Source organism: Haemaphysalis longicornis, unplaced genomic scaffold (assembly GCF_048455015.1).
Source record: "Haemaphysalis longicornis isolate Haplotype H1 unplaced genomic scaffold, Haemaphysalis longicornis Haplotype H1 scaffold_1, whole genome shotgun sequence".
NCBI classification, from domain to species: Eukaryota; Metazoa; Arthropoda; class Arachnida; order Ixodida; family Ixodidae; genus Haemaphysalis; species Haemaphysalis longicornis.
In genome coordinates, this window is record NW_027526203.1 from 107,908,596 (window position 1) to 107,980,684 (window position 72,089).

Consider the following 72,089-nt stretch of genomic DNA (forward strand, 5'->3'; position numbering starts at 1 on the left):
TCAGGGTGTCAAGGTAACGCATCCGACTTGTGTAAAGACTCCTTGGGTTTAAATCCCAGCTTCTGCGCATAAATACTCCTCTCTATTTATCAAAAGCAATCAATGAATTTGTTATATTCCTGGGCATTATTTTTCTAAGCTGGAGGTGGAGTACGTGTTAGGTTACGTACGGCACAGGGCACCTAAGCACTGCTCTGCACTCCGGGAACGCTCTTTTTCCAGCAAACGTCCAAATTAGGAAGCGGATATATTGCCGCCAGCCAGAATTTTAGCTTGTAAGGATATTTGCCCCCGTGTCTCCTAAATGGTTGAACACACTTGCCACTATGTGTCTGGCATTTCTGCCTCTCAGACTAGCGCGGTCAGGTCTGCTTGCATGGCGCAGTGTTTGTGCCTCTGTTATTTATCCGAAAGGTACTTGTTCGTTACGACTTCCTTCAATTTTTTTTCATTTTCGTTAACTTCATTTGTCAAACATTTGTTCACCTTAATCATTCTGTTCTTTTTTTTCTGAAACTTGGCACTACGTAATACAGGTCTCCTGTTCTGTTCTGTGGCGGCACTGCGTCTAGGGTTTTATTCATTCGTCACTTGCCTTCACAGGTTTTGTTACATATTTAGCTGAGGAGACATACAAATAAAGCATACGCGAAACAATACAGCAGCGCCGAAGACAGCAAAATACTGATTGATGGCAAAATGTAAAGGGCCAGCACAATTTCCTCACCTTTCAATTTTTTACGTATATGCAGTATTTTTGAAAGACTGAGGTGAAATCATACTACAGTCAAACCCGTTTATAGCGAACTACAATATGCACCGCGATTAGATCGATATATCCAATAGTTCGATATACCCGAACCCGCCTAAACGAGCTTATTGTTACGATTTCGCAATCCGCGGGAGCCCCCGCCCCCTCCCCAACTCCGCCATCCACGTATGCAGAAACGAACAGAGTACAGTAGCCATTACCATACCAAAATAATCCATTTATTGCAAGTAATAAAGCTACTTTCCGCCTTAAGTGCCCATGTTGCAAAAAAAAAAACGGTGATTTTTGTTCTCACTTTCGTTTTGGCGGCTCCAACTTGCATAGCATTCTATACACGAAACATTGTTTGCACCAGTTCGAGTCCGCGTCCGCCAAAATCTAAGAAGCATTGGCGGAGCACATTGACTGCCGAAAGCGCTTGATTATAAGCGTCGGACGGATTTCACTCGCGACATCATTGGTAACGTTGGCGAGCTCTTCCCACCGTTCACCGATGCTGCTTTCTTGGTCCGGACTCGCTGACTGGGCGGGTACCGTCGCGAGTCCCGCGCATGGGAAACAGTTACGGAAAGTATTGGGCGTCACGTCGCTCCGTGCGAGGCGCAATGTCTCAGGCGCGGCTCTTGCTCCGTGATCGAGGCCAATCCACATCTCAATCGCCGCTCGAGATCATGCATTTCGGCGGCCATCCTAGGCGCCCAGAGTTCGATATATCGGATGTGAACTTCGTTATAAGGGATATGTTTCCGATGTATTTCCGTAACTGAATTATTTTGTTCGATATATAGCATAATTCACTCTCTCCGGGTTCGTTATAGCCGGGTTTGACTGTATTATACTTGTTAGGTCGCGCTCGTGACGGGATGCATGAAACGCTTTACATAGGGGCACATGGCGAAGTTGTGAGTATGGCTGTGTAGCGGTGTTGGAGTATAAATTTATTTATTTATCTATTTATTTATTTATTTATTCAGGTTACCCCTACAGGCCTTCTAGAAGAGGGTATTACATAGGGGGGGGGGCAATGCAACATGGTGTGAAAACAACAAAAAAGTACAAGATACAATGCAACGTGACAGCCGCAACAAAACGCAAACCATGAATACGGGTAGCAATTGCATGGTGTTGGTGTTAATTGCAGCAATTGCAGCAATTGCAGGCCACGAATGCACGGTCGCCACTACGTCTGGCTGTTCCTAAAGTCCGCTGTTAACATTATGCTTTGTGATAAACTGGCTGCAAACTTTTAGCCCTTTCCCCACCACCATACCGCCCCTTACAAAAAAATAATGCGAATATTTGCTATATTTCTTGAGCGCATCTGTTCTATTGGCGCATGTGTCAACTTGCTCTTTCAACCTTGTCGCAGCTATTACCAGTGGCGTCGTCATGACCGTCTCTAGCATTCTGTTGCCTTACATGGGACAAGCTGCAAGGGTAAGTGCCAGGAGCATGGCATTTGCAGACATGTACTGTACTTGATATTTCTCTGTCGTATACGTACTTTTCGCCGTAAAGAGCAAATGTTTTATTAATGTATAAATATCTGCGCCTCCGACAGACACAATAAATGGCATTCAGAAAAACTGTATGAGCTGCATTTGGAAAAACGAGATGCACTTGGTAATGGCTAGCAGAAAAATTCCGAAAGCAATAAAATTTGTCTTTGACAAAAGCAAGCGCCCAGCGCGTTTTGTATGCAATCTAAGTGGCAATACCGCACAGCCGACGGCATTTAAAATTACATCATATCAGCGTTGACTTGTTTGCTTTCCAGGGATTTATATCTATGCTGGCGGTTAATTTTCTTGTGCCGATTAAGCTAAAAGAAACAAAATACGCCAAAACAAATACGCAATTCGTACGTTCGCCGTACTTGATACAACGAGCCATCGCAACGTGTACAGGCGTTATTCTTGATGCGGGCTCGAAACATCCCTACGTTTGAGTTCATTTTCGGAATGCCTTGATGCCAGCGCGTGCAGCATAAAGAGCAGACAGACGAGATGTTTGTTTCATCCTTCAAATATTACGCCCAAAGAGCGTGTGCTTTTTAGGTACCTCAGATTTCGCACCGCGAATCCTTGTATGAATATAGTTTTACTTTTTGTAAATGTATCTGAACGAAATAAATGGTATTTCAAGTGGATTTAAACAATTTATTAGCAGCGTCTGGACTTGTGGGAAGCCGAGCGAACGGGGCACGCTATCGCAAAGAGGGAACAGGCTAGCAGATGATGCTCTTGGTAGCCTCGCCTTCAGCGAATGCTCTCTGCTTCAACTATTTTGCAAATGGTCTCTGCCGCTTTGAAATTCCACAGGCTGTACTTGCAACACTGAATGATGACGGAACACGAAGGTACTACAGAGGCACGCCAAATTAGTTCAAGTTTATTTGTGCAAAGTCTGCGGTTGTGTTTAGTACAATAAGACTCAATTATCACCAGCCCTGGCAATGCTCCCGTATGCACTTTGAAATGTAGGAAATATCGCGCGTCTTGCTTGTTTACCAGCTGAATGATGGTGATCTCTACCCTAGATTCGCCGCTATGTTGCCGTGCTGGTTGGGTGGTCTCCTTAGCGGCTCCGCATGCAGATAATACTCATCGACCAGATTTTGGGAAATCCCAAAGGTGGAATAAGTTTCTGTGAAGGAAAATTTAGCATACACCTAAATGCAGATGTACAGCTACATTTAGGTAGATGTCAAATTTTCCTTCGCAGGTGATACTTCAAGAATTCCTTCGCCTCCACATCGCCCAACGTCACCACAATACGCGCCATTAAGCTCGCTGGACACACAGAAGTGTGTGCTCTGGAATTTCCGGCCGGGATTCGTTACCTGGAAACAACCTTCTTGGGCGACCACGCCGCCACCGTGCTCATCCTATTAACGATCGCCCGATTTCGCTACCTTCACGCCGCGTCCGCCTACTAAGCGACACTGCGGACGCGTGCCTGGCCACTCAGCATGCGCATTACACGTATGCCGGCCACGTGCGGCTGCGGCGCCAAGTGCCTCATCGCCAGCACACCGCTCGACAGCGGCCTCCATGTTCGGCACCTAGGATTCAAACACACCTGGCGCGCACACCTACGGCCGCAAGGAATATGCACTCGAAGGAGAGGACATTGACCCAGCGGGGCTCACTACCTCGCCCACATACAAAAGAAGCAATCATCCTTTGCCAGGCAATCGGCTTTAGCCAGTGTGACTTCAGCCCCTGAATGCTCACCACCTACCTCCGGCTCAAAGCGAGGTTGGCCATCTCCCAGTAAACGCTTAGCGGCCGCGTTATTACCGACGACCGATATCAAGATGGTTCTTAGGGAGCGGGACGGTCTTGCCTTGATTACAATCTCCGCCGCGGTGCCAGCCGGCTCCACCCAGAGACAAGATTCCGTCCCGCTGACACCGGACGATCGGATTCGTATTCACCCAATCTCGAACTTCATTGTCAGCCCCCCATACGAGGACCGCGCTCGGGCATACGAAAAGCTTGACGGCCAATTTTCTGCTCGTATCTCCTGTTGTCTGCGTCATGTGTTGTGTTTTTTAAATTTTAAATAATAAACACCGTCTATTCCGTCACTACCAACGTGTCTGGTCCAAGCAACCCTTTGCGTGGCCTCATCTTCAATATCCCCCCTGACGACACACCACGGCAAATCCTGCACAGTATTTACGTCAATCCTGAAGTTCAAGGCATCGTCGCCAATCGTCAACACCTCTCTAATATATTGCAAATAAACAGCACTCAATTCCCATTCTGGATTTGTTATCGTGCCTCAATGTACCGCTGTCGCCCACTGCGCCTGCACCACGTGCTGCCGCTCTCCCCATCGCTAGGACGTACGCCTCAATACGCCGGCTCCCATTGATATAGCACGTGCCGCTTTTCCAATGCCCTGAATGGCCACCAGTGTGACCCCCTTTTTTTCCTGTGTGGCAGCCCCGATAAAACGGGCTCCGTAGCATGCCCCGTCGTTTGCAAACTCACTGCCGGCCATGGGTCGGCAAAAGAGAGAACTCACTCAAACTCAATCACAATTTTTTTTCATACACACTGTACTCACTCAAAGTCAGACTCAAAAAGTTCGTCTGTTTTCAAAATCACTCGTACTCACTCATCACATACTCATTTGTAATTGTTGATTTGATTGATTGTGGGGGTTTAACGCGCCGACTCTACACAGACGATGAGGCGCGCTGTAGTGGAGGGCTCCGGATTAATTGTGACCAACTGGTGATCCTTAACGTGCGCCGAAATCTCGAACACACGGGTGGTTTTGCTTTCCGCCTCCATCAGAAAAGCGGCTGCCGTGGCAGCAAATGGAACCCGCGTCCCTGTGCTCAGCAGCACAACGCCATAGCCACTGAGCCACCGGGGGGGGGGGGGGTGGAGGGGGGGTTCATTTGTAATCGTACTCACTTGTTCTCAAACTCCTTTTTCCTCGCGAGTACTCGTACTCACTGAGTGCTAAACTCTTCTGTACTAACTTGTACGCGTACTCAATCTGTACTCAATTTGTGCTCACTCGTACTCAACTCATCTGTACTCTCGAGAAATCGTACACAATCTGTACTCATGAGTACTCAATTTGTACTCACGAGTACTCAGCGTATCTGTACTTTAGGTATTATAAGCTAGGCCGTGGCTTGAACAAAACAGTAAATAGCAAAATTTAAAATGCTTAATTGAGTAGGAAAATCTGATGTTACATATAGATCAGGACAGAGGACCAGAGGGAAAGAAGCGTCTGACGCAGTGCTTTGTCGTTAGGCGACTAACTTGTGCGATGGTACGTGCACGTGAGATAGCGAAAAGGAACGGAAGCACTTGCGTTGCGTCTGGCGTCTGCTCTTGTTCTCAGGAATAAAACAATGAAGTCTGGGCCGCGTCGGGCTCTCGGGGGGCTCGAGGCTTTTTGGCGTAGCCGTGGCCGTAAATTGCGGTTGTCTGCGTGTCTTCGGGCGGCAGCTTTTGTCGTCCGTTTTCGTTTCTCGGCGCGCTGATATTCTCCGAATCGTGCCCCGAATCCGAAATGTACCTGCCCCAGGCACAATCGAGAGTGCATGTAGATTGACGTCCGTATCCAGATCACTGTCCGCTTATTCGAAGTTGCTCGATGCTTTGTTCTGGATACTAGAAACTTAGTTAAGAAGGCGTTCGTCTGGATGAGGTTCGGTTAATTTCAAATTGGCTTGATAATTTTGTGATTTCACAAAGTTGTGACTTCACTTCATCGGACCTGAACCTGACAGTGTTTACGGCGTTGCGTTACTCACGTCGCTTCCGTCGGCGATTGAGTTAGTGTTGCTCGTTGCGTGCTTGATGCATGTGGCAGCGTAAGCGACCGCTTTGTCCGGTGGCGAGCTGCGGTGTGCATGGATGGCATAGTTCGGCCAGTTGAGGAAGTTGCTTTCATTGAGTTGTGCCCTGCGTATGGTGTGGGAACCGTTTGTCTTTTCGTTTAGCGTGCGGTGGTGTAGCGTTGTCGTAGGGTGGCGTGGGTGGTCGATCCAACTCGTTGCGGCTCCGCTCTAGCTTTTGCCGTGGTTCCCTCGGAAGTGAAGCCATTGAGTGGAGAAGCGGGTGTAGTTCGTCTCGTCCGTTCGATCCCATATCCTTTGGCGTCGTAAGCGTGACTTCAACGGTACGGCATTTGATGCATTCGTCTGTATCGGGTTCATTCGTTGTTGTTCTTGGTCAATATTGTTGTCGGGTGCCGAAGGGCTTGCAAGTTCCACTAGTATTGAACACCGTGCACTGGGTCTTTTTTTGCTTGTGGAAAGGTTGATTTCTGCGGTTGCGACAATCGCTGGACAAATCTGGATAGCAGCAGCGGGAGCGGAGGATGTCGCGAATAACGTTTCCTTTGTGTGTGCTGGCTTGGTCGCACTCCATGCGCTTTGCATTTCGTTCGCCGTGGTCAGCTCCACCGGTCGGGTTTGAATGTCGTTCGTCACCTCTAGTGCGTTTCCTGCGCTGCGCGTCTTGTTTGCCGTGGGAAACTCTCCTAACGTTGGTGCATTGTCGTCCGCCACGTATGGTGCGTTTCATGCGCCGTGCGTCTCGCTCGTCGTGGCCATGTCCACCAATCCGGGTGCCATATCGTTGATTGCGTGGACCGGAGCCGGGATACCACGTGCGGAAAATGTCGTACGTACTCGCTCTGTTGCGTTCCGATCTTTGAGTGTTTCCTTCGTGTAGTTCTGGACCGGAAGAGCGGGTGCAAGGCATGTGCTGCGTTCTGGATTATGCGCGCTGCGTACGTTGCGCGTCGCATTACTTGTGACTGGAAAGACCTGCTCGTGGTTGATGTAGCTTGTCGATTAGCTTGGTGTCAGAGCAGCGAGTTCTTAGGTACTTCACAAAACGGTACTTCAATAAAGTGAAAGCTTCTTAACGGCAACAACATTCTTAAGCAAAAAAGGACTAAAAGTTCGTCCTCTGGGGACTAACGGCCTTTGCCACACTCATCACTCCCTTTGGGGACTAAATGTGAGGGGACGAACCGTTAGTCCGCCACCCCGTTGGTCCGTTCCGATACTCCCCAAGGACGAACTGCTGAAAGAGTGAAAAAAAAAACTGACACAAGCAGAGATCGAACCACCGACACGCGGAACTACACACAAGGAACCAGGCACGCTACCACTAGACCACGCGGCAGGACGGAAGCTGCGGTAGATATTATTGCAGTGTACAGCGTATAGGGATGTGCACAACGCGACATATTCATTGCAACTGGTGTCGGATTTTCTGCAAGCTAACGCGACCGCCTTTGCGCTTTGTGCCAGCGCTTCGCTAACTGTAGGGACTATTGCTCAGTTCTATTATAAGTACAGGCTCACAACCATAGTTTTTTTTCTCGTAAACAACCAACTCGACGCCTAGTTGCCTAGACAAGTGGCTGGGTGATCAGTGAGCTCAGTTGTTTCCGCACAAATTAGCGCAAATTAAGTGTATTCCTAGCGTTCGATACGTATGTTAAGTGCTCTAGGTATTGTATGTGAAAGTGGTCGTCTGTGTGAGTGTCATATTAGGGAAACAGCTCATATTTTGCCTGCATCGGCGAAAGCAAATTCGGTGTTACTTAGCCTGAATTCTTCACGTTATCGTTGGTGGACCATCGCGACCGAGATATTCAACCGGGTTTTACAGCACTTGCAGCATTGTCATAGCTTCGGTGCACAAGGAAATTATGGACCGACTGTAAAAGATAACTTCAACACGCTCAGCTGTAGCCAGCATTTTTAATTTGCTGTTGTCATCAGCAGCTGGAGTGTTTTTATCGTCTGTTGAACATATACATATTGATTACGCTTGGGGATCACTTTTTGCTATTGTCACTAATACGTGTCATTGTAGACGCGCTTGAAATCTTTCGTTGGCCTTCATTACCCCTCGGGAATCGTATGCAACACAGCGTATCCTAAATGTTCCGCGTGAAGGATGACCCTTAAAACTTTTCGCCATTTTTTTTATAACCTCAGGGGTTTGTTGCGTTTGTCTTCCCGCAACGTTACCACACATCCGAATTAACTGCCGGTTCCGCCTTGGGAGGTCATTCTTGTGACAACGAGCAAGCCACTGCGAAAAAATGTCGGTCACAAACACCCAATAAGAAGGAAAATGAAGGTTAAAGATCACCGCCCATAACTAGCCACTGGAGAGAGAGATACCTGAGAAAGTCGTACTCTGCACGTCTACACGGACGCCGACGTTGAAAATGGCCGCGTCTCACTCTACTGGTACAGCCTCGAGGACCGAAGCGCGAATGCACATCTGCACTTTGTAAAAATTTCAAACAAAGAAGCCGAGCTAAGGGTCACCCTCTTTGCCTTGACTGAACATTCAGGCAAACATGCAAGCACCCTCGGGCCTCCCGAACGCATAATGATTTATACAGACTCAGTGGACGCAATTTGAGCACTGTTTCACGCAAAACCACTAGCCACACTATCCGTAGAATGAAGAAATTTATTGCTGACTTCCAACAGAGAGGCCTAAAATAGCAAATTCTATGGGTTCCTAAATATGACGGGATTGAAGGCAATGAAGAGGCCCACTGGATCACCCGGGAGCAAATTTGATTCGCCCCAAGCAAGTCTGCTTAGAATACGCTGATTCAGAAGCGGAGGCCGACAGCGACATATCTTCGAACATAGCTTTGATACCCGATATGTGCACGATAACTGGGAGATTTTTAAAGATAAGATGAATGAATTAACTGGCAAATTTATACCCACAATATCACTCCGTAGCAGGCCGCAGAAACCCTGGTTTACAAACAAACTGAAGAGGTTAGCGAATAGAAAAAAGCGCCTTTTTCGCGCAGAAAAAGCAAAAGGAACACCTGGCGCTTGGGCAAATACAACACAGGCGAAAAAAATATACCACCGCTATTTGTAACGCGAAATACACGTTTTTGAACAAGTATTTGTTAGGCATGCTAACCGATAACACACAAAAATTCTGGCAAATTGTGAACCCTCGGTCTACCAACATCATCCACCTTACTAATAAATCCGGTCACGTGCGTTCAAGTCATCAATGCGCCGATGTTTTTAACACCGCGTTTTCATTGGTATTTACTAACGAATCTAGCGTGTCTTCCCCTCCTGCCACGGTGATTTTGACATCCAGTATGTGTTCAATTGTTTTTTGCGCAGACAGTATTTCATCTGTTATTCAAAGCATGACACTGCCTTCATCAGGTGGCGTCGATGAAATTAACTCAAAAGTGTTAAAATACATTCAAAACACCTTCGCCCCATTTCCCTCCTTCGTGTGTGCGCAGTCGCTCTCCACAGGCATTCTTCCAGATGACTGGAAAATGGGCAAGGTCGTTCGCATCTACAAATCAGGTGTAAAAAGTGTCCATTGAACTACCGTCCCATTTCTTCAACAAGCGTCCTCTGCAAAATCAGGGAACATGTCATCTACTCTCAGATTGTAAACTTTCTAGATTCTAACAACTTCTTTTGCCCCAGCCAGCATGGTTTTAGGAACGGATTCTCTTGCGAAACACAACTAACAGTATTTCTTCACAACCTGCATGCTAACCATGACAACAACTTACAAACTCACGCAATCTTTCTTGGTTACGCAAAGGTATTCGACACCGTACCCCACCAAAGACTAATGCTAAACGTATCCCAGTTAAACTTAGACCCAAATGTACTAAATTGGATAGAAGCATATCTAACTAACCATTCTCAATTCGTGCAAATCTTCCGAGTATCTCAGAGTACCATAAGGTGTACCTTAAGGTTCGGTTCTTGGCCTCCCTCTGTTTGTAATATTTATTAGCGACTTACCCCTCAGCGTATCCTGCAAAATCCGCATACTTGCAGATGACTTTGTAATCTATCGAACAGTAGCTAACACTCACGACCAAACTCTTCTCCAGAAAGACCTTAACCACATTCAAGAATGGTGCGATAATTGGCTTCTGTCTCTTAACCCTAACGAATGCTAACTTGCTCATTTTCCCGCCGTAAAAATGCTTTTGTTCTTTCACATCATATCGCGAACGTCCCTGTACCGTCACAATCATCCTTGAAGCATCTAGGTGCCACATTGTCTTGCGGTGTTACTTGTAATGCACATACTATTAATGTCATTTCATCGGCAAATAAGACACTGTGCTTCTTGAAGCGTCACTTCCGTCATGCACCCCAACATGTGAAGTTTCTGTCCTATCAGTCCCTCATGCGATCGAAATTCGAATATGCCTCCCCAGTATGGAACCAGCCCCAAACAAATCTGTCCAAAATCGCGCATTTCGATTCATTCACTGCCTGTACTCGTACGACATCAGCGTTTCATCCTTGAAAGCACAATCTGGTTTATCACCACTCTCTGTTGGCCACCGTATCACCACCCTTTCCCTCTTTCATAAAATTTTTCATTCTTCACTCAATGCAGCTTCTTACATGCTAGCCCCGACATACATTTTACACCGCACAAGCAATCCACTTCAAGTGTCCAGTTATCGCAACTGAACTGTCACTTTTTCCGCCTCTTTTTTTTTACGCGCAGCCAAAGATTTGAGCGACCTTCCCTGCTCCATTGTTTCAACCACCTGTCCATCATGCTTCATAGCAAATGTTACAAATCACCTGTGTTGCGAAAATAATGTGTTTTCTTTCTGTGAATCCACCTCTTATGTAATGCCCCCCAGTGGGGTCCTTAAGGAAATAACAATAAAATGAAATGAAATGAAAGAGGACGGCGGTGCTTTCGCGAAGGCCGAGCGGAAGGCCGTTCTTCAAAACGAAGTTCCGGAAAACCCCAACGCGTTGCCCCTTGATTCAGCTGTCCTGCAACAGTGCGGCTAAGGCGTGTAAGAGCGAGCACGGCCCTTACGCCTATTACGGCTCACTCCTTCTTCTGGCGTAGAAACCCCTGCAGCTGTCCTAACTGCCAGAAAAAATGTGGTTCCGGGGCCCTTGTGCTGTGCGCGACACATCCTGGCGGATGTTCGGCACTCAGTGTTTCTAGAGACCGCAATCTCAGGACACTCGGCCCCCTACGACCGGTAGACTAGGAACTTTGCGATAATTTACTTTGAACCCCACCTCACAGGAAGCACCTGATGGACACTGCTGATTGTCATTAGCGAAGCCGGCATTCAGGACTGCTTCTAGATGCCTTTCTTTCCTTGTACCCCCTACTCCTTACTTGCTATCCCAATACCGACTCTTGAGCGAGGCCTCAGGTCATGTCAAGCGGACTTCTGTCCCCGTTTTATATAGAAAATAAACGTGTGCTCATTCATTCATTTTGTTTTGCAGCACGTGCGTTGCCTGAGGCTATTCTAAAAGCAACGAGCGCTTGGCATATAAAAAGCATCTTTGTTGAGTAATGCCGCGGCGTTTCGGTAGGTTAAACGTTGGGAGAAAAGATTTGCTGTAACCAATGAACCAATTCCATCGGTAGGAACGCATTTTAAAAAGGTGTAATAAATTGCATGTGGCCAAAGGCAGCGTCGAAGTAGCGAGATCGCTGTGGTATAAAACTGCCTCTGTTGGAATTCCAATAAGCCCATAACTAAATCTGATGGCGGCAAGGACGCGCGAATGGCAGTTGCTTGAACTAGAATGAATCTCCATATTGAGTATAAAAATCAGTTTACATTTTTTCCGGACCTATTTTGTAAATTTATCAATCTAATAAACCTTTACATTTTTACAGGTATCCATTCTGATTTGCGTCAACCTAGCAGGCCCACTCTGCGGAATTTTTATGCTGGCGTTATGGTTTCCGTGGTCGAATACAAAGGTAGGGTTTGCTAACACTGAGGTAAGAAAACCTCTTGAAATAGTTTGTCCTTTCAGAAACTGATTAAACAGTATTACGTGCCTTCCCGTCGACCCACTAGGCAGTTAAATGAAAAACACTTTATGGAGCTTAGGAGAGTGGTACACTGATCGCGAAGGTTAAAGTTCATTGCTCATCTTGTAACCACCTCAGACTGGAGCAACAGAGAAAACCGCTGAGGCCATTAGCATATAAAAGTGCCCACCTCACTACCGAACAAAGCTTCCACGATCGCTCAAGGCTACTGAGGGCGTCTTGCTGATAACAAATACATATAATACGCCTTGGCAGTACGGCGAACGTCGAGATTATTCTGTGCGTTTTTTGCAAATAGTCACTGCTTCGCTACGGAAACACCTTCCAGTTATGTAAACGATGTCTTAGTGTTTCAGCAGCGCGATGCTTCCACGAGTTTCCGGCCTTACAAAGCCGTCTGCACGCTGGTGTTGTGGAGGACACTTCAGCGTACACTTTCCAAACGAGCGGCACATTGAACGAATGTTCGGCAGACCGACACCTCCCAGTCGTTTCGAGCTGGCGCTGCCGTATCCGCGCTGTTGCGTGTGCGTAGGCCTCTGGCACATCGCAAGCGGATGCGCGCTCGGTGAATAAGGACTGCGGCTTTCCACCCACACCTCTCATTGTGTACCCTTCGGCGAGCACACGCCACGCTCACCTCTCCATTCTCTCCACATTCTCTATTCACCTCAACACATAGAAAACTAAAACAAGTCTTCAAGATCTATCGAAAAGGCATATAACTTATTAGTCGTGCCCCGTTTGCATTGTGGCTGCGGCAGAACTTTTGGCATCGGAAGGGAAATTTAGACACAAGGCACAAGCTGCTTCATTAGGTAGCGTGTGACCAAGGGTTGCCAAGGATCTTTTTCGCTTAGAATGTATGTCAAAGGGTGAAAATTTTGTTTCGAAAAAAAAGAACCGCTCCGCTGCTCGTCTTCTCACACGTTGTCTTGGCTTTAGTAACAGGTTCTTGTATTAAACTAAACGCAACGATGTTTGTGAGCGACACCACGTTATCAATCTACATCAAAGAAATGCTCCCCTAGGTACGTTTTCCCGAGCCAGATGATTCCAATTTGTGCCTGTGTGTTCGCGATTCCTGTATATATCCCGGCGATTTCAAAATGAGTCCGCTGCGAGTGCTTCCCATGCATGGGTTGCCTCACTCATTTAGAACTTTCTAGAGTATACACGTTGGTGGTACCGGGTGGTACACTGAGAACAGGCGGCCCACCCCAGCGAAGCCTGATACCTCTCAAGCGCGGTACAATCGATTATCCTGAACAGGAAGCTCATGAACGCAGATTCATATGCTTTACGGAGTTACCTTCCTTCGGAATACGTTTAACAGCTCGTTGATTGTGCATAGTAATTATTACCGAGCAGGGTTTGCAGTTGGGCAATTTGGTACATTTTTTTCCCAAACAGCGTGACACACGGGACAAAGGGAAGAAAATACGTACACAAGCTCTGACTATCAACTGGTTATTTGATTACAAAGAACGGAATATGCAGGAAAAATATTTTCGAAGAGTAGCCGCACGCATGAGCAGGGAACAAATTAATATATTTGGAAACAGAGGGAATGATGTTAAAATCAACGAAAGACGCTATCTCGGCAAGTATGATATTTCTTTTTGCAGGAGCGCTACTAGCGGGGTGCTTATATACGAGGTTCCTCTTTCGTATATCGCACACACTTCACACATTTCGAGCGTGCGCTTGCCTTTGTATCTTCGTAAGATACTGCATTTCTCAAGCTGTGCGCGCCAGTCTTCAGTGTGCACGCAGCGGAACCACGATGCCTGAAAAATCACACCAAGCCCTATGCGAATGCCAGGAAGCAGTGGTGTACGAGAGCGCATTGTGCCCTGTGGCAAATCGCATGCCGGAAAAACACGGTGTTGCATCAACGACACGTTAAGAGAGCATGACAACACACGTCTTGGCGTACTGAGCGAGCACGGGCAGCATGCTCGCTCAAGACGTCAAGGCTTAGCTGTGTATACCACAGCTTGAGAAATGCAGTATCTTACGAAGATACAAAGGCGAGCGCGGCGCGAAATCTGTGAAGCGTTTCCCATAAACGAAAGAGGAACCTCGTGTAATGCACCCCGTCAGTAGCACTCCGGGAGAAAAAAATATTGCCGTGAGCCATGAATTCTGTTTGAATACTTGTTTTTTTACCATCCGGCGGCGTCGTGGTGTGTTATCAGTGTATCAAGCAAAGAGCATCCCTTCTTTTGAATGCCGCATACCTTATTTCGATAGGGAGAGTGTTTGGCAGCGACGTAACTAGCCTAAAACAACCTTCTTTGATCTCCAGTGTTTCTCGTTGTAATTCGACGTTTCGAGAAACAACTGCGCCGAAAGATAAATACTGCCTCGGCAGCCACCGCAATATTCGATTCGCCGACACTCGCCTACGCATGTTACTTCGTTGTCTGCCGCTTCGCCGCCTGCGTATTCTTTTATTTGTCAGTGGAGCATAGGTTCGCTCCAATAAACTTGTTTTTTCTCCAAGACAGCTGCGTCGCCTTTGGCTACGTGACAATCGAGTGTCGAGATAGCGTCTTCAGTTTATTTTGACATTCCCTCTGTTTGCAAATAATTTGTTCACTTCTCGTGCGCGAGGCACTCTTAGAAAATATTTTGCCTATATTTTTCATTCTCTGTAATCAATTAAACCGGTGTTAGCGCTTGCGTACGTCTTTTCTTCCCTTTGTCTCGAGTGTCGCACTGTTTTGATAAAAAATCTTTACTCAGCCGCCCGCCGCGGAAGCGCAGTGGCTAAGATGTTGTGCCAATGAGCTCAACGACGCGGGTTCGATCACTGCCGCAGTGGCTGCTTTTCTGGCGGAGGCGAAAAGCTAAAACGTTTCTGGTTCGACATTTTGGCGTACGTTAAAGATCCCCAAATTCAATCAATCAATCAATCAATCAATCAATCAATCAATCAATCAATCAATCAATCAATCAATCAATCAATCAATCAATCAATCAATCAATCAATCAATCAATCAATCAATCAAGCAATTATTTAGTTATTCAATCAATCAATTATTACCGGGTGCCCATTAGTTATGATGAATAGTTAATTCCTAACAACGTGATGATTTGAAAGAAAATTTTGAGCGAGTTTTTTATTTGGAACCACAATCTTTTGTGTGGCTGAGTTTGAGGTAAAGGTAAACGCAACGTCAGGTTGAGGGCTTGCAAGTGATAAGAGAGACGGCCTCTTTGGCATCAGCCTCAATGGTGTGGTTAAGTTGGAGATTAGGTAAGGAAAATGATTCGAGTTTGACAGGGCGCCAAAAATAGTAACGTCATTTGACCACGTCGGAAGTGAATAGAGGCAAAAGAAATTTTAAACAAATGCCTCTGGCGGCGGGCAAATGGGTTGCAGTGAATTTGGGAGATTTATCGCGCTAACGACATTCCCCACACGTATCGTCACTTTTGTCATCTCGCACACGCGGGGCGTGGTTGCCGTACTACTACCGGTAATTCATTTCCTGTACTTTCGCTGGCATTTCCAGGAGAGGTCGGTGTTCTCAAAAAAAGGAAATCTACCATCAAAGATGTTTAAATACTCTTCACAGAATTTTGATGGTTAAGAGAATGTTATGCCGGGAAGCCGTGAAGTAACATGATTCTTTCTTTTCACGGAAACTACAGTGTCTACATTGTGCCGCAGCCATACGCGTATGTATTTTCATTTGTGCATGTGCAAGGCATCTCACGATTTATTTGTCATACCTGTTAAGCAGCCATATGAAAACATACTCATTCTGGTTCTCACAGAGCCAAAAGCAGCTGGCGTTCCCAATAACTACCTGGCTGCTTTTAGAGCCGCTTGGCTTAACCAAGGTGTAGAAGAAGGGTGAGCAGTTTTTGTTTCATTACAGAAGTTGCCAACGAACGACCCTTGACATTCTGTATTGATTTCCGCCAATCTTGCCGCCAATGTGTGAGATTTTGTTCAGCACAACCGAAAGTTGCTGTTATAAGCAAGCTACGCCGAAGACAGTTCCTAGAGCGGTTATATTATCTTTATTCGGAACCACCCGTCATACTCTACCCTTTCCACACACTACCATTATGAGATCTATTAGGGTTCCAGGAGGCCAAAAGTGAAATCAACATCAAACCAGGCTTACATGAATAGGCTAAGTAAATTTAAATGGGAGCGAAATTGTAATCAAAGTTTGCATGTCTCTAATTGAAGGGAGCCGCTTCGGCGTGCCTGTTGGCTCTCGTTGTTCAGCTGTGGCATGCGGTGGGCAAGGGCCTCTCAGGCGGCATCGAGCCTCCGAAGATGGACGTCAGCCTCGATCGTTGCCCGTACAACGTGACGCTCGCCTACACCGGCTCCCGCCATGACAACAGGTTGGTTGTCGCAAAATGAGTGTTCTAAGGAGGTGAAGACAAAATTATTGCTTCTTTTTGTTTAAAAAAAAACATGACAAAACCTGCCCATTTCTCAAAACTAGGCGTTGAATATCTTTGCCCCGGGGTATTTAATTTTTAGTGGATTCCGACAACTGAGTTCGCACCTGCTGAAACATTAAGCAGGAATTTATTGGTGTGGCTTAAACCTACACTAATCAATACAGGTAATGAAATTAAGGTAGGGAGGAATGTTTGATTGTATAGAAGTCTCGTATCTTTCCGGGGGCAAATAGCATAATAAGTATAGACTATAGACTAATAATATAGTAATAATAGACTAATAATAGACTAAGTATATAACTATAGACTAATAAGTTTAATAAGCATAATAAGTATTTTTATTTCATGCTGGCAGGAACATAAGGTAGTGAGGGAAAACTAATGAACTCCACTGCTAGCGAACGTCACAATGGACTAAGTAAAGAAAAGACGAAACACATGCTATATTTATTTTTTTTTATTTAAATACCTTAAGAGCCGAGAGGGCATTACATAAGGGGGGATACATACAAGAGGTTACTAAAGCATCAGTAAAACAACATGTCAGGGAGTAATACTAGTAATCAAACTGACGAAGAGCACAAGCAACATTGCTAATAACACAGTAAGTAATAAACACAGTAAGCAGTCCGCCATAACAGGAAACATATTTCAAGAAATAGCAATAAACATTCTCTACGTATGCGTTACACATTAATTGTCAATGGTGGCTACAAAGTATTTTCAACTTCTAAATAAGTAAGTACTGAAGATTGGAAAAGGGAGGGTTCAGTAATAGCGACGATGTTTGAGGGCAGCGCGTTCCACTCGTTTATGGATAACAGTAGAGGTGAAAATTGATATTTCTTAGTGCGTGAGTGTATAGGATTGACCTTATGTGCATGATCTACGCGATCAGAAACATAGGGAGCCGGGTGAATGAATGACCGGGAAAGTGATGAGTCACTATGATATAAACTTTGGAAAAAACAAAGGCGGAACAACTTTCTGCGCGTGGCAAGCAATGGAAGGTTCAGAGAATGCTTAAGAAATGTTATACTTTCGTGGCGAGAATGACAGGAGGTGATAAATCGAGCTGCTTTATTTTGCACCGATTCTAGCATATCAGATCATATTGCCGTATGTGGATGCCAGATGGTTGACGCATACTCTAGTGAAGGCCTTATCAGAGATTGGTATGCGTGAAGTTTAGTTTCCGAGTTTGCGCGCCTCAGGCGGCGTTTCTGGTGCTGGTGATGTATTCGACGTGACTGTTCCAGGTTAAATCAGAACTAAAGAAAATTCCGAGGTATTTTGTCGATGAAACGGTCTCAATTACGGTGTTGTTGGCTATGTATTTGTCGGATGCTGAGGGGTTGGCTACGGAAGTAAATCTAATGTGTTTGGTCTTTTCAGCGTTGATGTGCATCTGCCACAAGTTGCACCACTCTGTTAGTTTGAACAAATCTGATTGTAGGATTCTAATGTCATTCGGTTCGGTAATCTCCTTATATATAACGCAGTCATCTTCGAATAAGCGTAGGGAAGAAACAATATTAGATCCAATGACATTAATGTAAACTAAAAACAATAACGGTCCGAGCACGGAGCCCTGGGGGACGCCAGACTTTACCATGCACATTCTGGAAATTATGTTGTTAAGTTTTACTGACTGCGACCGGTTACAGAGGAACTCTTGATTGAATCCATTGGGTTGTTTTCTGATCAAGCTGGAGGTTGCGGACTTTGGTTAGTAATCGGCTATGTTGGACGCGATCAAAAGCCTTTGAAAGGTCGATAAAAATAGCATCTGTTGGAGCAGAGCTACGCATGGATTTGTGCAAGTCTGTCAACAATTCGAATAGTTGGGTGTTGCAAGAGCGTTTTTCCCGAAAACCATGTTGATTTTGGATGCGGATGTTGTTTCTGTTGAAATGAGAAATAATTTTGGAGTAAATAATATGTTCTAATAGCTTGCAAGAAATACAGGTTACAGAGATTTGAACGGTAGTTGTTGGGACATGACTTCTGGCCGGATTTGAATATGGGTTTAACAAAGGCATATTTCCAGACTTCCGGTACACATCCCGTGTCAAGCGATTGCTGAAAAATAAGCGACAATAGGTATGCTGATGTGTGGCAGGTTAATTTTAGGAGTTTGGCACTAATGCCGTCGGACCCCGGGCTAGTCTTAAGGGGAAGTCGTTGTATAGCTCGTGCAACACCATTTTCAGTTATTGTAATTAATGAAAAAGGTCGTGAATGCTAGGTTGTGACAGTGCCAGTGAATCGAGAGGAAGTTCTTCCGTGAACACCGACGCAAAATGCTCGTTGAAGCATTCGGCGCTTTCCTCTAGCGACGGATCTTTGCCTTGATCACTCAGTAGAGTTGACTCAGAAAGGTCGGCTGCAGGGTTCACCACTCGCCAGAATTTCTGGGGTTCAGTTTTTAAAAGGTTAGGTAAAGTGCAGTTAAAATATTTATCCTTTGCCTCTTTTATTGAGGCGTCAGCTTGTTTTGAAAGATTTTTATAGTTAAGCCAATCTTCGGGATCATTAGTTCTTGTAGCCTCTCTAAAAGCTCGTTTCTTCCTATTTAAGCATCTTTTTACATCGTGTGTGAACCACGGGTCGTTTGTTTTAGTGCTGATTGTTAGTTTCGGGACGCAGCAGTCTTCTATTTTTTTTAGTGTGTCACGGAATTGAAGCTAATTTTCGTTGGCAGTGCGTTGTTCAAAACTTGACTCAAATATGGGTATGAAGTTATCTAGCATACGGTTCATCTTATTGATGTCAGCACATGCGTAATTCAATAACTGCTTGGTTACCTTTGATTTGTCGGCACGTGGTAGAGATAGTGAACAGTGGACAACTCTATGGTCGCTAATTTCTTCAAGCACGTGGGTAAAAGCTTTCTGAGAATTGTTTGTGAAGAGCAAATCTAAAATGTTATCGCCACGTGTGGGTTCTGTTACTAACTGGGTCATGAGATGGACGTGTGTCAAATGTAGAAAACGCAAGCATTCGTGACGGTGCGAGCTGTTACTGCTGACAGAAGAAGACGACCAATCTATGCCAGGGTAGTTGAAGTCGCCGCCCAGAACAAGAACAGAATTTGGATAATCGGTGTATACATATTCAAGTGAATCATTCAACAAGTCGACAAACCCTGGACCGCTATCGGGGGGTCGGTAGCAGGCACCGATAATGACAGTGATGTGAGCTGACTGCGCAGTAACCCAAATTACTTCGATGGACGAGTCGTAGGCGATAACTGACGGTTGGAATTCTTGTTTAACAGCTATGATTACTCCTCCTCCTTTAGATACCGATCTATCTTTGCGGAAAACTGTAAACTGTTCAGGAAAGTTAAGTTCAGAGTTCGAAATGTCGGTTGACAGCCACGTTTCCGTACCGATCAAAATGTCGGCGGAACATGTGTACAAGAGAGAATTTAGGTTGTCTAGCTTATTTAGAATGCTTCTGAAATTTATTAGGAGCAACGTTACTGCGGTGGAGTTCCGATTAGAAGAGGCAGATTGTCAATCGGCGGGAGGTTCGTGTGATGAAGCTACATTAGAGGAACTGTCTAGAGTTTCATTGGGTGGGGAGGGAATTCCTGTCTGGTAGTTACTTCGACAACGCTATCGGTGACAAAATTGTGTCGGAAAACGCGGTCCCAAATGTACAAACAGTTGAAGCGAAGCGAATAACGCTCGTTTCCTTTGCGCTTAAGCTTTGCAAAATCCCTCAACCGTTTACGGGCCATCTGCACCTTCGGCGAAAAATCTTCGTCAATCCAAACCTTGGGGTAATGTAAGTCCTTTAGTTTCGGGGCATTGCGCAAGACCTCCGTTTTGGACTTAAAGTTTAGGAATTTCATTATAATCAGTCGATCGGAATCCGGGCGCCGCTTACCGACGCGGTGAGCGCGTTCTATGTCACCAACTTCTACCTCAAGGTGCGCGGAAAGAAATTCTTTAACAATTTTTTTGTTTCCTCGTAGTCCTCTTTGTCGGTCTCGGGGAGGCCTTTAACGATGAAGTTGTTCCTCCTCATCCTGTTATTCATGTCGTCGACTACATCAACAAGATCTTCATTTACTTTTGATATGCTTGATTTTACTTCATGAACTGAATCGCCTACATCTTCGCGCTTTGACTCAATTTGCGACATGTTTTGCAGACGTGTCTCAATTTCATGAATCTTAGTATTAATGCTTGTGATGTCTTGTTTTATTTTTGTCAATGTAGCTGTAGTTTCTCCATGAAAATCTTTCATCAAAGCTAGAACGTCATCGATCTTAGGACCAGGGTTTGCTTCCACGTCGCCAGCGCAGAGTAGGAGCAGAGAAAGGCATGTGCTTACCAACAAAACGCATGGTCTCGGGCTAACAAAGCGGAGCAAGTTACACGCGCCATTGAAGCGAGCTCTAGGGTAACCTGTGTGCTCACGACAAGACACAAACGACCCGATCCGTGCCCGATATGTAGACACGTCTACACCCATATCAGTGCTCAGGATACAAAATACAACTAGGGATAGTGGGGATCAGCGGCCAACAGTATCCAAAAAATACAGTTCTAAAAAAAAAAGGGCAAGGCTAAATGCCTATCTAGAACAATCAAAACGACGACTTAGCCGTGGCTGCTGCAGGCCGCAAATCCCAAGGAAGAGCTGTGGGCAGCGTCTTTATGTAGTGTCCGGTGGCGCTACATTCGTTGTGACGTCAGCGGGAGGATGACATCATTCTTGAACGGTGACAGCGCAGAAACGATGAAGCACAGTGGCAATCTTCGGTGACGGTGTGCGACTTCGTTTATGCCATAAAAAAAACAAGGGAACACACACATACGAGGAGTTTTTTACAAAATGAGACAAATCAATAATCTGGAACTAAGTCAGATAAAAGTGTCGTGACAAGAAAACTGAGCAAATTTCCCCTGGAAAAGACGTGGAAACAAAATAGGTCAGATCACGCCCGGCAAACATGTACGCAGATCGTATTTTGTACCCAGATCCTGCCAGAGCTAGACCCTGCCGTGGCACGGATCAAAATGAGTGAAATGCATCTGCCCAATGGGAGTGTGCTGTTGGCGTGACTCTGAATAGTTTCGCGGGTGTTTTGAGAAGTTCTTTTTTTTATTTTTGCTTTTCGGACCTGGCTTATATCATGAATTCAAACGGCAATTTAGAGATCGGTGAAAGATCTGTTCCCAGACGTCGACGACAAAGGGAACAGAAGCGCAAGTGGAAGAAACTCAGAATGTGAAACAATAATTTCATCTGGTGTCTCCCACCCCTACGGAGTAAATCTGGTTATTTTTTTTTGCCTTACTGCCATTGTCACCATCTTATAAACGAACTAAATAGCCGCCGCTTAAAAGCCGTGGCCGATATCCCCCTTCCTTCCCCCCCCCCCCTTGTGGGTACGCGCCGCTTCATTAAGGTTAAGAAGTTATGAGTGGCCTTCCTCTAAAGCGTTTTGCAAACTCACGGAAAGGCACTAAGGGGCTTGCTTACTCCGTAAGTGTCTTCAAGCGTGCCCAAGAAAATTATCCTGCGGAAGAATTTGAGAAGAGGTGCTAATGCTGCCAAGAGGAAAACACGGGCTCTTCATGTGTAGTTCCAGTATTCCTGAAGCCCTGTTGCAAATGTTTAATGCCTTTTCCCCAAAAACTCCATAGTACCAATCGTGAAAGTAAATTTAAGTGAAGGTTTAATAAGAATGCCGCATCAAATTCAGAGTTGCAATTCAATACGAACCAAATTCAAAGTTATCCTAATATTCCTCAAATCCCGCCGTATTACATTTGTTCTTGCGGCCCCAAACTCCTCCTCCCCCCTCCCGCTGAGATGCAAAACATGCAATATAATAGCTTTAACAGCGTCGCATTTAGGTCCGGAAAAATGAGGGCAAGTTTACATCCGGGAAAAGTAAGGGAAAGTTTTGGTCAGCCGAATTAGTGAAGCCTGTCACAGATCGTTTTGTACAAACAACACCAATCTATACATCATAGAAATTATTGAACAATAAACTCATCCGTATTTGACATAAGTGGCGCAACAACATGTAGGCCTGCAAAACTGTCTTCCTAAAAACATTCAGGCTTGTTAAGTCAGTTTTCTGTGTTGTCGAAGTACGCAAACTTATGTATGACGTTTCGTTTCAAGCCCTACTCTTGAATATTGTTGACCTACTCGTGTTATTAACTGTGTTCGACCGGAAAGCATAAGGAAGATACCGTGTACGACTGCAGATCGGTAAACACTGCAAATCGCGATGCCGACGCAAACCAGTACGAAACGACACGTCAGTATACCATAACGGTAGTGTGATCGACTAGATATGACCTTGCAAATCACTGGGTATAACGTTCAGTACACTTCAAAATTGGTCACGCGTAGTAAGCCTGAAACACTCTCTTTGGCACCGTAAACTTCGTTTTGAACATCACGTGACTTAAAATACGCGTGGTTTTCTTCCTTACAAGCGTGAAGCGGGTCGGGAAAACCCACATTCGCTTTCTTTTACGCGTGATGCAAGATTGCATGCGTGCAAACCGGAAAAATCACGCGAAGAAAAGTCTCGCACCGGCGATCGCGCCTCTCCTAATCACGCATTACCCGTATACGCATCTCCGATGGAGCCGTGGGGCATGTTGCGGCATGTTGCTGCGACTTGCGCTTCTCTTCTTCATGTTTTTCATGCGAATGGAATGAAAGGTGGCACTCGCATCTTTGATTTAGGCGGGAAAATGGAGTTAGAGCCGTTGGAGGCGTCGGCTGAAGCAGGCGCCTTGTGCGTCGTGTCTGCCTGCCATTCAAGTTTGTGCTTTGCGGAGTGTTCGCTTTCGTGTGGTAAAAAGTGGCGAAGAAGGAACAACCATGATGAGTAATTTGATATGGACTGCATGGGCGGCGTGGTGTGCCGCGCGGTAGGTGAGAGAACACCGAGTATCGACTCCCGGGAATTCTCGAGTGACACGACGTAGTTCACTATGCACTCCAGTTTTCCAGCCGGATGGCGTTCTTAAAGTGGGCAGTCAGCTGTCATACATGGCCGTTTAGAATATCCAGGTAAGCAATTATTTCCTAATGTTTTTGCTCTTTACATATTTGAGAACTATTTTACCAATGACGAAGTTTGCAGTGTATTGTGTCGATATTCCTCTTGTCGCGGAACTTCGCATTACTTAGGATCAGGCCTAGTTTTCTATGTAGCTTCTGTTTGACACGGGTCATTCGGTCAACCGGCAAAGATGAGAAGAAAGAAGGACGGAGTGCTTTTCTCTTTGTTGTGACTGAGTTGTTTCGTTCGCCGTCCGGTCTCCGCCGGTCGCCGCCGGTCTCGGTGTCATGCGCTAGGCATCTTTGGCTCGTTGGCGTAAATTTCGCGGCCCCGCTTGCGCTTCGCGTCGGTGGCCGTTCTCGGGCGAGGAGGCGCAGCACCGCAGGTGAAAGAGCCGCCTGCTCTCCCTTTGTTCGCCGCTGACCACATCGAAACGCCAAAAATATTGTACACCGCACATCCACAAAGGCGGGACACACATTACAAAGCGTTGAACACCGTGCCACATTCTACAGACCCGCCACTTTAAGGACTTAATAAAATTGCGCGTTTGTGCTGCACATCACGGCAGACGTTTGCGTATTGTATAACAGTTCCAACACATTAGCCTAGAAGTATTATATTGAAGCACTTTTTCCTTTGCTAGGTTTCCCCCGTGGACATCGTTTGCCGGTAAACTGCATGAGGCGACTTGAAGCAGCTGGTATGCGGCAGAACCCTGAGAATTCGTGAACTTGCAACTGGACACGTCACTGGAAAAAGCCTGAGTGCCGTGTTGGTGTGTGTGTTACACAATGAACGTTCCTTATCCGTCTGCTTTCCAGGAGTTGCTAGGATTCAGTGGGGTTGTAGTTACACGTGATGGCATCGACGTAATCCCACGGGCGCTCAAAAAGCTAGGCGATTTGTTGACGAAACTACACTTCGTTTGAGTTAAGTTCATAACAAAGTTCACGTGCTTTTTAAAAGCGGCACAGGGAGAGTTAAAACCTTCGTTGATAGGTTTTCAGGTTCGTTTTCCGTGGCGAAGGAACCCTTCGCTTGAAGAATTCGGCGGTGTTGGCGGTGAAGCAGAAGATGAGAAGACGATGACGGGACGAAGAGATGATGACCAACAAAAACTGTTTTTACGGTTATTTACAAGAGTTGGTTACAGAAAGTTGATTACAGGGTTGGTTATGCATGGCCGTCTTAGCGATCGACCCTCCGAGGTACGCCCTAGGTGCCATACCTTAGCGATCGACTCTGGGTTACGCCCTAGACGGCAAGGATTACGTGCACCAAGCACGGAGGCTCGCTCGTCTCCCACCCAAGCTAAGTCTCAGCTAAATCTCCCGCTGGCCGTTATCCCCGGGAGTATAATCCCTCTTGTCCATTGTAAGCGGGACAGCACATCTGATTGGTAAGAGCGACATCTCGAATCCCACCAATCATGGGGCCAAACGCCGCCTTCCCAAACTTCGCGCACTTTTCTCCTCTCGCCAGACGGAGCGGACGCAGGAAGACGCGTACACGTGCACGGGACAGCTTTGCCACAGTCAGGGTGGCCATTAGGCGGCGCGGCACTTTCAAAAGCCGCCGCCCGGGCTTACGCACTCCAAGCGTAACACGGTGGCCCCGAGGCACGCAACCCCAAAAACGCCGTTTTACTGCCCTAATTGGCCGCGCCCGTTCGGCGCATCTGAAGACCGGAGCCAGGCTAGCTTCAGAACTATAGTCGGGCGGCCACAAAGAGAAGCAGGGGTGGCGTTTACAAAGGACGTCGTCCCGGCATTGACCTCCGCAGCACTCAAGGGCGCGTCATTCCGAGGCGTCCAAAAAGGGAAGCCGCTTTCCCCCCAAGAAAAACCAATTACGGCGGCGGCCATTAAGAGGAGCGGGGGCGGCAATGCGCGCGACCTCTCAGCCCGCGCGTCTTATCTCCCGAACTCCTGTCCGCCGGCATGACAGCAGGTGTCAGAAACCCTACAGGGAGTTCATCCGGAGCCTATGTTATAGCTACTGTCTTTTTTGGATTTATCTGTATGGGAGCATTCTTACAAGTTATTCTGAATAAAACTTTTCAGTCAAATATAAAATTTGTCTACATTTCTTGTTCTGCATTGTGCCTCGGCTTTGACTCGCAATCTCAACGTTCACAGTAATACTCACAGACTTCCTCATTTAATTTTCTTCACAAAGTTATAGGTAATGGCGCCGAAAGAATGCACATCGCAGGCTTAATTGCATGGAATTCGCTAGGTGCATTAGTTCAAGGTGCTTTGTGAAAGTTTGCATTGCACTGCCTTCGAGGGCACTTAGGATTATCACAACTAAGAGAAATTAGGAGAAAATCCTAAACCCTGTTATTCTGCTCAAACTACTACGTTTGGGGCCGTGGATAACGAATAATTGACGCCGCAATCGCAACGTGAGGCTTGTCGGTACGTGGCTGACGACCCTCCTAACGTTTAGTGAAGGGGAGAAAGGGAATTTGTACTTACCTTGTGCGGCTTTGTTCAGCCGTGTATAAGGAGATGTCTTTCTGACCGTCAGAAATCATGTTAAAATAAAGCTGAAAGAAGGTAACGTTTGCTCTGCCCCGTTTATGGGCTTGGCGGGTGTTCCGAGATACCCAGACCATAAATACGGCACAGAAACTATTGCCTCCTTTGAGCTTTCTATTTAGATGATTTGTGGCGGTCACAGAGGCTCCTTATATGCAGCTGGAGAACGCCGCACAAAGTACAAATCCTCTTTCTCCCCTTCACTAAGCGCTAGGAACGTCGCCAGTCACGGATGGGAAGCGTGAGCAATGAGTGTGATAGTTCACTACGCCTAAAACAAGCGTGCAAAAAATATCTTTACTCACAATTTTCAAGCGTTACACATCCCGAGAGTCATGCTTAGGAAGCGTGATTTTTCAGTGTGAAAGCGCATCACGCTTGAAACAAGCGCGCAAAAAATCGTCGACACTCACGCTTGCTAAGCCAGAAAAATGTAGAGTGTAATACTATGCGCGGGATGCCCATCTTCGCAACGTTTCTTCTACGCTTTTTGGGGCTATCGGTAATACGTCGTATAGCCGGCACATTGTACCTACGAAAATAAGGTGACATTATATTTCGTGTTTACTTTTCTCCAGCTATAGCTATTTTTTCTCATCTAGTACATCAATACAGTGTCTAATGCTGTGAAGTTACTAACCCTAGAAAATAAGAAGGCTGCGCACGACTGCCACTAAATTTTGTAATTTCACTCCTTGGCACGTGTACTTGCATTTTATTATAGTACCTGACGACAAACAATTGACTATACATTTGGGTTTTTCTTGAAAAATATACCGCAAGAAATAATCAGTTATCATCAGTTACCACGCTAACCATTCGCCAATCGCGATATACGTTAGAACTCCCGGCTGCTTTGTGCTGCCGAACTTCCGAACTAATTATGACTCTTCCCTGTCAAGTTTCTAGTGTGCCAAAGTTTTAATACAACGCCCCATGAGCAACTAAGTACTTTGTTTCATCTGCCATCCGCAAGGTTTATTTTGAAAAAATCAAAGACAGTCTGTTATCTTCACCCATAGTTCCTAAGTTCAAACTGAAATGAAATATTTGATGATGATTAATCAACTTTGCCTCACTGAGCACTTATTACTAGTATATCTGTAGGAATGGCCGTATGCAATGACGAAACAAGCCACACAGGACTGTACAATTTCACACAGCACAGTGCCAGAAACCAAGTTTGTGATGGTAAGCACTGAACATTGATCTCTGTAAGTTCGCAGCAAGAAAAAAGAATGTTTGCAACTTGTCCCTAGCATATTGGATAATCGTTAAGGAAACCATTTTGGCAGTACTAAGTTGAAAAATCTTGCGAGCACAGCACCTAACGCCCTGCTATTCTCGGCTCGAGATCTGTGGCGTTGTACCTAATAAACACAGCCGGTAATTATTTCCCCAGCTTGAAATCCCTCCTTAAAAGGCACACTTTATACAATAGATGGTAGCAGAACATCTGTGTTAAATATGAAGCACAGAGCGCTCATAGACACAGAGCAAAGAATTTTTAGGATAACGCAATAATGTTGAGAAGCCTTTTGTGGTTGATGATAGCAAATTTCGGAAAATCGAAAAATTCAGTAGGGTGCTCCAGCTGTCACCGATTAGAAAAGTTGCTCACGGTGCCCTTGACTTTTCGTGCTCAGTTCCCAGGTGTTCGAGCTTTATAAAATCAGCTCGTGCTGGATGAGCGCCTTCAGCCTCCTGTTCACTGTTGCCGCAGGACTGATTGCAAGCTTGGCTACAGGTGAAGTCAACAGCCTCATTCTTAACAGTGCTCCAATAATTCTTCTCCCATTTCTTATGTTGCCCTCTAAAAAGAGTTCTTTACGGTATCTCGAGCCCTATTCCGAATAAAAGCGGGTAATACTCTGCCCCAAAGGATAAATTGGGGAGTTTTCTGTCGTAGCAGAAATGCCCCATCGAGCAGAAAAGCTGCCACAAGGCGCCCGCGTCTGTGGGAGTGAAACGCCGGCTAAAATTAGGGATGGCGCTAGGTCAATTATGGCTGACTGCATTAAAAAGTGACTGATTAAAAAAAGAAAAGCTGGAAACTTTGGAAAATTTCCGGAAACCAAAACCAAGGTAGCAGGAACGCGACACGAGCGTACACCCCAACCCCCACTACGGCTTCATAGCTCTACGTGAACATAGGAGGACCTGGTTCATGCGTTCCGGCCTTTAAATTAGAAAACGTGCAATCATAACGACGCTGCTTAGAACGTCGTACCCCTCTAACATGCAGGCCGTTTGAAGTGACGTTTTCTCCGTCGCTTTCTCAATTCAGGCGCAGCAAGTGTAGGAGTTGGCGTACCGCCATTTTCTTCTTCAAAGTATTCGCGAGGTTGGTCACTAAACTGCCAAAGTAGTACCAGAATAGAAAACCTTCATAATTTATCACCGATTTTTGAGGCGAAACTTTCCGGTCTGGCCGGCGATAATATTACTGATGCATAGTAAACTGGCATGATGTAAAAACAGCGCGATAGGACGAGATACACGAGGAAATGAACCAGACAGGACGAGCGCTGACTATCAAGTCAAAATTTTATTTGACCGGAATGACATATATACACAAAAAACATTGAAACGACGCATGCGCTAACATCTGTGCCATACCAACACTGATAGTGATAAAAAAGGGGGAGAAACTAGGTTGCTCCTTCATAATGTCAACCACAAGCAAGATAAGTCACTTCTTTAGCACGTAAAGTAACGGATGCCTGACTAATGCACTCGTCACCAAGCCTGTTTATATAGAACGCCTCTATTATTTCGCGCTTTAGCTGATTAGGATGACGGAACAGTTAAACCGTTTTTTCAAATTGAGGCTGACATGAGCGCGTAGGACACGAACGACAGTGATCAGAGAAATGAGATGTAGGTGTTCCTTTCAAAGATTTGAAGTGCTCTCTGAAACGCACATTTACACAACGGCCCGTTTGGCCAACGTAAACATTGCCACAAGACAAAGGTATTTTATAAACAACTACACGGGATGTACTTGTTCTTGTGGTTGACAGTGCAAATGTATGGACTATCTGAATTTGTGTCTCGTTTCTTTCTGTCTACTATGGCAGAGGCTATGGCACAGACTTTACAGACTTCGGGCCACAGTAAGATTGTCAAAAACTCTATAGCTTTTTCCAGCCTGCGGTCAGCATTGTCGAAATCGTGCGTACACTCAATGGACCCAAGTTTCCAAGAACAGGCAAAAAAGCTAAAAGAAGCTGGTTTTCCAACTAGTGCGCTGGCGTCAGCATGCAATAAGCTTGTAAGAATGATAAAAGGCTGCGACAAGCATAGCGCAGAAAAAGAAGTATATCAACAAAAAAAGTTCGCTGTAGTTCCGTACATCCACCGTACCACTCACAGATTAAAAAAAGGTTGCTTCCATATATGGAGGGCAGGTTGCCATATCAGCACCAAATAAACTAGGTAAAGTCTGTGCCATACTAGACAGAAAGAAACGAGGCACAAATTCAGATAGTCCATCTGCACAGTCAACCACAAGAACAAGTACATCCTGTGTAGTGTTGGTGTTGTTTATAAAATACCTTTGTCTTGTGCTAATGTTTACGTTGGCCAAACGGGCCGTTGTGTAAATGTGCGTTTGAGAGCGCACTTCAATTATTGGAAAGGAACACCTACATCTCATTTCTGTGATCACTGTCGTTCGTGTCCTACGCGATCATATCAGCCCCAATTTGAAAAAAACGGTCTTACTGTTCCGTCATCCTAATCAGCTAAAGCGCGAAATAATAGAGGCGTTCTATATAAACAGGCTTGGTGACGAGTGCATTAGTCAGGCATCCGTTACTTTACATGCTAAAGAAGTGACTTATCTTGCTTGTGGTTGACATTATGAAGGAGAAAACTAGTTTCTCTCCCTTTTTTATCGCTATCAGTGTTGGTATGGCACAGGTGTTAGCGCATGCGTCGTTTCAATGTTTTTTGTGTATATATGTCTTTCCGGTCAAATAAAATTTTGACTTGATAGTCACCGCTTGTCCTGTCTGGTTCCTTTCCTCGGGTATTTCGTCCTATCGCGTTGTTTTTACATCATGTCGACCTACCAACTCTCCCAAATTTCCGTCCTGCTATAGTAAACTGGCTCTAAACAGGATCGACATGTTGCAATTTTAAGAGCATAATCGCTGGAGTGCGGCCTAATAAATATCCTTTCGAAAATATGGTTTTAAAGAATCAATATTAGCCGAGTTATGGGTCACTAAAGAGTGCCAATTATTGGGACCTGGGCTTCCCCTCCTCCCGTATCAGAGCACTCTGGACGCTATGAGCACAACACGTCGGGACAAGACCAACAAGCGACACCTATCAGCTGTCTTGCTGCTCCGAGATGCTCTCAGTCAGTGGCTTCGGTCTGCAGTAGCTCCATTCTGCTGCACCATATTCTGGTGGGGCGTTCAAATTCCTTTTTGCAGCCACTGTACTTCAGTCCTGCCACTGTACTTCAGAGGAAGCGAGCGCTGGGGCAAAATAGGTGCACCAAAACTCAACACTTCAGTGTTTTAGATAATTCTATACTACCGGTTAGCACTCGCCCATGACCAGATTTAAACGGGCGTTTACTTTGGCTAACGCTTGATGAACTGCGGCCGGCTTGCATTTCGCGCATGCAGAGATGTTGCGGCGAACAATTAAAGCTACTAATAGACAGAAATACGCTGCGCGGGCACGGCTTAACTCTTGCTCCAATGAGGAACAACGCACTTGAAAAGGCGGTTTCAAAACACTCGCATCGACACCCCCCCCCCTCTTCTCCCCCCCCCCTCTTCTCCCCCCCCCCCCCCCTAAGATCCTTCCTGTGGAGAACTATTCAGCTTCGTCAGTTCAGAAGAGGAGCTGAAGTTTTCGCTCTAGTTATATTCAGGCAGTCCTGCTGACAGAATTAGCCACACTATGAACCCAACCTGTTTTTAGGGCCAGTTCTGTGGCGCCCGCTATCCCCGCCGAACAGCGTGCGCGCTCAACGGAAACTAAGAAGCAGTAGTACGGCTTGATTTCTCCGTATTTGCGGTACTGCAGTGTAAGGTTGGTAAACCAAGAGCAGTGGGACTACCTCCGCTTAAATCTCGTGCGATGAATGGCAGAGATCGGAATTGTACCTACCCTCACTCGTGTCAGCACTCGTGTCTGTTTGCGCTCTCTCTGTCCATGTTTTTCGCGCTGTTTCCTAAGGTGTCATGTGTACGCAACTAGCCCAAAGTCAAGCTTTAGTACCTCACACGTCACCACAGAGGGGCTCTAAAAGAGATGGCAAAGAGTGGAAGTCGCCCGAACAACCAGCGCCTCCGCTCCAAGGCGGTGAAGCTGATTGGCTGCAGCATTTGATGGAACCCACCTATAGATGCGTGTATTGCTGCAGTGGTGGGCTCGTCACAGCCTATGCCACGGGTCAGCAATGGCTTGGACGCGCACAAGAAAAGAACTAAACGTCTTTTTTCTATGTCTGTATGTCCCCCACAGTCGCAGAAGGGTAATGTGTTGTAGATATATTGCCGTGGACGCATTCTCTAGCAATTCCGCACGTGAGGTTGCAACCTTTGAAGCCCTGTTTATGTCTTCGTTAAAGGAGCCATGAAGAGAAAACACAAGTTTGGTTCATTCAAACAATTGTCTCGTTAGAATCATACTGACACCACTTTTAACGTAAACTTCGCTCAAATAAGCTACATAATTAGGAAAAACGGGAATGTTCATGCGACCCACCAGCTCATTTCCCGCAACAGAACCTGTGATGTCACATGGGCTAAGCTCTGCGATTGGCGGAGGCTGGCAGAAGCAGACGCAAATTAGGTAGAGCTTACAAACTAGACGAACGAGCGATTTGCGCTTAAATTTAGGGCACATTCTTTACAAAGCAATAAGAATGATGGGACAAACAGTGGAAGTTACGAAAGCACATGTAAACATAGAAGTACTGATGCGTTCTGCTGTTCGTACTGCGCACAGCATGTTTTGGTTTAGCTGCACAGCACTACGGGGCTTGGGGTTGTCTCAGACGACACTGGCCGATTGACGCAAGCAACGGTGTCTTACGTGACCCCATTTGTCGAGCGAGCACTGTTTCAGGGAACGAATATTTTCTCCCAGAACAAAAACAAGCCAGGTTTAAATGCGGGCAAAAACAAACCAAACGCTTGCCACGGTATGGTGGCGCGATCTAGGTTACGGAACGTAAAGAAACGCGGGAACAAACCAACACCGCTGTACAGGGTGGAGACAACCTTTGAACGGTCCCGTGCCGCCGCAATTGGGCCAACGGGCTCAACGCGTTATTCTTTTCGTTTCCCACGAGACCTAGCAACGCGAAACAGACAATATGATTCAAACTTCTTCAGTAAACAGCGTTGCGGCGATAATTTTAGCGCGGTTTTGACACAATGACTTGCTTCGGCGGCGAGCGAGCAACCGAACATGGCGGCGCCAGCGTTACGTGTCTCTACCCTGTACGGCGGATGCGTGAATGAAGGTACCCTAGGCTGCAGAGCGGTCGGTTCCCGTGATGTCACTTGGGACCACGAAAACGCACGATTGAGCGGGAAAATCAAAATTTTAACCTAAATTGTTTAATTTCTCAGTGAATAAAGCACCGTTTGTATCCGGACAAGCGCTGGGGGCACTATAAAACACGAAATCTTTCGAATAAAACCAACTTGCATTTTCTCTTCATGGCTCCTTTAAGTAAAAGTGGTCAGTTATTGTCTGAAAGCGAATCCGTATTATCGAGAAGCTAAGACACGTGTCTGTGGGAAGAGACGTTGGACGTTCATGCCATCTGTGGCCAAATCTAGCGCTATTTGTATTTTTTTGTTGAGAAATATAACAACCAGCGAAGGTTATACCTAATAAATATTGGTAAATTTTTACATCTAGTTAGACTTACTTACATTCTCAGAAGTAAGTTATGTCCATCTCACTGCATGGTGATACACAGTCCTACGCTAGGGGGAATTTCCCAGCAAAAATATATTACAGGTGGCTCCAGAAACGTTGATGAAAAGTTTCCCTTATCAAGCCTACCAGTTGTTCACTTCTGGAAACGAATTGGACTTCTCCCGACGGCGACAAAGGTCAGTGCTGTGTTTTTGTCAAAATATGGGTGAAAGAGTTCCTTCCTCAGTGTATTTTACGCGAGGATTTAATGCAGGAGCGCAAACTCCGGAATGTTAGCGTTTCTTCGTAGCAAGTACATCCTGTAGCACATTTTTCATGAGTATGCAAGTTTTCAGCTTCAATGAAGCTTTGTGGTTTACTGTGTCCTACAACGCTGATTTTTTTTTTTTTTTTGATGCCGCATTAATAACACAGTTACGCTCGGTCGTTTAAGGTGGATACGATGAAGGTAAAGGACGCTTCACAGAAGCCTTAAAAAGTATCTCTTCACACTAATGAAAAACTGTACGGAGCCCTCTACAGGCGTGCCCGCAACAGCATGCGGGAATCGGGGGTGAGGAGTCCAGGGTAGGGTCACAATGGTCAGGGCTCGCTTTCTACCAGGGAATACAGAAAAACCGGGTTAAGCGCTAATGGGAAGGCACCTGGAGTGGTAAAAAAACGGTGGAGTTGTTTGAACTATTTATCTGTTGACTTTAACACACAAAACAACAAATTTCATGTTTTATGCACGTGCTGCTGACTCGCAGGTTGTGGGGGCATTACCTAAAGGCAAAGGCACCAAGGAAGCGAGATCACTTATATCCAATGTTGGCGAGGAGACAGAAACTGGCCCACATGAGACGACACTTGGAACAGCAGCAACACAAACTTGAAAATGTTTGGTGGCCGGTATGTGCTGAGTAAAAGAAACCTTCAGGAAACAAGAGATACGCAGAATATAGGATATGTAAGCTAAACACATCCCAGTTTAAAGGTTTTTTTTGCGTACCTTTACTCAGCGCTCACAAGTAGCGCTAAATGTAAAGCTCACACAACGGCCGAAATAAGCCCATCTTCGAGCAGAATATGCAGGAATCTTTCTTTTGGAATACGTTCGACCAAACACCGGATCAAGTTTTTTTGTTTTGTATCACTAGCCACTGGCTGAAGAAAACTGAGATCCTCTTCCCTCGATTCGTCAACAAACGAAGATTTGGCGATGGCTTTCATGGAGGTGCTCAGAGCTTCCAATCAATAAAGCAGATCTTGCTGCATTTGTTGCCTCCTCTGCTCCCTTCCGCTGGCAATATAGTGCCGGAAAAGTGAAGTATGTATGCGGGCAGGCTTTTTACAGTCTATATGCCCGTTCTATTAGGCTTCATAATTGTGAAAACGTAGATTTCCCAATTTTCTCTTGTAAATTAAATGTAAACTACAAAAACCATCAAGATAGATCTCCGAGGGTTGCTAAGTGCGAAGGGTATGTTTGCTCAATATTTTAACAATTACTCGGCTTCATAGTCGCTAGTTTGAATAACGTGATGTAAAATGAGTCAACATGGTACGAAAACTAGTCATTTATTTCTTGGAGTGCCTTCAGCACCAGTACGGTGCATTGGCATACTGACGGAAAGTCGCTGTTCTCACCTAAGGGAAACGCCATTCCACTGCGACCAAATGCTTATATAATGTAGTAACGTTAATGCAATTTTGGATGAGCACAGAATATATTTGAAGGCAAGCCCTCTGGCGTACTATTATATTCCTTAATGTAGCCGCTTTGTAATCGAGTTACGACCATTCTGCTCAAGTGAACATAGAATCTCTAATTATATAGGTGCAGGACAGCCGAATGTTCCAACGCCATTCGTGAGTAGGCATGCTCCTGAAACTGTAGCGTTCTTGCCCGCACTGATATGAGGCTACCTTTCTGGGCGGTTCGTTTTATCAACGTTTCGCAGCAAAAACATGGCGGTTGCCCATGATTAAAACGGAGACCAATGGGAGCTCTCTACACCACCCCGTAATGCACGCGTGGCCAGCTTGACTGGAATTTTTCGGGGTGCACTTCACACCCTTTGATATATACGCAATATCCATGCAGCCGCTGTCTTGAGTTAAACATCGTCCCTGAAAGACAATGCGTATTTTAAGCAATACAACATTATCAGCATATACCATGCTAATAATTCGGAAAGCTGGGAAAGTTGGTACTAAGATAACTAAGGCATGTTAGCTACAGCAAAAAAAACACGTGGACATAGAGAATGCGGGCGGGACAGTCTGTAGCCGTCACATGAAATGGCAAAACAAAATTGCCGGACCCCAAAGAACCATGGTTCTGCTCAAATCACATTGCAATGCACATTTTTTTCTACAATTAACTGACTTCTTTTTACTTCAGATAACTGGGTGCTTTTGGTTGTACGAAAAAGCACGCAAACGACTGCAAGTTTGGCGTGGTATACAAGATACCATTGACTTGTGGCAAATGCTACATCGGCCAAACAGGGGGAGCGTAACCGACCGACTGCGTGAGCACCGAAACGCAGTGGAATCAATTGCAGGAGGTGGACATTTGGCCGATCACTGGCGCCGCGACAAGTGCATTCCAAACTTTGAAAACACAATCATCTTGCGCAGCTTCTGTGCGCAAAGAGATGGAGAAATATTCGACGCACATAAAAGTAAAAATTAGGCGGGGAGATGTGTAAGCACCCCTTCACTGGCACTGTAAAAAAACTCAATTATTTAAAGAACAAATGTGTGCAGTAATGTGATGTGCCCACAAGCATCGTTTTTTGGGGATGCGGTAGGTGATCGGCTACTTAAAACATCAAGTGCGCGGCGCTCCAACAACTTTCAAGTATGGTGTTTATGCGTTCATCCTTCGCGACAATCTCTGTTATAAAAAGAACTTTGGGACTGGCCACCGCTCGTGGCTCTTGGCCATGTCTGACCATTTACGCAAGAGGTCTTCAGAGGTTCTCACCATGACTTGACTTCTAAACACCTCGGTTACAGCCCCACATGAGCACGATTGCCGAAAAGGTAATATGGCCCCGTTGACGCAAAGCTCTCCGCCATTGCACCAGAACATTTCTAGAATGCCAGCGACGTAAGAGAACCCTTATGCGCCATGCGAGACTGCCACAACCGATCGAATCACCGATGTCTCTCCCTTCCTGCAAGTCAAAATGGATCATCTGCTGGGTCCTTTCACTATTACAAACGCATGAAACCGCTGCATAATCGTTCCGACCGATTACCTGACGAGATGCGCAAAACCACAGCACTTCCATCCGCAACCACGTCTGAATTATCTGGTTTCTTGATCCCTGAGATAGTTTTACACCAAAGTGCACCGAAGGGCATGGTCACCGATCGCGGTTCTGTGTTCACAGCCCAACTAGGGCAATATGTACTGCGCTTAGTCCCCACCAGCCATCGTGGAACAACGACCTACCACTCACAAAGAAATGAACTGACGGAGCACCTGACGAAAACAATTACAGTTATCACGGCAATCTGTGTACATATATAGTACATAACATGGGACGATATCTTACATACGTGATGTTCGCATATAACACCGCCAAACAGGTGACGACGAGGTATTCTTTGATCCAGTTCACTAGTTCATGACCTAAAAGTTACCACAATACTTTATGTCATGTTGCCAATCCTGTTCAGTGAAGATACTAATGAAGACGTCGAATTTGGATCTCAGCGTGCCGAGGGGGCTCAGCTACTGGCCAGAGTACCATGCAGCGCTGGTTTTTACAATTTTTTGCCGAAGCTATACGAACTTTAAGCTGGTTTATTAGGTTTGGTTTGGACGCCCGCACACAGCCGTGGACCCGGCCAAAAGTTCCCCAAGCGGTATTCCGGGCCGTATACAGTACTGTACTGTACTGTACTGTACTGTACTGTACAGTACTGGAGGCAGCGATGGCGTAGAGGTAGAACACCCGCCTCGCGTGCAGAAGGACCATGGTTCTGACCCCGGCGACCATTGCCGGCAATGCACTCACTCACCAGAGCGGGATTGGCCACCCTGGTGTAGTAACGGCCACAACCTCCCATGAATACGCCAATTAACCCTCGGCCCTCAGTCCCCAGCGGCTGCGAAGCAACTGACCACGGCGGCGGTCAGACCCGTGACGCAGCAGAGGGTGCTAAGAATCCCTGGATCCGGACAGGCCGCCAATGGAATCTGAACCTGACAACATTTAACGCACGAACCTTATCTAGCGAAGCAAGTCTCGAGGTGTTGTTCGAGGAATTAGAGGGCATTAAATGGGATGTAATAGGGCTTAGCGAGGCTAGGAGGGCAGGCGAAGCCTTTACGGGGCTGAAAAATGGACACGTCCTATGTTACCGTGGTCTAGAGGACAGAAGAGAACTGGGAGTGGGACTTCTAGTCAATAAAAGAATAGCTGGCAACATAGACGAATACTATAGCATTAACGAAAGGGCAGCAGGTCTTGTAATTAGGCTCAATAAGAGGTACAAGCTCAAGGTGGTGCAGGGCTACGCGCCCACATCCAGCCACGACGACCAAGTAGTGGAACGCTTCTATTAAGATGTGGAATCGGCAATGGCTGAAGTAAAAACACAGTATACCGTAGTTATGGGGGACTTCAATGCTAAAGTAGGCAAGAATCAGGCTGGAGACAAGGCAGTTGGGAACTATGGTCTGGACTGTAGAAATAGCAGGGGGGACCTACTAGTTGAGTTTGCAGAACGGAATAACCTACGCATAATGAATACCTTCATCTGTAAACGGGAGAGTCGGAAGTGGACCTGGAGGAGCCCTAATGGGGAGCACAAAAATGAAATAGACCTCATATTATGCGATAACCCTGGTGTCGTGCAGGATGTGGCTAGGAAGGGTAAGGTGTAGTGACCACCGTATGGCAAGATCTCGAATTAGGCTAGATGTGAGGAGGGACCGCAACAAGCTAGTACGAAAGAAGCCGATAAATGAGCAAACAGTAAGACGTAAAGAAGAAGAATTCCGGATCGCGCTGCAGAACCGATATTCCGCCCTTAACGAGGAAGCCGAGCTTAGGACACAGGAAGCCAGCGACAACCTTACACGCGTTATCACGGAGTGTGCAGTAGAAGTCGGGGGCACTATGGCTAGACAGGATACTGGTAAACCTTCACAGGAGACGAAAGATCTAATCAGGAAACGGCAAACCATGAGAATCTCTACCGCAGCTGACAGAATAGAACTAGCCGAGCTCTCGAAGTTAATCAATAAGCGAAAGACAGCTGACATACGGAAGTTTAATATGGAGAGGATCGAATACGCTGTAAAGAACGGAGGTAGCCTGAAAGCAGTGAAGAGACGTCTTGGCGTGGGGAAAAATCAGATGTATGCACTTAAGGATAAGCAAGGCAATGTCATCAGAAATAGGGATAAAATAGTCACAGTGGCCGAGGAGTTCTATATGGATCTGTACAGTAGCCGGGACATACAGGATAATGCCGAACGAGACAGTAGTTCGGAGGAGATAGACATCCCACCAGTAACGACCGAAGAAGTAAGGAAGGCTTTGAAAGAAATGAAAGGGGGCAAAGCACCTGGCGAGGATCAGATAACAGCAGACCTCTTGAAGGATGGCGGAGAAATTGTACTTGAAAAACTGGCAAACCTGTATACGCAAAGCCTAATGACCGCAATGGTACCGGAATCTTGGAAGAACGCGAACATCATCCTAATCCATAAGAAAGGCGACATGAAGGACTTGAAAAATTACAGGCCGATCAGCTTACTGTCAGTCGTCTACAAGGTATTTACCAAGGTAATCGCTAACCGAATCTCTGCAACCTTAGATTTCAGTCAACCTAAAGAACAAGCAGGGTTCCGTAAAGGTTATTTAACAATGGACCATATTCACACGATCAATCAGGTGATAGAGAAGTGCGCTGAGTATACTGAACCCCTATATATAGCCTTCATAGATTATGAGAAAGCATTTGACTCAGTCGAAACCCTAGCAGTCATTCAGGCATTACGGAACCAGGGGGTAGATGAGCATTATGTAAGAATACTAGAGGATATCTACAATGGGTCTACAGCTACCATCATCCTCCATAGGGAGAGCAGTAAAATACCTATAAGAAAGATTGTCAGACAAGGAGACACAATTTCTCCAATGTTATTCACAGCATGCTTACAAGAAGTATTCAGAACGTTGGATTGGGAATAGGTGGGAGTAAGGGTTAATGGAGAATACCTCAGTAACCTCAGATTTGCTGATGACGTTGCCTTGCTAAGTAACTCGGGGGACGAATTGCAAAGCATGCTTTCCGCACTGGGCGAACAGAGTAGAACCGTGGGCCTGAAAATTAATATGCAGAAAACTAAAGTAATGATCAATAACCTCGGGAAAGCACAGCAGTTTCAGATAGATGGCGAGGCAGTAGAAGTGGTAAGCGAATATATCTACTTAGGCCAAGTTGTAACCCCAGATCCCAACCATGAGGCAGAGATAATTAGAAGGATCAGAATGGGGTGGGGTGCATATGGCAGACATTCTCAGATAATGAATAGCAGCCTACCATTGTCGCTGAAGAAGAAATTGTATGACAGATGCATCTCACCGGTACTCAACTACGGGGCAGAAACCTGGAGGCTCACTAAGAGGGTTCAACTTAAATTGAGAACGACTCAGCGGGCAATGGAGCGGAAAATGATAGGTGTAACATTAAGGGACAAGAAGAGAGCGGAGTGGGTCAGGGAGCAAACTGGTGTTAAAGACATATTAGTAGAAATTAAGAAGAAGAAATGGACGTGGGCAGGGCATGTAATGCGAAGCCAAGATAACCGCTGGTCATTAAGGGTAACAGAGTGGATCCCTAGAGAAGGCAAGCGTTGCAGGGGGCGGCAGAAAGTTAGATGGGCAGATGAGATCAAGACGTTTGCGGGGATAAATTGGTCACAGTTGGCACAGGACCGAGGTAATTGGAGAATAATGGGAGAGGCCTTTGCCCTGCAGTGGGCGTAGATAGGCTGGTGATGATGATGATGATGATGACAGTACTGTGCCCTACTGACGACAGGAATTACGAGGTAGTTCCGGAATGAGTGTGTTAATCATCCAGCCGAACTTTAGACGTGGACGGGGTTCACATCGTGCGCTTCAACTTCTGTTTTGAACACTATGATTGCAGCCATCGTTTGAACATCCTGCTATTGTCTCAACCGCATCGGGACGATGCGTCCTAGAAGACGAAGAGTAATGCTGTAATAACAAGTGCCAATTTCGGCTTACTGAGAACGCCTTCACCAGTCACCTCAGTGCTTCCCGCCGCTATAACCTGCGCAGGAGTTCAGATTTCTTCATCATCAGCATGAAACCATGATGGGAAATTATCATTGACTGACCGAGAGATGAAGACGACGTTGCTCAGAATCGGCAAGCATTACCCTCTAAACAAGTTTGTGGCGGTAAAGCCAATAATAAGAACCCTTGCCACCGTCTCATCGGTGACAACAAAAAACCGTCGTCTTTCTAGAAGATGTAAGAACTTCACGGGTCATCCTTGACAAAGCTTCGGACCAAATAAAGTGATCATCATCATCACAGACTGCAAGGGCTGATGAATTTTTGTATCGTGGTAAATTTCCACGCAATAAATACATGTGCTGTGAAAGTCAGCGCTTCCCTTTTGGAGATTAGCGTACAGTCATCAAGCGTGTTAACAGCAAGAATAAACGACGTGCTAGTGTATGCCCAGAGCGGCAGCTTGCCATACCGCCCTAGGTAATCAGCGAGGTTCTGCGCATGCGCTGAAGCTGCCGAGTGCAGAAAGTAAGCTTGTGTAGCACCGATTATCCTCTGCCGAAGATGCGCCGGTAGCTATCGTAACCGGCCGCTCAGGGCGTAGGCTGGCACCCGCTTCCCGGTTATTGTAAACACTTTTGACGACTCTACGTGCGGCGAGAGCCCCCCTGTGTGAATGCTCAGTTCGCTGAAACCTTTAGGGCGTTGAAAAACTTCAATATAACGGAAGTGTTTTAACAGTGCTGATTTTTAAGGGGTTATATAAAATTAGAAGCGTTTATTTTGAGGTGCTGCCGCAGATATCTTGTGTGGCGACATTTTTGGCGAAATCTTACGAAAAAATGGCTACGTTTGGCGACTTCTTGCTCGTCGTCTGGCGAAATTGACTCCAAACTCAGTGGCAACCCTGCTCAGGGTACATACAATGCATCAGTTACGGGCTGGGTAGCCAGCCGGTCTGGAGCTGTCTAAATAAAACTGCTTGTTCAGTACTCAACTGGGGCACGGGGGCTGGAGGGTTCTGCGAGCCAAGAGGAAAGCCTTCGTTATTTCGCTCTACTCGGTCATACGATCTTTCGTGCTGAACCACGTCGGGCGGTCTGCCGGGGTGCGGTCCGTGAGTGCTCGTGCCTCGGCATGTGACTGACGTCTTGTCGTGGTTGTCGTTGCGGTCCGACGCGTTGCCCGCGTGCGCCCGGAGCCATTTGTTTCTCACTTTTCTGTCGTTTTCGGTACCGTCTACAGTATGCGTGCCGCTTTCTTTGCTACCATGCCCTTGGCGTAATTCCTTACTGCCTGCCCTGAGTCACACAGCACCGCGTGACAGCCGTGGCCCGAGATGGCCAAGCAATGGCCACCTCCTCCGCTTGTTCAGACTTGGTGCATCGCGCTGGCGGCCGTCCTCACGACGCCGGTATTGTCTTGAAGCCGTTCTTCAGATTGGCGTACTCGGCCGCGTCCACGTAGCGCGCGTGCCTGTCGTTGGCGTGCAGTTCGATCAGGGCCTTGGCCCTCGCTGTCCTTCTTCCCTTGTTGCGCTCGAGGTTATTGGGTCCACCCGGATGTTGCGCTGGATCTCGTCGGAACGGGGAGTTTCGTTTCCGTCCTGTCTGGGTATCCTATTCCTAGGTCCTCCAGTATCTGTCTCCCAGCCCTGGTTGTATACAGACGCTCGAGCTGGGCGGCGCGTTGGGCCTCCGTTATTTCCTCGACCGTGTTGTGTATTCCTAGTTACAGGAGACGAGACGTGCTCGTGGTTTTGTGCAGCCCCAGTGCTGCTTTGTACGCCTTTCGGATGAGAACGTTTATCTAGTCGTGCTCGTACCGCAACCACGTGTGGTAGGTGGCTACGTACGCGACGTGGCTTATAACGAACGAGTGGACGAGCGTGATAGGCTCTCCTCCTTCATGCGGCCTCTTTTGGATGTTACTCGTTTGAGTAGTCGTGTTGCGTTCGCTGCTTTCGCCATGAGCCGGGCGATGGCGTCGCCGTTTCTTCCACGCATTTCTATTACCATGCCTAGTATTCTCATCTTGCTGACCTTCAGGATTACGTTGCCTGATCTAGTTGGGATATTAATCTCCTCGCATTTTCGTGTGTTGATCTTGGGTTTGCGTTTCCTGATTGGAGGATATACCAGGAGTTCCGATTTGCTCGGCGAGCACCTCAGTCCGGTGCCTTCAAGTTGATCCCCAATTGCGTCGACCGCTGCTTGTAGAGTGATTCTATGTGGGCGTCGCTGCCACCTACAACCAACACCGTTATGTCGTCAGCGTAGATGGTATGTCTGGCGTCTTCGATGCTCGCGAGCCTCTCAGCCACCCCGATAATTACTAGGTTGAAAAGCATCGGCTAGATAATGAACCCTTGTGGCGTGCCAGGGCTGCCGAGCTTCTTTTCTTGCGTTTGAAGGTCGCCTGCTCGTAACTAGGCGGTCCTGCCCGTGAGGAAATCTTTGATGTAATTGTAGAATCTTACTACCATGTTGGATTCTGAACCTGGCAATGTTTAACACGAGAACTTTATCTAGCGAAGCGAGTCGACGTGTTGTTCGAGGAATTAGGGGGCAATAAAGGGGATGTCATAGGGTTAGTAGGATTAGTAGGACAGGTGAAGCCTTTACGGTGCTGAAAAATGGACACGTCTAATGCTACCGTGCTCTATTCGACAAAAGAGAACTGGGAGTGGGATTTCTGGTGAATAAAAACATAGCTAGCAACGTAGAAGAATACTATAGCATTAACTAAAGCGTAGCAGGTCTTATAATTAAAATCAATAAAAGGTACAAACTCAAGCTGGTACAGGGCTACGCCCACACATTTAGCCACTACGACCATCTAGTTGAACGCTTCTATGAAGATGTGGAATCGGCAATGGCGAAAGTAAAAACACGGTATACCGTAGTAATGGGAGACTTCAATGCTAAAGTAGGCAAGAATTAGGCTGGACACAAGACAGTTGGGAACTATGGTCTGGGCTGTAAAAAGAGCAGGGGGGACCTACTAGTCGATTTCGTAGAACGGAATAATCTATGCATTATGAATACCTCCTGCAAATGGGACAGCCTGAAGTAGACGTGGAGGAGCCCGAATGGGGAGCATAAAAATGAAACAGACTTCATATTATGCGATAACCCTGGCATCGTGCAGGATGTGGAAGTGCTCGGAAGGGTAAGGCGTAGTGACCACCGTATGGTAAGATTTCGAATGAGGCTAGATTTGAGGAGGAACCCTAACAAGCTAGTACGAAAGAAGCCGATTAATGAGAAAACAGTAAGACGTAAAGTTGAAGACTTCAGGATCGCGCTGCAGAACCGATATTCAGGTCTAACCGAGGAAGCAGAGTTTACGACACAGGAAGCCAGCGACAATTTTACACGCATTATCACGGAGTGTGCAGTAGAAGTCGGGGGCACGATGGCTAGAGAGGATACTGGTAAACGTTCCCAGGAGACGAGAGATCTAATTAGGAAACGGCGAACCATAACAATGTCCACCCCAGCTCACAGATAGAACTAGCGGAGTTCAGTAATTGTAAGACAGCTGACATACGGAAGTACAATATGGAGAGGATCGAATGAGCTGTAAGGAACGTAGGCGTCTTAAAAGCCGTGAAGAGCCGTTGAGGCGTGGGGAAAAATCAGTTCTGTGCACTTAAAGAGAACCAAGGCAATGTCATCACAAATAGGGATAAAATAGTCGGAGTAGCCGAGGAGTTCTATAGAGATCTGTAGAGTACCCAGGATATCCACGATAACCCCGAACGAGAACGTAGTTCAGAGGAGATAGACATCCCACCAGTAACGACAGAAGCAAGAAAGGCTTTGAAAGAATGGAAAAGGCGCAAAGCACCTGGGTAAGATCAGATAACAGCAGACCTCTTGAAAGATGTCGGGCAAATTTTACTAGTAAAACTGGCAAACCTGTACACGCAATGCCTAATGACCGCAACTGTACCGGAATCATGGAAGAACGCGAATATAATCCTAATCCATAAGAAAGGTGATATGAAGGACTTGAAAAAATACAGGCCAATCAGCTTACTGTCAGTCGTCTACAAGGTACCTACCAAGAGAATCCCTAACAGAATTTCTGCCACCTTAGATTTTAGTCAACCTAAAGAACAAGCAGGGTCTGTAAAGGCGATTCAACAATGGACCATATTCATACAATCAATCAGTTGATAGCGAAGTGCGCTGAGTACACTGAACCCCTATATACAGCCTTCATAGATTATGAGAAAGCATTCGACTCGGTCGAAACCTCAGCAGTCATTCAGGCATTACGGAACCAGGCTGTAGACGATTATTATGTAAGAATACTAGAAGGGTATTTACAATGGGTCTACAGCTACCATCATCCTCCATAAGGAGAGCAGTAAAATACCTATAAGAAAGGGCATCAGGCAAGGAACACAATCTCTCCAATGTTATTCACAGCATGTTTACAAGAAGTATTCAGAACGTTGGATTGAGAACAGGTTGGAGTAAGGGTTAATGGAGAATGCCTCAGTAACCTCAGATTGGCTGATGACGTTGCCTTGCTAAGTAACTCGGGGAACTAATTGGAAAGCATGCTTACCGCACTGACAAACAGAGTAGAACCGCGGGCCTGAAAATTAATCGGCAGAAAACTAAAGTAATGATCAATAACCTCGGGACACCACAACGGTTTGAGATAGGTGGCGAGGCAGTGGGCGTGGTAAGCGAATATATCTACTTAGGCCAAGTTGTGACCCCGCATCCCAACCATGAGGCGGCGATAATTAGGAGGATAAGAATGGGGTGGAGTGCATTCGGCAGGCATTGTCAAATAATGAAGGGCAGCCTACCATTGTCCCTGAAGAAGAAAGTGTATGACAGCTGCATCTTACCGGTACTCACCTACGGGGCAGAAACTTGGAGGCTCACTAAGAGGGTTCAACTTAAATTGAGGACGACTCAGCAGGCAATGGAACGGAAGGTGATAGGTGTAAGAGTAAGGGACAAGAAGACAGCGGAGTGTTTCAGGGAACAAACGCGTATTAAGGACATATTAGTAGAAATTAAGAAGAAATGGACGTGTGGAGGGCGTGTAAAGCGAAGGCAAGATAACCGTTGGTCTTTAAGTGTAACAGAGTGGATCCCTAGAGAAGGCAAGCGTGGCAGGGGGCGGCAGAAAGTTAGATGGGTAGAAGAGGTCAATAGGTATGTAGGGAAAAATTTATCGCAGTTAGTACAGGACCGGGATAATTGGAGATTATTGGGAGAGGCCTTTGCGCTGCAGTGGACGTAGATAGGCTGGTGATGATGACCTAGGAACGGCGTTCCTGAACTACTTTTTTGAGGAACGGAGGAACGCCACCGATTCATTAAGGGTAGGTGGAACTGTAACGGTAACTCGTTACGTTTTTGAAGGAATGGCAGGAACGGCGTTTCTGCCGTTACATCGCTAGGATTTGGCTGTTTTCGATGCCAAGGCTCGAGTACAAAAACCCACAAAGCGCTACTGCGTTTCTCTTCCGATAATACGGTCAGTTCCCGCCCTTCAGCCGTAAGTGCTTCCTCGAAGGTCAAAGGCAGAAGAATAACCACGCAGCAGGCCGCAGCCTCTGCTTGCTTTCATGCTGGTTGCTTACGCGGCATTCGACGGGTGAGTAGCGTAGCCGCGAGAATGCTTTTCACCCTTCATCGTTTGTCTGGGGAGGCCAGAATGCGCGTCTGGCCGATAGAATTCTTCCCTGGTGGGGAAATAATAGAGAGTTTTAACAGTCCGTCCGTTCTGTCGTATGCGTTGTTACTGGGTTGACCGGGACCCGGCTGGGTGCTTGGGCATTCGTCGCGGTAGGGGGATTAGTTCCGCGGGCCTGCCTTCGCCATGTCCGCGCCTCCGCACCCTTCCTACTCGCCCTTCCGCGCGCTCAGCACTAAACTTTTTTTCTCCCATATACACCCTAGAGGTTCTTTTTCGCCTGTCCTAGTTTTTTTACTACATGGAACAGGGAGGTTTTGTTTACCTCCACAAAACAGGGCGTTTTTAGGGGATAGAAATGGGTATTTAGCGAGTGTTAAGAAATGTTCGGGAGAATTGAAGGAGGTCAAAATGGAGTATTCTTTGCTTCTTAAAGGGCTTTTTTAAGTGATGTTTATGGAATTTTTAGGCCGTTGAATAGGAGACTATTATGGCTCCCTTGGGAAGTACTTATGTTAGTTTAGGGGCGTTTTTAGGAGGTTCAAGAGAAGCATTTACTTCTTTTGCATGGAGTTTTACGAAAGCTTGGGGAGTTTTGTAGGCCTTCCGAAAGGAGGTTTTCCAGGCCACAAGGAAGAATTTCTAGTTCCCTGGGGGAGTACTGACTTCACACGGTTTTTCTCGATTTCAGGTTTATTTCAAACGAACTTTCGCAGACAAGTTAACATGGTACATGGTGTGTACCAGGAGGTTCCGAAATAAGAACTTAGGGCGACCTCCTATAAGAAAGCACAAATGGTACATTGTAAATAACACGCCAGTTAGGAATTGAAGACAGCAATACGATGCTAGTTGAACAAACCGTAGAAACAATATTACTGCAACAACTGGAAATAAGCGGAAAACAGATAGGCACAAACACAACCGCATGGTAAGTGAAATCATTATATAATACTAGCGGATCGAGAACGCGTTAGTACTTATCATATTATCAGAACTTATCAGTACGCATCAGTACTCAGTATACAAAGTGGAAAAAAAATAGTTGCAGTGGTTTACAACAAAAGAAATTTCATGTTGGTGGTGAAATGAGCGAGAGCTGTGTGCTAGTTGAACAAATTGTAGAAACAGTATTAATACAAGAACTGGAAATACTTGAAAAACAGATACGCACAAACACACCCGCATGGTAAGTGAAATCATTATATAATACTAGAGGATTGAGAACGCGTCAGTACTTATCCGAACTTTTCAGTACGCATCAGTACTCAGTACCAGAGGTCGGCGAACTCACTCATGAGTCCACTCACTCAGACTCATTTGGACTCAAACTCACGCGTGAGTTTGAGTGAGCGCAAGGCTAGTGTGGCATGGTGAGTTTGAGCTTGAGTGAGTTTGAGCCAAATGATGCCGACTGAGTTTGAGTCCGATTGAGTTTGAGTACGCCTGAGACCTAGTGAGTTCTGAGTCTATTTTGAGTTCTGAGTACATTTTGAGTTTGAGTCCATTTTGAGTTCTGAGTACATTTTGAGTTTGAGTCCACTTTGAGTTCTGAGTACAATTGGAGTTTGAGTCCATTTTGAGTTCTCAGTACACTTTGAGTTTGAGTCCATTTTGAGTTCTGAGTACATTTTGAGTTTGAGTCTATTTTGAGTTTGAGTCCATTTTGAGTTCTGAGTACAACTTGAGTTTTAGTCCATTTTGAGTGCTGAGTACATTTTCAGTTTGAGTCCATTTTGAGTTTGAGTCCATTTTGAGTTCTGAGTACATTTTGAGTATGAGTACATTTTGAGTTCTGAGTGCATTTTGAGTTTGAGTACATTTTGAGTTTGATTACATATTGAGTTTTGAGTGCATTTTGAGTTCTGAGTACATAGGAGTTTTGAGTCCATTTTGAGTTTGAGTACATATGAGTAGCCTAGCAGGCAGCTATGGTTGGCTGTTAAGTTTCATGCGTCACTGTGGGCTCGGAATTCAGGTTACCTGCGGGTACGGCACCAATCGAGATCTGCATGATCGGTTGGGAGGGAGGGGGTGTCTGATTTTTTTTAGTTTCTTGTTGAATTTTCATGGTCATAAGCACTTGCTGTATACCTAATTTTTGCGGCTGGGCGCGTGAATGATAATTGACTGGTGAGGTCATAAAAAAGGGTTGTCTTAACTTTTCCTCCTGACGGATCCTCTAAGAGCGTGGGAAAGGGTGGTGGGAAAGCACACGGCGGCGCTGGCGTGCTGGTTGTTTGCCTGCTACTGTGAACGGCTTGATATACTAGGGGTCACAAAGGAAGAGGTGAGAGCCGGGGGGAAATGGGGGTGGGGGCTGTCCTTTCTGCTGTTTCAAATGAATTAGCTGAATTGACTGGGCAGGGCCCCTTAAGACAGAATAAGAACCACATTAGATTGGGTGAAAAGTGAAACTGATGAGGCTAAGGCGTGTAAGGTATCAAATGAAAGGTGCGGATTAACGGAATCAAGCGGGGTAAATAAAAAAAAATGCTTCCTGATTGTAGTCATCAGGCAGTCATAATGAGTCATAGATTGGGTTAAAATTCAAAATGACGCTGCGAGAGCATGTCGCGAATCAAATTCAAGGTCTCGATGTGGGGAATCATTCGGGATGAAAATGAGTTACGGATATATCATGACGTAGTCATGGTAAGTCATAGATTCGGTTAAAATTCAAGTTCATGATGCTAGGGCGTGTGGCGTATCAAATTAAAGGTCTCGATAAGGGTAATCACGTGCTTCGTGATTATTAGCATGACATAGTCAAAATGGGTCATAAATTAGGTTAAAATTCACAATGATGCCAATGGGTGTCCGGGGCATCAAATTAAAGGTTCCGATAAGGGAAATCACGTGGGAAAAAAATGTGGTAGGGCTGTATTATGAGATAGTCATGGTTAGTCATTGATTGGTTTAATTTCAAATTGATTCCGCTAGGATGTGATGGGTCTTGATGAGCGGTCTTGGTCTTGATGATCTTGATGATGGTCTTGATGAGCGGAATCATGTGGGAGAAATACAAAAATGCTTCCTGTTTATAACCATTAGATTGTCATTGCGAGTCTTATATTGGAGTAAAATTCGAAGTGATCCCGCTAGGGCGTGTAGGGTATCAAATTTACAGTCTTGACGAGGGGAATCACGTGGTACAAATAAAAAAAGGCTTCGTAGTTCGAATCATAAGATAGTCATTATGAGTCATAGATTGGGTTAAATTCAAGGTGAGGCCGCTGAAGCATATGGGGCGTCAAATTGACGGTTCCAGTTAGGGGAATCACGTCGGACACCAAAATAATGCGTCCTGGTTACAGTCATGAGAGTCATGGTTATTTTGACTGGTATGAATTTCATATGACCCTGCTAGGGTGTGTGGGGTATCAAATTAAAGGTCTCGTCGAGGGGGATCACGTGGGACAAACATAAAAATGCTTTCGGGTTATAATTATCAGGATATAGCAAAAGGTATATAGCAAAAGGTACACACTCACACTCCCACGCTCATTCACTCACTCAAACTCCCACTCTCACACTCACTCACACACTCTCACTTACACTCACACTCTCACTCTCACTTACACTCACATTCTCACTCACACTCTCACTCAGCTAACACTATCACTCTCTCACTCTCACTCTGACTCTCACTCACACTCTCTCACTCACACTCTCACTTACACTCCCAGTCACGCTCTCACTCACACTCTCCCTCTTACTCTCACTCACACTCACAATCTTACTCACAATCTCTCTCACACTCTCACTCACTCTCACACTCACACTCTTACTCTTAATCTTACTCTCTCTCACTCACACTCTACTCTCACTCACACTCTCACTCTCTCTCACCCTCACTCTCACTGACACTCACACTCTCACTCACACTGACTCTCACTCACTTTCACTCACACTCTCACTCACACTCTCCCTCTCACTCACTCATACTCTCACTCACACTCACATCACACTCTCACTCCCACTCACAATCTCTCTCACTCTCACTCACTCACACTCACACTCTCAAACTCACACTTTCACTCTTAATCTTACTCTCTCTCACTCACTCACACTCTACTCTCACTCACACTCACACTCTCACTCACACTCTCACTCACACTCTCACTCACCCTCACACTCTCTCTGACACTCACACACTCTCACTCACAATCTCACTCACACTCTCTCACTCACACTCATACTCTCCCTCACATCACACTCACTCTCACTCACAATCTTACTCACAATCTTAATCTCACTCTCCCTCTCTCACTCAACTCTCACTCACACTCTCACTCATACCCATACTCTCACTCTCACTGACACTCACACACTCTCACTCACACACTCACTCTCACTCATACTCACTCACACTCACACTTTCACTCTCACTCACTCACACTCACAATCTTACTCACAATCTTAATATCACTCTCACTCACACTCTCACTCACACTCACACTCTCACTCACTCTCACACTCTCACTCTTAATCTTACTCTCTCTCACTTACACTCTCACTCTCTCACTCACACTGTCACTCTCACTCACTCTCACTCTCTCTCACTGACACTCACACACTCTCACTCCCACTCACACTCTCACTCACACTCTCTCTCACTCTAACTCACACTCTCTCTCACTCTCACTCTCAGTCACACTCACTATCGCTCTCACTCACTCTCATTCACACTCTCACTCGCACTCTCACCCTAACTCACACTCTCACATTCACTCTTACTCTCAATCACAATCACACTCTCACTCTCACTCACAGGCACACTCATACTCTCACTCACACTCTCACTCACACTCAACTCACACTCTCACTCAAACCCACTCACTCTCACTCTCACTCTCAGTCACACACTCACACTCTCACTCTCTCACTGTCTCAATCTGTGTGAGGCCATTTGAGTTCTGAATTCATTTTGAGTTCTCAGCCCATTTTGAGTTCTGAGTTCATTTTGAGTTTTGAGTACATCTTGAGTTTTGTGTCCATTTTGAGTTTGAGTACATTTTGAGTTTTGAGTACATTTTGAGTTTTGAGTTCACTTTGAGTTTGAGTACATTTTGAGTTTGAGTCCATTTTGAGTTTTGAGTCCATTTTGAGTTTGAGTACATTTTGAGATTTGAGTCCATTTTGAGTTTGAGTACACTTTGAGTTTGAGTACATTTTGAGTTTTGATTGCATTTTGAGTTTGAGTACATTTTGAGTTCTGAGTACATTTTGAGTTTTGAGTCCGAGTGAGTTCTGAGTTTTGCGCTGAATGTGAGTTTGAGTTTGAGTGAGCGCAGATGTGCTGCTCAGCATTGAGTCTGAGTTTGAGTGAGTGGTGATTCGAAAAAAAAATTGTGAGTGAGTTTGAGAGAGCCGCGCCAACTTTGCCGAGGTATGCTCAGTACACAAAGTGAAGAAAAAAATGGTTGCAGTGCTTTACAACAACAAAAAAAAATTTCAATTTGTGGTGAGATGAGCGAGAGCTGTGCAACGATTTGATATTGAAAGGTAACGAGCATTTTGTAGGTGGTAAAGGCACAAGAGATAAATGATGTAGGAACAGACAGCAGTGAGATGGCTATGGATAAATGAGTAATATGAAGAACGAAAAATATGCTACGGAAAATACCAGTGCGTTTTGATATAGACAAAAATGCGCCAAGAAAAGTGACCGAGTCTGACGCGTTAATTGCAATGATTTAGAACAGAATGGGTGGTATCGCGACAGCTTCTTTAGAGTGAGAACAAAAAGCCATGAAATTCGTGTTTTTCGGATAATTTTTAGTTGATTCATTTCGCACCAGTTCCCAACATTGTTTAGATAATTGTTTCAAGGTAAATTAGTTTGTTAATATTATTGCTTCACTGAAAGATAGCTGTATTATCATCATACAGAACGGCCCATCAAATATCCCCTTTTCAGTAAAAAAGAAAAGAAAAAGTCAGAAATATAATACGGAATTCTTTTTGGCTACTATCCAATGATTACAGGATTGAAAACAAATAAAAATTAGTGAGCGATATTGATGCGATAAAAGTTAATTAGTTCTAAATCCTTCACACGTGGTTTGGTGCTGGCAAGGTCCAAAAAGGCATGTTCCACAAACGTTAGAGCTCTCTGTGCCTTATTGGGATATTGAATGTTGAAAACCCAGAACGATGCAAACAGACTACACAGTCCTCCCAGTAAAGATGATGCAGTCAAGACACGCTGGCCATCGATGTGGAGACTGACTTCCGCGTTCACGGAATGCTGGCAGGGAGTCAAAGGAACATCTGCCTGAAAAAGCAAAAAAGAAAAAAAAATGCCCCACAAGTAAAATTCAAAACTGACACTATGGTTAAATGAACTTAATAATTCGGTACAGTAATAAAATTGTAAGGCCAGGTTCCCTGCGAATTCCAGTACTTAAATTAGGAATGCAATGGCTTCATAAAACCAAGTGCCAGTACATTAACCGTCGTGGCTTTTGCAGCAATAAAAAAGATATTACTTCCGCACAATATACTCGAGCACAACTTTAAATGACAGTGAAGATAAAATGCAAGTCTCTCTAGGTTTATAGATTAATTTTTCTGTTTTCGACTGAAAAACACTTTGGTATTGCATGATTTTCTTAACTGCTGTTTCTTGCTTTAAGATGCCAGCTTGCATCTATTCAAGTGAGTGGGCACCAGAGGTCGGCGAACTCACTCATGAGTCCACTCACTCAGACTCATTTGGACTCAAACTCACGCGTGAGTTTGAGTTTGAGTGAGCGCGATGCTAGTGTGGCATGGTGAGTTTGAGCTTGAGTGAGTTTGAGCCCAGTGAGCCGGACTGAATTTGAGTCCATTTGAGTTTGAGTACGCCTGAGACCCAGTGAATTCCGAGTCCATTTTGAGTTCTGATTACATTTTGAGTTTGAGTACATTTTGAGTTTTGAGTCCATTTTGAGTCTGAGTCCATTTTGAGTTTGAGCCAATTTTGAGTTCTGAGTACATTTTGAGTTTGAGTCCATTTTGAGTTCTGAGTCCATTTTGAGTTTGAGTCCATTTTGAGTTCTGAGTCCATTTTGTGTTTGAGTCCATTTTGAGTTCTGAGTACATTTTGCGTTTGAGTCCATTTTGAGTTCTGAGTACATTTTGAGTTTTGTTCATATTGAGTTTTGAGTACGTATGAGTTTTGAGTCAATTTTTAGTTTGAGCACATATGAGTAGCCTAGCAGGCAGCTATGCTTGGCTCTTAAGTTTCATGCGATGCTGTGGGCTCGGAATTCAGGTTACCTGCGGGTACGTCACCATTCACGATCCGCATGATCGGTTGGGAGGGAGGGGGTGTCTGATTTTTTTTAGTTTCTTGTTGAATTTTCATGGTCATAAGCACTTGCTGTATACCTAATTTTCGCGGCTGGGCGCGAGTGATAATTGACTGGTGAGGTCATAAAAAAGGGTTGTCTTAACTTTTACTCCTGATGGATCCACTAAGAGGGTGGGAAAGGCTGGTGGGAAAGCACAGGGCGGCGCTTGCTTGTTGGTTGTTCGCCTGCTACTGTTAACGGCTTGATATACTAAGGGTCACAAAGGAAGAGGTGAGAGCCGGGGGGAAAAGAGGGCGGGGGCTGTCCCTTCTGCTGTTTCAGATGAATTAGCTGAATTTGCTGGGCAACGCCCGTTTAGACAGAATAATGACCGCATTAATTTGGGTGAAAACTCAAAGTGATGACGCTAAGGTGTGTAAGGTATCAAATGAAAGGTAGCGATTAACGGAATCGCGTGCGGTAAATAAAAAAATGCTTCCTGATTGTAGTCACCAGGCAGTCATAATGAGTCATAGATTGGGTTAAAATTCAAAAGGACGCTTCAAGGGCATGTGAGGAATCAAATTCTTGGTCTCGATGTGGGGAATCATTCGGAATAAAAATGCGTTATGGTTATATCATGACGTAGTCATGGTTACTCATAGATTCAGTTAAAATTCAAGTTCATGACACTAGGGCGTGTGGCGTATCAAATTAAATGTCTCGATGAGGGTAATCTCGATGAGTGTAATCAAAATAAATGTCTCGATGAGGGTAATCACGTACTTCCTGATTATTATCATGACATAGTCAAGGTGGGTCATAAATTGGGTTAAAATTCACAATGACGCCACTGGGTGTGCGGGGCATCAAATTGAAGGTTCCAATGAGCGAAATCATGTGGGACCAAACTGCGGTATGGCTATATCATGAGATAGTCATGGTTAGTCATTGATTGGTTTAACATTCAAATTGATTCCGCTAGGATATGATGGGTATCAAATTAATGGTCTTGATGAGCAGAATCACGTAGGATAAATACAAAAATGCTTCCTGGTTATAACCATGAGATAGTCATGGCGAGTGTTATATTGGGTTAAAATTTGAAGTGACCCCGCTAGGGCGTGTAGGGTATCAAATTTACGGTCTTGACGAGGGGAATCATGTGGTACAAATAAAAAAGGCTTCGTGGTTTTAATCATGAAATAGATATTATGAGTCATAGATTTGGTTAAATACAAGATGAGGCCGCTAAAGCATGTGGGGTGTCAAATTGAAGGTTTCAGTTAGGGGAATCACGTCGGACATTCAAATAATGCGTCCTGCTTACCGTCATGAGAGTCATGGTTAGTTTGACTGGTATGAATTTCATATGATCCTGCTAGGGTGTGTCGGGTATCAAATTAAAGGTCTCGTCGAGGGGGATCCCGTGGGAGAAATATAAAAATGATTTCAGGTTATAGTTATCAGGATATAGCAAAATGTATCTTTCTTTAGGTGCTGGGTCGGGTTTAACCAAAATTCCTTGCCAACCCGTACCGCAGTTGTGCTATATGTCCATTGTCCAGAGATGTCCATTGCTTCCTAGTAATAATAAAACCCTTGTAATAAAAATATTGGCGTCTAATTGGTGAATAATCGAGGCAGGATGTCATGGGGTAAAAACAAAAGCCATGTCAAGCACTCGAACTTAAATCACCAGACTCAAAACTCTCTGCTAATAACCGCCATTCAAACGTTACTTCCTCCTTTTCTCCGTGTCCCAACAAACAAGCAACTCCTTCGACACATATGGTGTCGTGGAAATTGTGGGCGATCATAGGTAACAGGGGGAATCAGAGCTTATCAGAAAGGCGAATTTCACATTCGTTTATGAAAAGCCTTGCGGCCGTGTTTCGTGTCCGTAATTTCCTTCAAACAGTGTACCAACATGCACTCGAATCCAGAATTGGCCAATTACATGTGAGACATTAACTCCTTGCTAGAGTGTAGGAGATGGAGAGGCAACAGAGCCACCAAGACATGAACAGACATTGTGACAGAAGGAAAACACTTCAGAAAAATAAGCAAGCGCAGTTTGTGTGTGCGCTCGAACTGATTTTTTTACAATAAGAAATTAGCGGAAGATATAAAAACTGGCACATGATAACAATGAAAAGGAAAACAATTAACTCGGGCTCTGCCGTTCTCCAACGACTACATGTGAAACACAATGAAAGAACAGATGACTGATGCAACACACGCACACACACACACACACACACGTCAACACACGCGCGCGCGTACGCCCGCGCGCACGCGCACATGCACTCGCACACGCACACGCGTGCGTGCTGGAAGTTAACAGCTGGGTACGGTGGTGGTAATTGCTTAGAACGGTAGCGTGGTGCTTTTCCGATCTGCGAGAGCTCATCCCACCTAGCAAATGCTAATAAAAACTAATACAAGTGCCTCAGCAAACAACGAGGCACGTTTTTGTTTGTCCCACGTGATTTCTCTCCTCGAGACCCTCAATTTTATACCCCACATTTTTTAGTGCCACATCTCTGAATTTTAACCCAATCTGAGACTATCCATGACTACTGTGTTGCACGGTTCGCCATTTTCGATATTTTTTCTTATTATTATTTTTTTAGTTTTTTAACATTTAGTTTGATCAATTCTCTACATTTACGCTTTTATAATGATTACTGGTTGAACTTCCATGATATCTGCATTTTTGTGTAAATGCAGGGCGTTACATGATCCTGCCGGGGGGAGGCGGAGGGGGGTACTCGACAAAGAATGCTATGCATTAAAAAGCAGGCATATCCAAGAACGCCTCGAGCTTCACAGATTCCCGGGGACAATTCGCTTTGACACAAGGCGTTTTTTCAGGATGCAGAGCGGGAATGCACGAAACCGTAACCCTAAACCAGTGTGTCGAACCGAAAAAAATACCGGTTCGGTTACGGTTCTGGTTCAGGCGAAATCATTTCGTTCCGGTTCAGTTCCGGTTCGACAAAATCACATACCGAACCGGTTCGCGAACCGGTTCGGGAGCTTGAACCGGTTCGCGAACCGGTTCGATAACTTGAATTATCCCTGAAATTAAAAAAAAAACATTTCGTAGTTTCAAACGACAGTCAAATCAAAATATAAACAAAAATTCAAAATGCTGCTGTTCCCCAAGGGCAGTGGCGCAATTTCAAAGCAAACTTAAACAATTACCAGATATTACAAAAGCAGGTGAAGTGGCGACGATTTACCACCTACTTTCTCACCCAGACTTTATGTTGTCCTAGCGACTATTCATAATATTTTCCGCCCTTTCCTTTTTTGTTGAAATTGCAATCGTCGCTATGGAATCGCTCATCACGCTAACCTTGAATCCTCAAATTTAGGCCTGCGTACTGGCGCGTTCAAATACCAGCGCTTAATACCAATGGCGCACATTCTTTATATTTGTAACAAAACAGAAAAATTCTACAACAGGCACATAAATAGTACCAATGAATTAGATTATTTGGTAACGGTGAATAATTTGTTAGCTGTCACCTTATCGAATGTGTTAGCCACACTTTTGTTAAAAGTAAGCTTTAGTTAACGCTCAGTCACTGCATTGATGCTCTGACCGCTGCAATTCATTTTGCGATAGCTATACCGGATGTGTGCATTACAATCATGCAGTATGTCATCGTACGGCCTGACCCCCGGCCATCGTTCCATGTGCTACATTGCGGAATCATATAAAAATTATTCTGTTACAAAATGAAAGGGAAATTTTACGCGCGGAGCATGAGATGGGACTTTTATGGGTAGACGCTCGCTAATTCGTCCACAGCAGTACTCCCCTCCGGAACGAGCAGTAGAAGTAATGTAGCGAGTTGGGCAGTCAGTACAAGTGCACATTCGAAAAACTGCAGATCTGAAAGAGACAAGACTGCATCAGCAGCCAACGGCTTAGCCACTGAGCAGCTCCTGCGGTCACACTTGTCAAGTATTAACAATTTGCAGGGGTCGGACCTTTTAAACAAATTACGAAATGCAAAAAGTTTGCACACATCAAGTGTGGGCTTTCGCTGTTGCGCAGTGGAGCACTCCTGCAGCCTGATTGCTCCAATAAAGTCGCAGCTAGGGAAGGGCAAAGTCGTTTTATATCCCCTGCAAGCTACGGAGAGTTACATTTCGTTTGGTCTGCTTGCACTACGCTCGCTCTTCCAGCAGCAACAGACCATTGCTACATTGGTCCTCATTCATTTTCCCTGTTGTTACATAGAGCGTGATAGTGTTCAATTGTCTGGAGGGACAAGTGCGCGAGCGGGTACGAAGTTGCACCACAGTTGTGGCACAGCGAGGAGGCACACAGCCATCGTGCTGATGCGGGCCGCGCATGCTAACATTCTACAATCTCAAACCATGCGTTATCACTAGGTGTCTCCCGCGCAGTCCGGAACACGCCGCTCAAGCGTTATAGACAAGCCTTTTGCCGACTGTACGTGACAGAAAAAAAAAGGCCTGAATCACGTTGACTGTGCAATATCAACAACGGAGGGTCGAACCGTTTCGGCATGAACCGGTAACCGTTATTTATTTTTTCGGTTCAGTTCCGGTTCGGGTTCAGCGTGCTCAAAAAATAACGGTTCGGGTTCGGGTTCAGTTCCGGCAAAAATACCGGTTCAGTTCCGGTTTCCGGTTCGGTTCGGTTCCGGTTCGACACCCTGCCCTAAACAGCTTCGACGTAAATGATCGGAGCAGTGAGCGCACGTCCCCTCTCCCAATCTTGCTTGTTTCGACCCAGGGACCTAGCCCACCATCAAGTCTGGACCGCCTCTGTCAGAAACACGAACACGGAGCCTACATCAAAGTTTGGCATCCAATATATACGTAGAATTGCTTGCAACCAGCGCTAGTCATCATGGGCAGCAAGTATAGCTGTATTAAAATTGTTTCCGACCTCACAGGAGCTACGGCGTCATGTCGTGCCGAATGCAAGAGTTTGAGCTCCCGAATTTGCACCCGTAACATTTTTACTACGCGTGAATTTGAAAACACTGAATGCTAATGAAATGACAGTCCATCTGCGCCCGAGTAAATTCCTAGCACGAGAGAGTTGTGAGGCCATTTGAGTTGTGAATTCATTTTGAGTTCTCAGCCCATTTTGAGTTCTGAGTTCATTTTGAGTTGTGAGTACATTTTGAGTTTTGAGTACATTTTGAGTTTGAGTCCACTCTGAGTTTGAGTACATTTTGAGTTCTGACTCCATTTTGAGTTTTGAGTATATTTTGAGTTTGAATACATTTTGAGTTTGAGTACATTTTGAGTTTTGAGTCCATTTTGAGTTTGAGTACATTTTGAGTTTTGAGTACATGTTGAGTTTGAGTACACTTGAGTTTTGAATACATTTTGAGTTCTGAGTCCATTTTGAGTTTTGAGTCCATTTTGAGTTCGAGTACATTTTGAATTGTGCATAGATTTTGAGTTTTGAGTCCATTTTGAGTTTTGAGTCCATTTTGAGTTTGAGTACATTTTGAGTTTGAGTACATTTTGCGTTTTGAGTTTGAGCACATTTTGAGTTTTTAGTCCATTTTGAGTTTGAGTGCATTTTGAGTTTTGAGTTTGAGTACACTTTGAGTTTCAGTACATTTTGAGTTTTGAGTACATTTTGAGTTTTGAGTCCGAGTGAGTTTTGAGTTTTGCGCTCAATGTGAGTTTGAGTTCGAGTGAGCGCAGACGTGCTGCTCAGCACTGAGTCTGAGTATGAGTGAGTGGTGATTCGAAAAAAAAATTGTGAGTGAGTTTGAGTGAGCCGCGCCAACTTTGCCGAGGTATGGTGGGCCCACAGTTAAAGATGCAAACCCTTACACTGCCTCTCCCCTACTATGGTGCCTCACTTTCATAGAAAAAGTGCAGCTTTTGCGAGCTGGACGGCTGTTGCAAGCCGTGGCAATACTGACTTCTGCTGGAGGGGCCAACTTGGTTTCCAAATGCAGCTTTGCCTTGTACAGCACAGCCTATCCTGCCTTAAGATCTATGAAGTCATTCAACTCGATCATGTATCAGGTTCTGCAGAAGAAAATCTTAGCAAATAATGAATTCATGCCGGGCAGGCACACACTGTTTCAGTTATACTTGCAGATACCTCCACAATATTTCCCTCGTGGTGTTACATCCAAAGCTAATTTGTTACGGCTTGTCTGATCAAGTATCGTCATCTGTCATAACACAGCTAGTCATGCAGGAAAGTCCTTCACTGGGTCAGAAAACTCTTTCTTTTTTTTTACAGTAGTGATAAACTAGGCGACTCAGTCATCCGTATTCCGACACCTTAATATTCTGTGTCACCGTGCTGACAAGCATGATTGGTGCATAAGGTCATTTGTAGCCGCAACCGTTATACTACAGCCTTGTTAGCTGACGTAAACCTCGTTCATGGCACCAAATTACTTGTGATTGCATGGCAACAAAAAAAAACAGTTGAAATGGAAACGCTATTCTCGCAAATTTACCAATGCTGCAGGCCATACACACCTGCCTTAGTTAATGTTAACGTGATTGTAGAAGTTTCCGTCACGCAAAACCACAGTGCATTTTTTGGAGCTGCAAGCTCCGTGTGAAAATCGAGTGTCAGATGATTCGAGTAATTTTTATATATGGTGTTACTATTCATTATGACATAAAGTTATTACCAACAAAAGAGTGTGCATTGCTCTTCTAAAAAATGATATCCCTTTTTACGCCCGGCAGACTTGTGTCATGCTACGGCAAACTCGGTTCTCTTCCATAAGGGCATGCATTTTTGTTTTTAATTACGTGGCCTTAGATGGCGACTGACACGCCCCGATTGTATACCGACCCCTCATTATCATCCGAAAGGGAATAAAAACATTTCGGGTTCAAACCACGTCGCTGTCGTGGACCACACTATATGCGTTTAGTCGTTCGATAGGCTCATACATCGCCTCCTGTAAAAATACAGGAGGCGATGGCTCATAGCATCTTTTACGTATCTCACCGATTCCTTAATAGGGTGCGCTGTTAGAAGATGCGGGGAGTCGACTCAAGCGAGCACACAATCCCACCGAACCTACAGGGCACAGGTGACGAAGGGGGTGGCCGTCTGATGTGCGGTTTTCGCCGACCAGAGCGGTAAAATGAGTCAGAGTCTTGAACGAAAACATCTTTGGCCAGGCAAAACACGGTACAAGCACGAGGACAGGAACGTAAGCGAGAGGTCGCTTAGAATGAATACAAATGCGAGCAACAGTTCAAATACAAAATGTACAATTAGGAGCGTCAACAAATAGATATTACAAAGTAGAGCAGTACGTTAACTAGAAAGAATACGAACAGTTCGATGCATATGAGAGACAGGGTCCCACAATATTCACCGACCGGGCCGGACGATGCACCGCTGTCGGAGGCGATTCGGCTACCTGTGAACGACGTCCGAACGTAGCTAACTTTATTCGGCAGTCTCTTTTTTATAACTGCGCACTTCGCGGAGATAGAGGGCACAACCCGCAACGCGCCCGCCGCCGACGAGCACACCACTTCCCTCTTTCTCCCTTCTAGAATCATCGACACGCCTTAGCACTGGCAAAGCTACGCTCGCCCCCTCGAAAGATCTGAGCTTCGGTGAATGCGTTCGTTTTCTCGTCTTGCATTAAGGCTTTCTTTTAAATATGAGCGCCCTCTTTCCTGACATCTCTACCTTCCTTCCCGCTTCCGTCTGACTGCGCTGATTTTCTTTCGCCAGCACGAAGTAAACGTCACGTTGCTTTGAAACAACGCCGCGCGCGACAAGCGATTTCCTCTAGAATGCCCTGTTACAAACCGGCCTACAAAAGAATGCGAATGCATACCCCAAAACCCACAAACAAGTAAAATAAAACGAGTGAGCGCCTTTTTCTTTGCCCGTGCGTGTACGTGCTGTGTGCGGCACGGGTACTTCGCAGTTAACCCTATCCAAACGTTTGACAAACGAATCGACTGATGACTGATGACAGACCACTTACCAGCGAGCTGTCCACAGCTGTCGCCGTTTCCAAATGCTGTTAGCGGAAGTTCGTCGTGTGACAGGGCACATAAAAATCTTTCCACCAAATGGCACTACTAGTCCTTCTCAAATAAGAAAAAATGATGGCCAAAGGCGAGGCGCTTGAAGCTCAGGCCGCACCAAGTCGCCGGCCTCCTGCGCTGCCCAGGGGGAGCTGCGCAAGCGGCTTCCGGGCAGTACTTCCGGGTAGTACAAAGCTGCGCGGGTCCCATAGGATCCCGTGTTGACAGAAGCAAAATGAGCTCGACGCTCCCGATTATTTTGCGACGGGGTCACCAGCTCATCCCCGACGCGTCCGATCTATTCCAGCGATCAACTTGACATTAGGGGAAAAAGCTTTGCAGCGCTAAACACGTTTACAGCGCCGACGAAAGTCCCAGGACCATATCGGCGTCTGCTACTCGCAGGTTCACCGATAGATGGTCGTACGAAGTGAAATTTTAAGTGAAATTTCTAGTTTAAGCTAATACTCTGGGTGACAAAGACTTCTCAAAAACAGCCGATCAAAAAAGAAGAGTGACGCAATCGGCGATGATCGCGCTTTAAAAAGCCAGCGAGTCCGGCGGACCGCAGGCTCGCCTGCTGCGGTGCGCCGCTCTTTTGCGTACCTGCACACTATACGTGCACTTTCATTAAACAGTGCTCGTTTGCGTCGCTGTTACGAATACATGGTGCAGCGTTAGCTTGCCGTTTTGTTGCGTGTCTCAGTGACAAAATGCCGCGACTGTCAGAAGCGTGAAATCTGTTTTGCGATTCCGAAATTAGTGGCCGTAAAACAAAGTGGTCGGGCGGACTAAGAGGCCGCTGGCTTTCCTTGTTTGCTCTCACTTTACTTAATTACGCTCTTGCAGCGTACATTCCCAGTTCGCACTTAATAGCCTAGAATGAGGGTCAGCAACGGCCGAGTTCCATGCAGCCGACACGGCGGAGGGCTGGACGGAAAGTGGGGGGGCGGGGGAGGAGGAGGGGGGCTTTGAATGCAGAGAGAAAAAATTTACTATTTGACAATAATCTGGCGAAGTGTGAAGATGGGGGGGGGGGGGGGGCGATTCAACTGGAGGACGCCAATTCTCTGTTCTTGTCTCGCTGTCTAACTCCATTTGAAGTCAAAACTGGCGTGTCGGCGTTCATATTCGACGACCCCTGCACTAGAAAACCAACAGATGTTACAGAAGTACACATCTCTGCAGGCAGCGGGCGTGTGATTTGGTGCGTGTTTTGCGTCCTTTAATAGCACTTAATTTGATTATTTAATTGGCGCTATTGCCCCACCTACTCGATCGCTAGTATACATGTACCCTGCCGTTCGTAAATCGTGCGGCGTAAAACGTTACGCAAGAATCATTTAGTTTGCGAAAATACGAAACAAAATTTCCACTCGTTTCAAAGGCGGTGCCAGGCCAGCAGTGTCAGCTGAGTCGGCTGCGCAATTCTTGCGTTCGCTTGCTTGCTCCCGATGAAGCAACCTTTTGCAGTTACCTCAGGATGTAAGATGAGCAGCGTTCCGTGTTCAGGCTACTCGTGAACTTTTCTTTGTCGACCGCACGCAAAAAGAAAAAAACTGTAACTGTCGTCAAACAGTTAAACCACCCGACCTGGCGATACTGTCCCACGCCGCGACCACGGCGACAGCTCGCTCAAAAAAAAAGCCGACGAATCGGCTTCTTTTATCGGATATTATTTTGTTTAGCCTCTGCAGCTACTTTAAGGGCTATTTCATACAGTATGCAGTCATTTAAACACGCCACAAAGCACCACAACCAACTTTCACTCTGGCTTGTAATTGAAAACACATGAAGGGTGGCGAGGGTCGTCTGCTTTTGTACTACCCGGAGGCGTCGGCCGCTAGGGGCGCTGCATGTCGCCAAAACTCCAGCGCAGGAGGCCTATTCGCCGCGAGCTCGACATGTAGGTGGCGACAGCGTCGCGCTGCTAGTGTGGATGCTCCGCTGAGCGGCCCGTAAGAATGCACACTGTGGGCGCGCTTCGTGCCTTTTTCTCGCCGTATGTGCGCACGAAAGGTGTAAACAAGAGTGGTATGCTGTAGTTCGGTTCCTCAACGTTCAATGTATACCATGGAAGCGGCAGTCAGTTTTCATTACTACGCCAAAAAAAAAAAAAAGCGACGACTCATCGGGAATCTCAGAATGGCCGTGATTGTGACAATGAACTTGTACGCTGTGGCTCGTAGCAAGGTCGATCTTTCCAGACTATGGCTTTGAGCCTTCAATAAAAGCATAAATAGAAACAAATCAGGAAGCCTCGATCTCTTTTACAAAGGCAATCTCAATCGCTTTCACTGGTAGCATGACGCATTCTTGCATTTGTGGGATGCCTTTAAATGGTAACACTATACTTAACTGCCCCGAAATTCTTTCTAAGAGCTTACGATATTTTTTGTGCGTTGAAAAGGCAACATAAGATTACTGAATTTTGATCAGCGCAGATATATAAATGTAACCACTCTAACGGGTCTTTTAAATGAAATTTTAGCGACTCTGAAGAAAGGTTTGATGAATAGCGGTTTCGGATCACTTATTTACGGCTTTCGTCGCAAGTGAACTTGCGAATTGAATTGTCAACGCACGCAGTACAATCAACATCTCATGTTTAGCTAGGTTTTCGCAAAGTGACAAGCAGGTTTACAGTGTACAAACCAAGCTTCTGGGACCTCACAGTGAGCACAAATTTTCTGTTACGGCTGCTCTGTTGACCATTTGCGTTCCTTTTAAAATCTAACAGGTTCCTGCAACAGCGAGATGTGTTTGCATTCTTGCGTATAAGGTCGCTTACGAACCCTAAAGATGGCAATAAATGAAGTTGCGCTGTTGCAGATGTAGTAAAACATTCCCTTTTTATTTCTCGTTGCGAATCAGCGCAACGGGTTCCCGGTAACTACTTTGTTTTGTAAACAGAATATCGCCTTTGTCTTGGCATTTACTTCTTGAGGATTGGTTAAAAAATAAAATTATGTGCATTTCGTTTTTTTTTTCGGGAAAGGGGGGGGGGGGGGGGGGCGGGCGTCCTGCCATCGTTGCAAGAGCAGCGAGAAGAGAATGCATGTAACGCGAAAAGCCAAACTATGGTTATCACTATTACTTACAATCGAAACTAAACTAGGCGTCGTGTTCTGTAGCGGTGAAAAAGCAGTATTTTAACACGTATTTTCAAAACTGATTAACCCCCCTTTGGTCCCAAATTGTCCAGGAATTGTGGCTCGCCTTTTTCAAAATTGTATTGAAAGCAAGCGTTGTGGGAAACAATTAAAAAAAAACAGTGAGTCATGGCACACGTACACCCCTCACACATGTGGGCAACAACGTGCATTATATTACGCGTTTTCTCCTCTTTCTTTAAACTTAGGTCCACATAAAAGGTTAAGAGGTGACCATATTAGGCATTTGGTTATGCTGAGTGAGACACGCTTCTGGACAAGGTGATTCATGTCGGTATATGAAAATGACACACGGAATGCCACATGACAGACGCAAACTCACAACTGCTTAATTTTACCGAAAAATCCCCCCTAAATACTCTTGCGCATCCATAGAAACGTATTTTAAATAATACGTAAAATTAGCAACTCGATACAGTTGAATAAATGTTTATTCCTCCTCCTTAGTATAAACAACGACTGTCCAAAAATGGTATTTATTTTAAAAAAGGCACGGGAAGGACACGATCACACAGGCGCTTGCGGGTGTAAAATACGTGTCCGGTAATGTATGGGCAGTAGCGCACGGGTCGTGTGCAGTGTAAATGTTTTTGTTTGTTTCTTCTTTCTATAAGGACACAGCGCAATTTTACAAGGGTGTGGAATTTGCACGTGCATGCACAGGTCTTGTCGCTTCTTACCCGTTTCGCGTACTAAACTTTTGTACTTTAAATAATCACCACGCCACCTTCGAAAAGCACCCTTCGACGTTCCCGAAACGGCAGACGACTGCACTCAACAATACGAAAAGTGCAATGTGTGGAAGCAATGTTTATAACACGTTTCACACTGAAGCGGTGACCACGGCGAAGATGTTTCGTGGAATTAAACCAGCGCATTAACCCGCAACGGCCGCTGATTATTGCGTTTCTAGAGGAAATGCGCAAGCAGAGGTAACTATGTCATTGCTTACTGCCAAACGAGCACACATATTGGTTGTTTTGTCGTGTGCAGCACGCGTCTTGCGCCGCACGCAACGTGAAAAAGCAGACGACGCGAGAGCGCCATCCACACTAGGAGCGGTTCGTCCCGCCGCCGCCAGGGGCCGACTGTGTTCGCTCTCGGGGCGAATAGCACTAATAGCACGGAGGGTGTTTACATCCGGGCAGCGAGTCGTGCCGCCAGGGCCAGTTGAGTCGCTGCAATCGGGTGCGTTGGCGCGCTGGCACGAGAATTTAAATCGTCTATATATGCGCAAGCAAGCGAAGCAGATGAACATTGCAATTATTTGCAACGGTGAGAACTGTCCCTTTGTTAGCAGCAGAGTTTGACAACACCTATCACCAAAATAAACAGATTGAAACAACACGGCCGCGCTGTCTTCCTGTGATCACGCTGGCTGAAGCATCTATACGGGTATACGTACGGTATTGGTTTTGTAGCTGCATGCAACCGTCGCGTCCTGCTTTCTCGTTCTAATTAGCATTAGGCCACGGTTGAAGTGCTGATACACGGAAGCAACACAGGACTAACATGGCGACCTCCCGCTTGAGATGATTACCCCAGATGGGGAGTTTATTGTGGACGTGGTTGTATAGAAGGAACCGAACGCCCTCTCACAAATGGTCTTAAGCCGTTCTAAATCCTCTCTTTTGCTACACGGATGGACAACGGTAGTACGATGGAGGTGCGTCCACTTTTTTACACCATGCCTAGGGAGTAAATATTTTGCTATAGGTAAATATTTTGCTAAAGGTACTTTTCAGGCCACATTACTTGTTAAAAACTCCATTTCCGGCTAGTTTTCGTTTACAGTGAGGAGCAGACCGGTCCAGGTCAGCCCGGTAACAATGTAGCCAACGAAACGGACGGACTGCTAAACGGGATCCGGACATTTCGGTGTCGGACATTTCGGTCCAGAACTTTTTGGTGTGGACATTTCTGTGCACGGACATTACGGTGCACGACGTCTTCGCCTAGACATTTTGAATGAGGGGATGTCCCAGGCATTCTTTGAACATTTTAGCTTTAATATTGTAATTTCGTGACTTGATATGATTTTACGTTCGACGAGACTTGTGCTTGCGCCGCCGTTCGTGGAAACAAACGCTAAACCCTGGCGGAGCATTGCCACGTGAAACCCAGTTTCTGTAGTAGATGGTAAAAATTAACGTTGTTAATTTGGATCCGTTCAACAATTTTTTTGTTATTTTAACATTCATGTGAACAACCCTAATACTTTAAGTGTAACCAAAGCGCTTTCCTTTCACTTCACCCAACAGTGCAAGACGCTGCTGCTTTTCGTCTATTCCACCCCCCCCCCCAGCTAAACTTCCGCGAAAAAACAACAGAAAAACGAGGTCGATTAAGCGCGTGTGCATTTCATTTTAATTATTCTCTCAATCAATCTCGCCTTCGTTGCATTCGGTGTCAGTTCTACTTAAAACTAACAAACCAACAATCGCACTTACGGTGGCGTTATTTAGGGGAGGAGAAAGCTGAGCCCCGCCGGCAATCACCCCCTAAGTAGAGAGAGAGGGGTGTCACTTGTGCTTCACCATTGCGTCGACTGGACTTCGAAAACTTGAAGATGACTGTTGCCGCTCTCGTCACACTAGCCTATTCATTTTTTTTTTCTCCTTATAATGGGAGGAACCGATGTATACCTGGGGTGTCCATGATATGCGCGACTTGATGAGTTAATTCCCAAGGGGGCGACTCAAGGCGAGGAAAGATCGATTCCTGGAGTGAGGGCGCTGTCGGTATGACCGCGATGCGCGGAAGGGCGTAGCCAGCAAACGATAGTGGCCATTGTGTTCTCAGCGGCTTTTTGGGTGGCTTTTTGTGCCACATTATAGAGGTTCCGTGCGCCCATGGTAAATGTAAAGCTTCTTATCTGTGTTAAACGCGAAGTGTGCTATTTCATTGTTCTCAATGTATCACCCAATTCCTGCAAAAGCCTCCACTAAGAGGCTAGCGGTATGTTCTAAATAAAAAATAAAAAATCACTGCGGTGACGCTTCGGAGACCGTGAACTCCACCTCGCCAGTAGGATTTTCAGGGGAAACCGAAAATAATATGGCTGAAAAAGAAATCTGGTCGAGATTCTTGTGTAAAGTCGGGGGTAGGTGCTGCTAGGACAAAGAATTAAAAATTGGTAAATGTAGGCTTGTAAACATTAAACGAAGGTTGGTTGTCCCGAACACAATGGGTGGAATTTGTATGCACAACCGGTACGCGCTTAATCAGCATTTAGGACATTAGAACCTGCGGCTATTTTCCAAAAGGCCCGTTTTTCCTCCCCGACAATATCCTAGACCAGTGTTCGCGAATTCATTTTAGCAAGGCAGCCCAGCCTACGTAATACTCTTCATAAGGTTTTCTTCATTCTGGGGGGCTAGCTAATGTTTCTTACTTTTTGGATATTGAGAGTGTGCATGTAATTTCTGTAATTTGAGGGTGTGTAATTTAAAAAAAAATGCAAAAGAGGCGGTAGACCATCGTAAACACCAGTAATTTGTCTTAGCTAAAACAGAGCGAATATAAATTAACAACCTGTCATAAATAAAAAAAAACGTGTGCTAAAGAATTCAATCGGCGGCATAACAGGTGTCCCCAGGAAGAGGTATTAAACAAAAATATATAAATGTAGAATTTCTAGAAATACCTGGCAAAGATCGAACATGGCATCAATCAAAAAAATAAATTCACCTCAACAGATTGTTGTCCATAACCCACGTTAACCGGAAAAAGGGCCCATCTCCCCGCGAGGGGGACTCGAGTAAATGCGTCGCATAGGGGGTGGGTGTATTGCGTTAAAGGAGCACTGACACGAAAAATTTATGTTACACTTTTATTGCTTTTATCGATGCTTAATGGTCTGGCGAACCTGAAACAGCACTTCAAATACTTCAGCGTGCGATAGTTAATTACATTAAACGGCCTGAAAATCGTTTGTTTCAAATTCCCGCGCTTTCATCCCGAACGGCGCATATGACAGCCTCCCGGTTTGACCTCACCGCTTTGTGCGGACGTCACCGGCGCCGCTTGAGAGGGTGTTGCGCCCCCTCGCCGCTCGTGGGGCCGCACGCGTGAAGTGACGGCACGAGTTTTTGGCGAGCGCTGTCGCGTCACTTCTTTTTCCTCTCCTGGAGTGATGTCACGCTGATGTCCATTTGCTGAGTGCCGCCCCGCGCGCTGCTCCGTCGGCGCGATAAATGCGATCCAATTGAACTATGTTCTTCGCGTCGCAGGCCGCTCATATTTCAGCCAGGGTATTCTGTTGAGTGAAGGAAGCGAACTGTGCAATAATATTAACGCCGAAAATTGGTGTCAGTGCTCCTTTAACGTTTAGTGTTTGGGGAGTTGGTGGTAGTGAATGCGTTGTATCAACAGCTTCTTGACGTAGTTTGGATGAGTCAAGGATATAAGGCACGTTCGTAGCCTTTCATTCTGTGTCGGTTTTGTGGCGCAGTGGGTAGAGCACCATGTACCTTGCGTTCCGCCCGCAGGGTCGTGGGATCGAAACCAGGCGCCGGTAAGTATTATTTTTTTATATAGTGTAGGGGGAGGGGTGCGGACCTGTTGTTGAGAGCGAGGAGGGTAGCTGATGCGGGAGAGGAGGAGTGGGGAGAGGGCGCACCTGGAACGGCTGTTGCGGACGCCGAGGCACGCCAACGCCGGGTGACATCGTGAGTTAAAGAAATGCTCTGCATTTAATAAAAATATAACGCCCGTCGCAAAGACGCAAGCACCGGATAATTTGGTCGCCGAAATGTCCGTACACCGAAATGTCCGTGCACCGAAACGCCCGTACACCGATATGTCCGTACAATGATGTGTCCGTACACCGAAATTTCCGCACTGAAATATCCTGCACCGAAATGTCCTCGAGCCGTCTGGAGTTTGTCTGGCGCTTCCTGAAAAAGTTCGCCTAGGGGCGTTTCTTTTGATTATCTCCATCTCCAGATAATCTGCTGCCGGTGATGTTAATATTCGTATAATATACGTAGTTCGATGTGAGTTTTAAATGTCTCACTTAATTTCGGCCCAGGATTATGCGACACTATGTTTACATTTAAAAACCTAATTGTAACGTTAATGTAACGACACGTTCCAATTTTCGAAGTGGAACTGGAACGCGTTCCTTTCGCAATAAAGGAACTTGTACGGGAACTCGTTTCAAAATTGGCAAGGAACGGGAACAAGCTTTCGTTCCTATTTTGGAGGAACGTGTACAACACTGGTCAAGACCCAGTATCGCTTTGTTGTCGTCGGTGTTGCCGTCGATGATTTGGTGCTCCAGCCGTATCATTGCATCTTCCGTGCCTAAGCGCTGTCTGAGCCAATGACTGTCGCCGGGTAGAGGTCCTCCTGTTCCGGGTAGTCTTGCCACCTGTGGAGCGGGACGTGCTCCAGTACCTTGCCCACGCAAGACGTGAGCGAGATAAGCCGGAGGTTGTCCGTGTCGGGTGGCTTTCTCGGCTTGGGAATTAGTTTGGTTCTGGCTTTCTTCACTGCTTCGGCAGCGTGCCTACTCTCCAGCACTAGTTGAAAAAATTCGCCAGGTTTTCGATTAACTTGTCGTCGAGGTTCTTGAGCGCCTTGTTCGCGGCAAGGTCCTGGCCGGCCGTCGACCTGGTCTTGAGGTGTTGCAGAGCCGTGCGGACCTCCTCCACGTCGATATCTCTGTCGAATCTTTCGCTGGGTATTCCGCTGTACGGTTCGTGTTGTTCTGTGGGTGTAGTTGGCAGGTATTTGTCGCTGATGAGCTTGATTACATTGTCGGTTCCGTGCTTCGAGACTACCTGGTGGATGAGCTTGGCCAGTCGGTCTCGCTGTTGTGACTTTGTCGTGGTTTCGTCAAGCGGATGTCGTTGCAGGTTCCATGTTTTCCCGCTATTCATCTGACCGTCGGCTGCGTTGCAGATCTCGTTCCGCTGATGAACACATAGCGTGCGGCAGTGTTCCTCGATTGCGTGGTTGAGCTCCGCGACTTTCTTTCTTAGCTTGCGATTTAGACGCCGCTTTTTCCACCGGTTCAGTAGCAACTGCTTAGCTTCGATGAGGTAAGCAAAACGGCTACCCATTTTGTTGCTTTTAAGTCCGTTTCTGTTTCCTTGGTTGAGTTTCGTACGTCTTTGGTGTTCTAGGTGGTCCAGGTTCCGATGTCTTCGATTTCGCTTCCTTCCTCATTGTTCTGACTTCTGATGTCCATGAAGGCCTTCCAGTCGATGCATGTGTGTTTTCTGATGTTGGTCCCGCTTTGTTCCGGAATCACAATCTCCATGATTGTGTGGTCACCGCCGAGGTCCACCCCCGTATTCCTCGAGGTGATCGTAACCGGGTTGTTATTCTTCACGAACGTGAGATCGGGGTGGTGTCACGGGACACAGAGTTCCCAATTCTCTCCGGGTGTGCCGGGTCCGTTATTAGGGTAAAGTCGAGTCTTGTAGAGTCTTCAGCTAGGTTGCAGCCTTCCGCTGTGCTTTTGTCTTATCCCCAGGCGGGGTACATCGCGTTGAAGTCGCCGCATGGGATCAGCGTGTTCCAGCCCGCTGTGGTGCTGGCTTTGTGGAGGAGGGCTTTGAATTTCTGATTTCTCTGCGAATTACTATAGTCGTTCAGTAGGAAGATGCTCTGTTTCCTTCTTCTTGTTGGTACAAGTTACGTGAGTGCGTATTCAATCTTGATGTTGCTGAACCTGGGTTAGACGAAGGTGAGTCCCTTCCTGACAAGGGTGCAGAGGCCCCTGCCGTTCGGAGGGCCAGGATGCACTGTGTAGCCGGGAAGGGATGGTGCATCTGTCAGAGTCTTTTGGAGTAGGAGCACATCCGGCTTGCGTGCGGCGTTCTCAATGTGCTGTTGAACGACTGCCTTTTTCTTCCTGAGGCTGCGGCAGTTCCACTGCCACACTGTTGGGCCTGTTCCGTTGAAGGCCTTGATTGTCCTAGCGTGAAGGAGGCGCTAGTGTTCCTTGTTTTAGGCGCGATTTGGTGTGCGACCATCGATTGACTTGCAATTGGTTGTAGGGTTCTCTCCAGGCAGGTGAGTATGCTTAGGTTCTCCGTTTGGAAGGCTTCAATGGCTCATCTCATTGATGAGCCATTGGAAACAGGCACTCACCCCTTCATTATCGACCTATTTCTTTAACTAGTATTCCGTGTAAACTAATTGAACACATGTTGTTTTCCAACCTAGTTAAATTTTAGAATCGAACTCTTATTTTGTCTGTCACGGCATGGTTTCAGAAAAACGTATTCATGTGAAACGCAACTCGCATTATTCACCCATAAACCGCATAGTTTTCTTGATCAGTCCACGTTTGCCGATTGTATTTTCATTGACTTTTCTAAAGCATTGGATAAGCTGTGTCCCAAACTATTGTTGTTTAAACTACATCAGCTTAACCTTGATTCCAAACTTGTATCTTGGCTTGAGTTTTTTCTTACCAACCGTTCGCAATTCGTATCCGCTAATAATCATAACTCTGAGTTAACACACGTTCACTCTGGTGTGCCGCAAGGTTCCGTGTTGGGTCCTCTTCTTTTCCTTATATACATTAACGACTTACC

General features: G+C 45.8%; 1 protein-coding gene across 1 annotated transcript; it reads left to right on the plus strand.

The window, feature by feature from the left end:
• The first annotated feature begins 2,139 nt into the window (after window positions 1-2,139).
• Window positions 2,140-34,287, plus strand: LOC144165295 (sodium-dependent multivitamin transporter-like). The gene is made up of 6 exons (XM_077695416.1): window positions 2,140-2,209; window positions 11,977-12,063; window positions 16,352-16,512; window positions 27,819-27,919; window positions 33,175-33,269; window positions 33,843-34,287. The coding sequence occupies exons 1-6, from the start codon at window positions 2,162-2,164 to the stop codon at window positions 33,966-33,968; spliced, it is 618 nt and encodes a 205-aa protein (XP_077551542.1). The 5' UTR covers window positions 2,140-2,161; the 3' UTR covers window positions 33,969-34,287.
• The last annotated feature ends 37,802 nt before the right edge of the window (window positions 34,288-72,089 follow it).

Coding starts and splice junctions, on each gene's coding strand:
- LOC144165295 (XM_077695416.1), top strand. CDS start 2,162: ATGACCGTCTCTAGCATTCTGTTGCCTTACATGGGACAAGCTGCAAGG. Junction 27,920..33,174: donor GATTGCAAGCTTGGCTACAG/GTGAAGTCAACA, acceptor AATATATTACAG/GTGGCTCCAGAAACGTTGAT. Junction 33,270..33,842: donor TTCTCCCGACGGCGACAAAG/GTCAGTGCTGTG, acceptor GCTGACTCGCAG/GTTGTGGGGGCATTACCTAA.